Source organism: Perognathus longimembris, chromosome 13 (assembly GCF_023159225.1).
Source record: "Perognathus longimembris pacificus isolate PPM17 chromosome 13, ASM2315922v1, whole genome shotgun sequence".
Classification (NCBI taxonomy): Eukaryota; Metazoa; Chordata; class Mammalia; order Rodentia; family Heteromyidae; genus Perognathus; species Perognathus longimembris.
Genome location: NC_063173.1, coordinates 25304332 through 25376420, shown reverse-complemented (window position 1 = coordinate 25376420; position 72089 = coordinate 25304332). Strand labels below are relative to the sequence as shown.

Here is a 72089-nt window from a genome sequence, read left to right as displayed (position 1 = left end):
TTTAAGCTTATTTAAAAGGTTTGTCAAAGATAAAGATTAACACACAGAGTTAGAGCAAGCTATCTATTCTCTGCAGCAATGAAAGTATTTGAAAGAAAAATATTACTTATCAAGGTAATTGCTTGTGTACTATTGATACTGTCAAGTTCTACTGAAACTTCAAATAGCTAAATATGGCTTTTTTTTTTTTTTGCCATTTTCCCAGCAACAAACTTTTTTTTTTTTTTGGCCAGTCCTGGGATTTGAACTCAGGGCCTGAGCTCTATACCAGGCTTCAAAACGCTAAGTCTTAACTAAGCAGAATTTTATTTAAAGAGCTGTTTATAAGTCTAATAAATTGTTACTTATAACTAAGTATATAAAACTATACATGAAGTCTTTTTTTCTATGTTGCTAACTATGCTGTATCTCACTTATTAAAAAGTTTTCGTCTCCATAAGGCCTACTGAAATAAATATAAATGGGGAAGTAAGACTATATCCTCTAGAGATCTAAAAGTTAATGGCCTGTTAGTAAGAACTCACAGCTAAGGAAGGAAAGGACTTCTGGAACTCTAACCCCTCTATAGATCAGGGTTTGAGTAGCTCCTACCCCCAGAAGCAAAGTACTTTAGCCTCCATCTGACTGAACAAATTGCACATTTTACTTTCTTTCAGTTTTGAGATTGATTAATTATGATTTCCACAGTTAGTGTCCCCACTTTATTTTTCAAATCTTTACCTATGGTCCCCCTGTCATTAAGCCATATCCCTGCACTGTTCCACAGAGACTCACAAAATAGGTCCATCACCAACCTGTCATTTATACTCCTTCCAGAACAGGACAGCAACCGAGAACAAAGAGAACACAGTGTCCAGGTAGTTTCTGCCTGGGGTGTGAGCTACTCAGCAGGCTGAGAGCTGAGGCCTGAGGTTCAAAGGCAGCCAAGGGAGCAAAGTCCCTGTGTGGTTCTTGTCTCCTGTTCATCATCAAGGATGCTGGAGAGTGAGAGCTGGAGGTGCTGTACCTCCAGCCTTGAGCACAAAAGCTTCCATCCAATGCTCAGGCCCTGAATCAAAGCCTCAGGACCAGCAAAAAAGAAAAGACCTAAAGGAGCTTCTTTTCAGGTAAAAATGAAATTAATAGCACAAAGCAGATGAGTGGGTACATTTTATAGAAATAATAAAGTTTGCACTATTGACTTAAAATAACTTACCAAATTATATTTTTGGGGAAATACTTACATCTGATCTTGTACCTATAATTTGTCCTCCAAAATGGCCAGACCTAGGTAGCCACGATATGGGAAATGGAAAAAGAAAACAGAAACGTTAAGTGTCTCATAAACACATGATCAGATGGCAGTGGCAGGAACAGATCACTTTAGAATTCTCGCATAAGTATGTAACTTAGGCATTTTTTTTTCTTCAAAATTTGGCTCAAACTACCATCTGAATGAACGTAAGGCACTTGGCGTAGCAGCCTGCAATCATAGCACTGACAAGGCCGAGCATGAAGGGATATTTCATCCTAAACATCTGGGCTCGCTAGTGAGATGCTGTCTAAAGAAGCAAATTGCTACGTAAATTAATGGATGAGTGAGTGTAGAACAATGATTTATGTATTTAGATATATGCATGTGATTAAAGAAAAAACACATCTTCAGATAATATTCATAGAGTTACTTTAGTCAAGGAACTGATTATTCTATAGCAAACTGTTGTTAAGAAATTCACATACCAATCTTAATCCATATGTTAGGCTATTCTATTAGGCAAGGACACAGTAAGACGATGATAGCAAAACAAATAATTCCTATAATGAGCGGGGCTTTTCAAATAACATTTTAATTTAAAGCTTGTTTTAATTGTAGTCAACTTTATTTTTCAAGTATTGCCTCCAAAACTTTTTTAATGCACCAAGAACAGAAAACTCTGTGTGTGTGTGTGTGTGTGTGTGTGTGTGTGTGTGTGTGAACTTACTTTTCTTGCTCTGGTATGATATGGTAACACATGATAACTTTATTTCTAGAAAGTCAAATTTATTCTCTAATATCTCATTTAATACTTTTTAAAGATAGTTGAAACATTTTCAGTTTAAATACATGTATCAAATCGAATTATTAGCAAATGAACATCACTTGAAATGGGACACATTTGTTGACTTGTGCTGCTTTGTAAAACAGATTTTGTCATATTTGTATGGCACAAATATGTCAACTGTACTTCTCAATAATTCATCAAATCAAAGACAGAATGTATCCGAAGCCTGAAATCCAAAATGCAAAAGATACTGTAACTAACCTAAAGTTCTCTCAGGAAGGCGTCCACCTTCTCAAATGCAGATCTTAGTCTTGGGCTCAAAACTGCATAGTCTTCTCTTGCTGAAAAATGCGTCTGAGGTCCCAGAAAACTCTGAGAATTTCTCTCAGTAGGGTTGTTTAAGCTATTACTGGTAGTAAAAGTTTCAGACGATGATTGACACAGATGAAGTCTTAGATGAAGCTTACAATTTTCATCCTCCAGTCTCTTAATCTTTCTTTCATATCTGCAAAAGGCAAACATCCAGGGATCCATCTTTCCCTGAGTTTGACCCAAAGGACTTATGGCTTTAAGAAAAAATGTGCAAAGACTAATTTTTTAAATTAGTCTTAAGACCAAGCTTAAGTTCCCTGAAACAGTATCTTGAAATACACATTGGTTAAAGAATGCCAACTGTATAACATGTAAAATTGTAACTTTATTCTAAATAATCACACACACACACAGACACACACACACACACACACACACACACACACACACACTCATTCCTGGCAAGTTAATTCCAACACTGTAGGGAGGAGACAAGTGATTGTCAGGGATGTCTGGCTTCACAGTTGTCACTGCTGCCCTCTGGTAGGGCTCTACTTAGAGGATTCTTCATGTAAGTATTACTATCTATGTAAAATCATCTCTGTATTATCGTATGTGGTTATAGCAGACAATTTATCATGCATAAGTTCAGTGAAACAACGTATGATTCTCCTTAAGTAGATGTTTAAACTACGAATAGTAAACTTAGATTACTGGCATTCAGTAAAGCAGGTCAGAGATTATAAATATGCAACCAAGATATTTGCAAGTGCTTGTTTGCACTGTGTTTATCGTCCTTAAGATATCAAACTTTGGCTAGAGGAATACAAAGCAGCAGTTCCAATGGAGAAGATCGCAGAGCCGGTGATAAAAAGAACTAAAGTAGCCTTTTGGCAATTGGCACACAGTATGCAATTCTGTCATCAAAGACATCGCCCCCCCTTCACAGAAACAAAGCAAGGAATTCCTTTTACACTGTTGAGAATTGAAATTCCCAATCTTTCCCTGTATAACTTTGAAGGGCACTTTGTCTCCCGGCACTCTCAGTTGTGAATTCAAATATCACAGTCAGGGAAGACAGACAGACTGTGCCTTCAGCAGAAGTGCTACATCTTTGCCCTGATGGTGCAATGTCCCAAAAAACACAAGTGAGCTTGTAATTTTCTGTTGAAGGAATACTGACAAGTAATTGTATACAAACAACTGTGCTAATTAGAAAGACAATGACTTATTTGAAAACGAAGGGGGAAGGCCACTTAGAATAGGAAGACTAACAGAGCAGCAACCAATAAAGCTCCAAAGTAAACCAAGAGGAGAAGCTGTTCTATTCTAATAAGTTAGGAGAAAATTAATGTATTCATAATATTTTCCAGAGTTAGTTTGTTCAGTTAGGTTCCTCTTCCTAGTAATCTCATGAGTCTGTCATATCAAAACTATTGTAAGGGCTGACCTCAGAACCCGCGTGACCTAATATAAGTTTTACTGCTAAAATTATACCAGCTTCTAAACCCTGGGGATGACTCCATGCTAGAGGGCTGCACCCCACCCATGAGAGACTATTTTATTGTTTGACACTTGAAAATACAGCCCTTGTTCCCCTCTGTACCTAGGTAGCAACCATGGTAATGGACAGTCAAAAATGATCCTAGTCATAGACTATAGAAATAACCATACTAAAAGTAGAAATGCCATGGAAACTGTTGGGTTAGTTTACTTATGACTGAGTACTGGATTGTTTTAGCCCGCTGAAGCTTGCTTAGTGGTAATGGGAAAACATGGTGGCAATTGTTAAAATAAAGTTGGTAATGGGTCAGCCTGACTGCAAAATTCTGCTTCTGTAAGCGGCTTGCTTAACCCAACTGTGACTTGCTCTACCCCCTGCACTAACCCCCTGTATCATTGCTACGTGACCACCTGCTGTCAGTTCCTGATATGAAGGCCAGTTTCCATTATCAAAGCCAAAATAGGTTAACTGATAGGGTAGAGAGCCAATAGAAGTAGGACAAGACTAGCTTGCTAACTACCATCCAATCAAGTAACTTCCAAGTTAGAAATATCCTGCCCCTGTTGTAATCACTGTAAAAACCCTGCCTATCTGAGGGTCGGGACTCTCAATCCAGATCAGCTTGGTGACGGTTGAGAGTCCAGGCTCCATCTTGCAATAAGGACTCTTGTGTTTTGGATCGGTATGGGCTCCTTGGTGGTCCTTGGGGACCGGAAGTCTTAGGCATAACAGCTTGGAGGACTCTTCCCAGAACCCCAAGATCCCAGGACCCTTGAACCAGAGTGTGACACTTTTTTGTCTTGTCTGTTGTGGCGTCCTTAATAACCAGTAACTAATATTCTGTAAGGTTGTCATAAGACTTAAGCAGATGTGTAGGTGGGTGGTCCACCGGGGGTCTTGTTAGACGTTCCAGGCCCCCTCCTTAGTGGGGAACAAAGTCCCCTCCTCACTTAGTATAGTCAGTAGGAACGAAAAGGGGTTGCTCCTAAGGTGCAGCTGCCTAAGGCCAACAATCCCTATTCACTTCTTCCTCCTCTTGGCCGAAGGAATTTGTTCACTGAAAATCTGCTTTGTGCCTTTTGTGCGTCTCTTTGGTGTTTGCTTCTGGCTGTTTGTGTCTACTTTTCTGAAACACATAAGATGGGACAGACTCAGACGACTCCCTTTTTCTTCTGACAGACACTTTCAAGGACATGAAAAGCCAGGCACATGACTTGAGTATAGAACTAAAAAAAGGGAAACCAATCACCTTTTGTTCTACATCCTGGTCTGGCAGATTTGCTGGAAAATTCCCTTCCTAGTTAATGCCCTTTTTACCCCCTCAGAACAGTTTCCAAGAGACACATGGTCTCTGCTGGTATAGAGTTCCAAACAGCCTCCCCAGGTCCCCCCAAGTCTGGAGGACCGAGGGGAAGAGAGATCAGCTTCAAGTAGCCATTTTCTTCCAATTGAAGGTATTTAAAGGCCAATTGATCTGTACAATGCTCTAGTCAAAACTGGGCTCAGACTAGAGTCAAGTACTGGGTGGGCTAAGTCTTAGCCCAGGGAACGCCCAACCAGTTTTCCTCAGCAGAAAAGTATTTAGTGCACTAAAATGTCTTGCTAAAACTAGAAAGCCCTGGTAAAAGAGACCGCAGAATCCTAAAATCATTTGTTAAAAGTTTTGTCTTAAATCTTGGATTGTTATTGCAAGAGTAAGATTGGCATAAATACCGCTTGCCACTGGAAAAAGTATGGCCAACATTTATTTTTCTCGCTTTAAGATCTTTTGCATGTGTATGTGTGTGCATGTGTGAGTGTGAACATGTTCCAGATGAAAACTGTCAGTATAATGTAAAAATAGGTGAGTTTAAGTTCAAAGGTCATCAAGTTCGGGCCTTACAAATGTTTTAAAGGATTAGTGCATAGTTTAATACAAATAGTTAAAAGGTATCTAAGGATTCTTTAATTTGCAGTTTTAAGTCTGGTCTCTTAATGCATACGGCTATTTAACCTGTAATCAAGTTATTTTCTTTAGCAAAAGACATTGGAAATGTGAAATTTATTTTCCTCTTCTGTTAATATTCAGGGCTAAATGTCAGAAATTTGGATTTTAGTGTTTATCCCTGTTAAAAAATTGCTTGGGTTTCTCAGGTAGAGATGGAAAAAAAGGCAGAAACACTTAGGCCAGGCCTGTGAGCCTATCCTCAGGAGTGAGGGGTGATGTGGCAAAGGGGCAGCTTAGCCAGTCCATGGGGTGGGCCAGGCCCTGGGGGGAGTCCACACATGGTGGAAAAGAGTAAGCTGCCACAGAGGCAATTCTCCAAGCCCCAAGGAGTAGGATGAGAAAATGGAGGCTTTTCCTTGTCCCGTATCTTTTCCTTACAGGTGGACATAACATCCTGATGGTAAAATAGGTGCTGTGATGATGCTATTGAAGTCTAAAACTGCCCCTTGGGAGGTTTCAAACATTAAAAAAAGTTTTCAAAGGCAGTTCAAAGTTTATCTGGACAACGTAATTTGACTTCTAGGCTATGTTGCAATTTGGATGTATCTTAAAAAAGGGGACAAAGATACTAAGTCTGGATTCTTGTTTGTAATTCTGGAACATGTAATTCTTACATGAAGGGAAAACTGTCATTTGAGTTCAGAGGTGTTCTAGGCAGTAACGCAGACCGCAGGGAAACAAATGACCCCTTTAAAGCAGCCACCCTGAGGGAACGGACTGTGACCAGTGCCTCTAGATTTCAGAGTTCTTCAAATACAACTGAAAGCTAAAGTGTCAATATTAAAGCAGAGGTTACTAAAAGAGTTTAGAGATCAAAATGGATTTCTAGATATGAGATTGGAAAATAAAGTTGTCCTAAATGTTTCATTGCAATTGGACAAAAGAAATAATTTAGGCTGCCAAAATGATTGTTTAATTTGCTATTCCAATTTGCCGTGCAGGTTTTATAAGTTTCCATGTAGAACTACAGTCAAGGACAGATGATTCTTACAAGTTTATCAAATGTAACTTTGGCCCTTACTAAGTTACAGGTAAGGTGATGTTTAAAAACTGCTTTTGTGTGGACCATCCTGTTGCTTTAATTGGAGTAAAGGGGACTTTTGTGAGATTCATTGATCTGAAAACTGTGGTTCAAAGCCAGCCCAGGCAAAGAAAGGTCCCTGTGAGAGTCTTCATCTGTATTGAGCCAGCAGAGTGCTGGGAACAGAGTTGTGTGGAGCTTAAAGTGGTAGGGTGCTATCCTAGAACTGAAGAGCTGAGGGACAGCACTCAGGCCCTGAGTCCAAGTCCAGCGCCGGATCAAGAGAAATGTCAAAGGTGCATTGACCTCAGCATGGAAAAGTCACTCCTGGGACAAAAGAGATGGAGCATCCAGAGGCAGCAAGCCACTGCTTGGATGGCAGAGATGGTGTCAGATCCTAGAGTCATGTGTGCTTGGCCCTTCAAAAGTTCATCAGAGCCAGGAGGTCCTGGAGGAACTTGGGAGTCCTCTGTGATAGTGGGTAGTAAAACTAAGATTGTCTAATGAAGGCATAGCTTAAAATCCCAACCCCCTGCATCTGCTCTAAGCCCTGACCGGCAGTGACAATTCTGAGCTCGCACATCTGTTCAGGAAGGAAGCTTGTGGACCTGAGATGGTGTCCTTATCCAGACCTACGTGATGCCTACTAAGGTAATTTAGGCATTGTTAGGTTATCAGAGATCTGTTTCCCCAGCCAGTCAGGAAAATGCTATTGCAAACTAAAATGTTAAAAGGCGACACTGCTGTAGCCCCAAAAGTTTATAAAGTTGTTAGAAGTTAAAAGTTGAATGTGATTTCCAGTTTGGAAGAAAGCTCCTACAATGGACATCTAATCCTGCAGCCTGTCGGTAAAGTAGACTAAGGTTATAGGTTCCTGGCTAGGTAAGGTCAACGCCCCTCAGCCGGCCTGAAGAAGTTTCAGAAGAGGAACGGTCTTCGCCCATCAGCTCCCTTTAAAAGATGAGGCAGGATAAGGTAGGGAGCCCCCTTCCCCCCCTGCTCTACTCCCACTTCCACCCTCCCTTCTCAAAGAAGCCTCAGACACTAGATGTCCTCTTCCCCACTGAATTCCTGGCAGGGAGGGAGTGGCCAAAGGTTTATCACCAGGCTCTTCTGGGGGCTCCGGGCCACTGGAAAGCGCGCAATCAGTTTGTCTAAGGTGGGCAAGTTAGACAGGCAGTGGGTGAGTCTCCGGCAGCCTTCAAAGGCTGCTTGTGCTTACCATCCTTCCGCTTCCATAGAACTAGAGGCTGAGGAAAATTGACAAAGCAATTCATGTAGCATTTGTGGGACAGGCAGCTCCAGGCATTAGAAGGAATATTAGCAGCAGGAGCGTGCCATGCCAGACCACAAATGGGGCTGGCGGAGTAGCCGCCAAGAGAAAGACGGCAAGAGGAACGGTGCCAGGAGCCTACAGGGAGGTGATTTACTGAGATAGAAAGTACCTGCTAGCTTTTCTAGTCACTGTTTCAGGATGGATGGAAGCTTTCCTAACCAAGTGGGAAACAGCACAGAGAGTAGAGAAGAAGCTTCTAGAGGAGATAATTCCCGGGTTTGGACTCCCGGTAGCCATAGGTTCAGACAATGGCCCCTCTTTCCTCACTTAGGTAAGGCAGCTATTAGGTAAGTCATTGGGGATTATTAGGAAATTACATTGTGCCTCTCACCCCCAAAGTTCAAGTCAGGTAGAGTGCAAAGAGAGCTTAACCAAATTGGCCCTTGAGGCTGGTGAAAACTGGACGGCCCTCCTCCACTACCCTGTTCGGGCATCACACCCTATGAAGGAATGTTTCCACACCTCCTCCTTTAGGACCCAGGCTTGGTTGTGAAGCAGTAGCTAAACTGTCCAACCAGCATTTGCTGAAAGGCAACCAGGACTATATTAGGGGGTTCACTAGCCAGGCCTTATGGTAAGCTTCTTGAACCAGGCTAAGCAGAAAGTTGCAGCAGCCCAGCAGGAGGTGTGACATTCTGTGGGAGTCACTGGGAGCCACTGCTGCCTGTGGCTGCCCCACCCCCTCCCATCCCATTGGGGTTCAGATCAAGTACAGCCTGACAGCCATTGGAGCCATCCATCAACTCCTCACCGCTCAAGAGGGTTTGGACATCGGTGAATGCATGCATCCACTGAGACGCTGACCAACTCCCTGGCAGAAGTGGTCCTCCCAAACAGGACAGGTTTCTTTGGAGAGGAAGGCTGTTTTGGGGTTAACCATATGGGAATGAGCAGAGAGACACCAGGAAAGCATGGGATGGTATGAGTCTTTGTGTAACGGGTCCCTTTGGCTGACACTGTTAAAAACCTCGGTAGCAGGACCTTTGACGTTGATAATAGTCATCTTAATGGTTGGTCCTTGTATTCTTTTTTTAAATTAAATGTTATTAAGGTGTCAATAAATTAAGTTGTATTGACAAGGCCAGTGAGTCCATTTCTTGTGATATCTTACACCCTCGTTTTTCTTTCTCTTCCCTAGATCAGGTAGGCATATATACAAACCATACCCAGTGTACTAAAATCATATAAAGTAATCACATAGGGTACGGCAAAGGAAATTCACCTAAAGCTTCAAAGTAACATCAACAATAGACTTGACCTGTGTCCTTCTCTTGGGGTTGTTTTTGCTTATCCTGTTCTTATATGATGTGTACAAAGCTGTGGAGCTGTGGTGATCCTCTGATAGGTCTATTGTAGACCTTTTCATGTCTAGTAGTTGTTTGGTTTTAGATATGTAATGTAAGGTTGCTGACCCAAACGTGGAAATACCATTTGACAAGAAGTTCGTTCTTTTGCAGACCTGGTCTCTACTGGTCTTTGTACTCTTAACAGGCTCACTGCATTTGTAAGAGATCGTGTCAGCGCGGTACAGCTTAGAGTGCTGAGGTCTCAGTATCAGCCCCTGGACACGAAAGCCATAAAAATGTAGGCTAATGAGTCCATGACTGGCCCCCCCAGTAAGCAGTAGAAGAGGAGGGAATGTAAAGGCTGACCCGAGAACCCGCGTGACTAAATATAAGCTTTACTGCTAAAATTATAACAGCTTCTAAACCCTGGGGATGACTCCATGCTAGTGGGCTGCACCCCCACCCATGAGACTATTTTGTAGTTTGACATTTAAAAATATAGGGAGCCCTTGTTCCCCTCTCTACCTAGGTAACAACCATGGTAATGGACAGTCAAAAACGATCCTAGTCACAGACTATCAAAATAACCATACTAATAGTAAAAATGCCATGGAAACTGTTGGGTTGGTTTACTTATGATTGAGTACTGGATTGTTTTAGCCCGCTAAAGCTTGCTTAGTGGTAATGGGAAAACATGGTGGCAAATGTTAAAATAAAGTTGGTACTGGGCCAGCTTGACTGCAAAATTCCGCTTATGTAAACGGCTTTCTTAACCCAACTGTGACTTGCTCTAAGGCATACATTAATCCCCTGTATCAGTGCTATGTGACCACCTACTGTCAGTTCCTGATATCAAGGCCAGTTCCCATTATCAAAGCCAAAATAGGTTAACTGATAAGGTAGAGAGCCAGTAGAAATAGGACAAGACGTGCTTGCTAAATACCATCCAATCAAGTATCTGCCAAGTTGGAAATATCCTGCCCCTGTTGTAATCACAGTACAAACCCTGCCTATCTGAGGGTCGGGACTCTCAATCCAGATCCGCTGTGTTGGTGACGGTTCAGAGTCCAGGCTCCAGCTTGCAATAAAGACTCTTGTGCATTTGCATCGGTATCGGCTCCTTGGTGGTCTTTGGGGACCGGAAATCTAGGCATAACACTATGTTTTACAGTCTACTTAATAAGTTTTGTTTATTTTCTGTGACTCTAAACTTACTCCTGTAATTTATTTGATAGCTGGGAGATTTTAGATAGTTGTGCTTGCACTGTCGATTTCCAAGCAGAGTCTTGATATGCTTGAGCTCTGGTTTGCTCCTAAAGAAAATTGAAGAGTCATTGTTCAATCAATATTTCTTGAACAAGTTTCTATATTCCCTCCACATAGCTTGGACTCAGTGGTGTAGAACACTATAAAATATGGGAAAGCCGGTGCTTGAATTTATAGTACTTCTCGTCATTATCAACTGCATTTAATCTAAGTACTAAATACTTAAGTGCAGTTTTCTCTTGGGGATGACATTAAGTAAGTACTACTGCAGGTGTACAATAGTATGGATAAAACAAAATAAAATAGAATAAGACCAATCAAAATTTGAGAATGAAAACCTGACCTTAATGAAAGTCTATGAGCATGTTCCAATTTGTTTTATTTTTTATGGTTGTCCATTGTGGAGCTTGATCTCAGTGTCTGGGCATTGTCCCTGAATTTTTCTACTCAGGGTACTACTCGACCACTTTGAGCCGCAGCTTCACTTATGGTTTTCTGGAGGTTAACTGGAGAGGAGTCTCAATAGATTTTCCTGTCTGGGCTGGATTTGAACTGCAGTCCTCAGATCTCAGTCTCACGAGTAGCTACTATTAGTTACAGGCGTGAGCCACAGGTGCCTGGCTTGCATGTTATAATCTGTATGAATTATTGTTTTCTAAGAATTTAATTTTATGGCAACTAGATTTCAAACATGAAGTAATTTTTTTTGGGGGGGGCCAGTCCTGGGCGTTGAACTCAGGGCCTGAGCACTGTCCCTGGCTTCCATTTTGCTCAAGGCTAGCACTCTCCCACTAGAACCACAGCGCCACTTCTGGCCATTTTCTGTATATGTGGTGCTCGGGAATTGAACCAAGGGCTTCATGTATACCAGGGAAGCGCTCTTGCCACTAGGCCGTATCCCCAGCCCATGAAGTAATTTTTAATAAAAAGAATATTATTGAATATAAATGTACTTACAATGTGGGAATAATGTAGAATATATAGAATATGATGTAATATGTAAGATAGAAACATTATATAATTTACTTCTAATAAAGTACATGAAACAATGTATAAGTCCAAAATATACCTTCCAATAAACGTTTAAACCTATTAGAAATAAACATATTCACCTGTATAAAGTTGGACACTTTTTCTACTTGTTCACTTATTTCGCTTTCCGATTTTTGTGTGAGGAATATTCTGTACTGTTCTGTCATAGCTATGGTACACTTGCAACTCTCAGTAAGATGTTTTTGGTCTTCCTTCAACTTTGTATTCTCCTCAGCCAGTGAATCCTTTTTGCTTTGCAGGGACTGTAACTGCTCTTTGAGGAATTTATTTTCTTCCAGCTGTTGACATTTGCCAATGTGCAGATTCTCTAAGGCAGCAGAAACCTGCATGATCATCAGCACAGGTTGGTAAAGAAAGACAAGCTTACACAGATCAATCATGAGTATAGTAAGATACTTAGAATATGCTCCCCTGAATTACACAGAAAGTCAACCCATTTCAAATGACTACAAGGTTAAAGTACATTCCCTCCATCGATCAGCTTTGTCATAAAACACTTGTGCTTGGTCTTGCACTTCGGTCTCCTAGTTTTCTTGGTTTTTTCTTTATAGAATGACTCTAATGTGCAGATTCTCTAAGGCAGCAGAAACCTGCATGATCATCAGCACAGGTTGGTAAAGAAAGACAAGCTTACACAGATCAATCATGAGTATAGTAAGATACTTAGAATATGCTCCCCTGAATTACACAGAAAGTCAACCCATTTCAAATGACTACAAGGTTAAAGTACATTCCCTCCATCGATCAGCTTTGTCATAAAACACTTGTGCTTGGTCTTGCACTTCGGTCTCCTAGTTTTCTTGGTTTTTTCTTTATAGAATGACTCTAATTCCAACCTTAGAATTCCAATTCTACTTAAAGAGAGTGCAATATATGCTGTCTACAATTATAAGCCATTTTCTACTCTTCAAGTGTTTTTAATGTAAATCTGAATTTCATGCCAGAAAATGACTTTTGGTAAGTAACTATGTATGACATGTCCCAGTATAGAAGTTTAGTGATATAATCTACGCATGGTTTTGAACAAAATGGACTGGATTCAATTACACGATTTTGTAATTGTCTGATTCTTGCCACAAAGCAGGGAGAATTCTAAGCCAAACAAGTAAATAATTGTACCGTTTCAAGAGCACTAAGTTGTGAAGAAGTGATTTCCTTTGCAATAGGGTTTGATTGGTGAGATGATTCTCAAGCTTGTCTCTCTCTGTCTCTACATATATATATATATACACATATATATTTATACATATATACATATATATACATATATATTTATACATATATGTGTATATATATATATGGGGGCATTCCTCCTATAATTTTACTTTATCTGAATAGGACCTAGCCTTTCAGAATGCTCTCTAATGAACAGAATGTGATCAATTTACTGTTTTATTTCAAACATTAAATTAGAAAAAGTTTAGAAACAGCAAGAAAACTTCCTCTCATTGGGAAGTTTGCCTTCAGAATCTCACCACTACACTACACTGTGAAGAAGCACACATGTGGATTTCTTCAATGGCTGCTGTCACCCAGACATGTAGAGCAAGGCTTTTGGTGACACAGTCATCCCATACAACGCAGAGTGTAGAGAAATGGTTTGACTTCACTACTGATTCAATTCCAAATGTAAACACATTAATGTTGCCCTGAAACTCCACATTAAGAGTCTAGGTAAACAAATGGGACGGGAATGCACAATAAACATGAATAGAAACCCATAATCTGCCAGATATCTTAAAACCAGTATGTAGAGGAAAAGGAATAGATAACTAGTATAAAAATAACTATGCTAACCATTACAAGTGTAATGAATCAAAACCACAATTCACAGTCTCATTTAATGTGACTTTTCCCCTTCATTAAAAAAAAATATTCTTTATGTATTTGTACAAGGGGGCTTCAATTCAGGCTATCAATTTATAAGTACAAAAATCGTGACCAATGTCACCCCTCCTATGTACTTCATCTGTCTCAAACCTAACTATCCCTTTAGGCGAATCCTTTTCTTTTCTGAAGCTGTAGGGATCTTGTTAACTATGAGACTTTGGAGAGAAGCAACAGGATCCCAAAATGCCACATTGGAGCGATCCATTGTGCAAATGGAGCTTCCACACTTGCACCCATGTGGCTAGTCCTTTGTGGAACTCCAGGCTCTGCTGGGATATGACTTTTCTGTGGTGCTGTTTGTGTTCTTAGCCGTTCCAAACCAGGAAAACAAGGCCAACTACCTGGTGATCCTGCCACTGGTAGAATGTTAACACTGTTTAGAATTGGTTTGGACATTTCCCTTATGTTTGATTGTATGCTTCATGTGTGGTGCTCTATCTATTCTATCAAGAAAGCAAAAGCCCACTTTGGGATATATCTCAACCAAGTGGCCCATTTATAGTTAAACCTCTCAAAGAAAAAATGTAAGATTTCATCTCAAAACAACACAGCCTGTGTATATTTTAGGAAATGAGAAAAGGTAAATTTCAAATAAAACTTTAGGTTATTATGTAGTTGTTTTATTTTAAAACATTCCATCAAAAAGAAGTGAAATAAAGTGCTGTATTAATAGACTTTTGTAACATAAACAGTACATGTAAGGAGTCACAAAGGTTTTGTACTGTTCTACCTTAGAGATTTCTTTGTATTTCTTTGAAGTTTTCCCTGTATAGTTTATGAGTCAGCTTTGCAATTTCTTCTGTCTGTGACTCATATTTGCTTCTCATGAGCTGTAACTCCTCTGTGAGGACACCCATTGCCTTTGCCAGCTGTTCACGTTTGGAGGATTGGATGTGCACATTTTCATCCTGCATGATACATAAGTGTAGGTAGGTAAAGAAGGAATTCCCGTGGCAACTGTATAACACAAAACAAGTTATAAATAGTCAGATTCTTAGAATGGAGTCCCTTGAAGAACTCAGAAAAACAACCAATTTCAAAGTAATGTTGATTCACCCAATGGTTGTAGTAGAAACCTGATTTTCCCTTCAGACATGTGAAGGAATAAGCCAGTTGTCAGGGTCAAGTCACCCCAGCTGATACACAGGGTAGAGAAATGGACTAATCTCATTGTTGTTGATTAAATTTCAAATTGTGAACACTTTAATAATGTTACTGTAGAATTCCACACAGGGAGAAGTATTGTTCCATGTAAACAAGTAGTACAGAAATCCACAATAAATATGAAGTAGAAATTCTCAACCTGTCAGTTACGTTTGTGCTGGTAGGGAGCACAAAATGAATTGATAATTAAATATGCTACCGATGACATTTATCTTCTAAACTATAAGCATGTTTCCGTTACCGCAATTTTTCTTTCTCATGGTTCTGTCTTCCTTGTCTTAACGTCCTTGTCTTAACTCGGGGCCTGAGCACTGACCCTGGCTTCTTTTGGCTCAAGGCTAGTTCTCTACCACTTGAGCCACAGAGCTGCTTCTATGTTTGTGTGTATCTGTGGTGCTGAGGAATCGAACCCAGGGATTCACGTATACGAGGCAAGCACTCTACCACTAGGCATATTCTCAACCCCGTATATAGTAATTTTCTATGGTGCTGTTGGTGTGGTTCAGTGTCCAAAGCTAGGGAAACTAGGCTATTCATCCACGCCTGTTGCCCTTGGCCGTTGGAAGAAGTTTCATATTTGTTGGGATTGGTTCTGTTATGCTTAATTGGATTTTTTATGTTTGGTGCCATATATTTCCTACTGAAATTAACGCAAAACTTTGAGAAACAGTTTGACAAAACAGTCCCTCAAAGTTAAACCTTACAAAAAACAAAGATTTTTTCACAACCCAGCTTGGCTTGTATATAACAAATAGAATGACGATAGATAAATTGTAGTAAAACTTTAAATTATCTCACAATTTTTATATTTTAAATTATTCTGTAAGTGCCACAGGTTAGTATATCCACTTTCTCTATGAAATGGCAGTGTTTCTAGAAATGTAACAGCATGTTTGGTGTACCAGTGATGAAAGGCTTGCGTCTGTCTCATTCACGTGGGAAGGGGCTAAGCGTCAAAGTGACAGAGCATCTTGCGCTTACACCGAGGTGTGTTGTGATTGCAAATGAAAAATTCTGAGTACTGAGTGGTGGCAAGAATTCTAAGTGGGGTGAAAATAAAATGATTGCGGGTAGAAGTTAGCATGTCCTTGTTCTGGAGCACAGTCTATAGATTGCTTCCATGAACACATAGCGTTGAGGACAACCTGGAACACCAATATAAGGGATACATGTGGTCAAAGTGGCTCCATGTGAGTTTCAGTAGAAGAGAGAGAGAGAAAGGAAGAGAGAGACACAAAGAGAAAGGCATTCCGTAGCCGACTTCTTGCCCTTAGGAGCCACCACCCCTGTGAGGAAATGCACACACAAAGGAAGTCTACCCAGAGGCCAGCAGCACTCAGATAAACAGACATGGGGGAGGAAAACCTCCCGTGGATTCCTCCAAACAGTTCTCAAGCAGTCTCATGAGAACCACAAGGAATGGCATGAGTCCGAGTTTCCTCAGCAAGTGTCTCCCAAACCACAGACTTAGGAAGAAAGCAAGTCCCTGGAGATAGAATATTTGGGGTAAGTTTTACAAAGTTATGACAGAAAAGTGGATTCAACAGTTCAATGTATTCTCAGTTAACTCAATTGTATTTAGTAAGAACAATTTTTATACTTATTTTTTCTTTTTATCATTCAAGTGATATGCAGAGGGAGTACAGTTACATACATAAGGTAGTGAGTGCATTTCTTGCCAAAATTGTAGCCTCAACCCTCATTTTTCTCCCACCTTCCCTCCTCCACAATTCCTAGTTCACAACATACTGTCCTGTAAGGACAATTTTTGGAAACACTTTTCCCATTATGTTCTTGTTCTATAAGTGATTTGGAGATTAGAAAAACACCCATTCCTTGGAGCTGCCCTGCTCTGAGTGCAAGTGTACCTTTCCTACTACCTGTTTCACCTCCAAGCTCAACTCTTCTCTACATTATCCAAATCCTTTCCCTTTGAAGTTACATTGGCTGTATGGAATTTTCTAATTTCAGGAGTGCTCCAGGCTCTTCACTGACCACACCATCAGCACACTTAGTTCATCCTGCTATTAATAATTTAGGAATGTGACAGCATTATGGAAGATTAATTACCTCACTCAAGTTTATCTTTGAAACATTCAGTTCCATATCATGTGGCGTCATATCTGCTTCAAGTTGTGTTTTCACGTTGAGTTTGTTAGTATGCTCTTCTTCTGGAACATTTTCATGAGATGCAGTAGCTTCTTCTTTGTTGCTTTCCTCTTGTTCTAGGCATTTCCTGTCAATAAGTGTGATCATCTTAACATTTTGATAATAAAGTGAATGGTCACTTCGTGAGCTCTCTTGTCAGATATCGATGTGACATTGCATAAGATGAAACACATATGAGGTATAGAAAAATTTGGTTACATTGTGCCTATACTGCAAGGAGAATTAAGAGATCTTAGGAAGGACAATGAGACAACATAAAATGTTTATTATTGGACTGCAATACAAGCAACAGACATGAAGAATTCCACTGGGCTGCTCACATTCCATTTGATTGGGAAAGGATATTATCTCCTTTGGGCTTAAAGAACTCCTAAAGTTCTTAAGAAATTCAAGAAAGTTGTGATCTAAAAATCTAAGAGATTAATGGATGGTTTTCTGCTAACTTGGCTTTGTTCAAGCAGAAAAAGCAGGTCACTACTATCAAAGATGTGGCACTGCTTGCAACCCATGCATAGGGAGAGGTAATACATTGAGTAGACACTGCACAGATCTCTAAGATAAAGATGCTGAAGGAGCTGGAGAGACTATAAATCAGTACCAGAACACGTTCCTCATATGTGCAGAACTCTTGAGTTTGTCCCAGTACCACTAGAAAGTAAGGCCTGAGATGAAGAATCCCACACCATTGCTATGTCCTGCTGTGCTAGCCTTTTGCATGATATCTGCCAGCTGAAGTCACTAACTCGGCCATTCCAAAACTGAGCTGGAGAAGGAAACAGCAGAAGATGTAAACAGCATGGGAAAATTATGTGTTTTAACCCTCAAGGAGACCATAAGGGGTATTATTATGTGGTCTTAATTAGTGCAGCCACAGCAAAAATTGATTTGGATAGTTCAGTCCACCCAATAGTATCTCTAGCAGAGATGTCAATACCTTGCTTAGGCAGAATCCTGACAATATTTTGAGATGCACAGTTTACAGTAAGATTAAGGGCTACTAAAGTAGTAATTTCATAGTCTGGTTTCTCTTCAGATTGTATAAATCGTTTGCCTTTTACTATGATAACTATTTATCCTCACACTCAAAATTTTAAGTGAATATAATTTCTCCAATAGATAATGAGCTATACATTATCATTATAATATTTCCTATCTGTGTATATTTGAAGATTTCCACAGATTAAACAATGTAAGTATTCCAAAGCTCAGCCATTTATGTTTGTGCATTCTCACTAATGTCAAAACAGAGAAACTTTGGCCACAACAAATGATGTGGTAGTAATTCTAATGAAAACCTTTTTGAAGGTAATTTCAACACTGAGGTAATTCTTTGAGGTAGAAAACTATTTGAAATGGAAATGTTCTTCATTTCCTCGGAGTCTGATAAAATATATTGTAATACATAGTAAGCTAAAAGTAAATGAATACAATCTCTTGGCTGCTCTAATCACTATCATTAGTTTTGAAAGTAATGTAATGAGAATTAGGTTATAGTAGTTTTTGTAAGAAGGTAATCGGTGAACTACTTCTAGGATATAAAATTCATTCTACATGTGCAACTTTCCAATCACTGATAAACATATACTAAACACTTTTTGGAAATGAGGAAATATAGATAGTATTTCCAAGGTGATTGATATAGCAAGTATGAAATCTATGAACTAAAATAACTTATTTGTGTGGATATAAAGCCTGTCTTTCCTTTCTGTGTCACCCAACAATAACCTGTATTCACTGAAGGAAAACTCTCCCTTATTTCTCACTCTCATGTCTGTTAAAATAAAAACTCATTAGATCACATTAGAAATCAACAACATTAAGGAACATTAGAAATAGAAGAGAAAAACAATTGAATGGAGTACATAGAAACAGTTGCTAATCAGCTCGTGATGCTATATTATTAATATTAGTAAAGAAAGAAGTAATCTCTAAAACAAAAAATGCTTCTGGAGTTTCTGTTTATGCTTCATTTTGCATTTGTAAAGAAAACACAAGACAGTACCTATGATGAAATTTTGTGTAATTGTTAAGAATTTCATTGTGAGCCCTATAAGTAAACTACAAATATGAATTATACAAATGACTTGAGCTTCCTTTAAGAATACAAAGCATCAGTGCATACTGCGGGTATTATGAATCCTCCCAAACAGTGTAAACTCTATGCTGTAATTTACATAAATGCTTTTATTTGAAGTATTCAAACTTGATTTGGCACACTTAGTGTCTCACATCTATAATCCTAGCTACTCAGGATATGGAGATCAGGATCACGATTTGTAGCCAGCTTGGGCAGAAATGTCGGAGACTCTCCCTAACTAAGCACCAAAATCCAGAGGGGCAGTTGTGGCTCAAATGGGAGAACTCTAGCCTTGAACAAAAAACTTGTGGGCAGCTACCAAGCCTTAATAGGACACACAGACACAGACACAGACACACAGACACACACACACACACAGACACACACACACACACACACTCTCAAGAATCCTTGAACACAGGGTCTGGGTCTTGCTATAGAGCCTTCTACTGCTTGAGTCCTGACCCGAGGCCCTTTTGCTTTCTTTCCTGTTTGAATAGTGTCTCCCTCTTGCTGAAACTGCAATCCTCCTAAACCTTCCCTCTCAATTAATTAGCTAGGGTTTTAGTTTAAAGCCATTATGCCCAGCTTAAATAAAAGCTTTTAACCCGGCAGCTCACTTGGTAGGTTGTATGATTTAGTATTTTCCCTACTTAGCATTTCTGAATTGAGTGATTGTTTCCCATCTAGAATACACGCAAGGTCATGAAAAACTGATCAAATAGCCATACTTTTCCATCTCATCATCTTTGCCTTCATTTTCTTCATTCTTTAATGTTGTTTCTGTCTTCTGGTGTTCACATTCCTTTTCAGGAGTGGTAATTGCCAAGGCTTCATCCTATGAAACAATAATAAATATTTATATTTACCTTACGTTACCTTTCCTAAGAGAACAGGAAAATTCAATGCAAGATCCTGTGTGGGTAAGCACTCAATACAGAGAGGAAAGATCTAGTAACATCATCTTTGTGACTCTCTGGCCCCCTCCTCTAGGAAAGCCTCCCTAGCCACCATGGGTGAGTGTCCACATGAACCCTGGTACACTGTGAAAATTCCCTAGAAATTTACTGCCCCCTCAAACTTCAGTTGCTTCAGACAGAGCATTTGTCGTGTAGTTCCTATTAAGTTTCAGGGCTTACAGCAGAGGATCACAAGACCCCAATAGCTATACCCTTATGATCACATAAGATGATGCTAAGTGAAATGAACTCCATTTTATGGAAATGATTGTTATATCACAGTTGTAACTACTTTCATCATCCCATGTGTATCTGTAGTTTCTACTATTGATGATGTTTTTGTATCACCCTCTTGTGATTGTAGCTACACTATCTCTGTAATCTTATCTGAGTGTACTGGAAACCATGTATACTGGTACTAGAATTAGGAAATTGAAAGGGAATACCAAAATTGAGAGACTAAGTGTAAAATAAGAGAAACAACAACAAAAGCAATACTTGCAAAACTGTTTGGTGTAAGGGAACTGAACACCTCAGGGGGCAAAGGGGGTATGAGGGACAAGGTAACAAACAGTACAAGAAATGTATCCAATGCCTAACGTATGAAACTGTAACCTCTGTGTACATCAGTTTTATAATAAAAATTCGAAAAAAAAAAGGTTCAGGGCTTACAAATAGCCTGACTGCTACTGGGCATGATACTTTCATTATAAAAGAAACCTGTAAGTTCTGGCCTACATAGGAAATTTAAAATACCTCATGACCACTCTGCTTTATGGAATTTTCCTGTGCTCATTACTATATAGTCCATCTGTATTCAGTTACTCCAGTTAAGTGAAGGAATATTTTCCTAAGTCTTCTAAGAACAAACTATTGAAAGGGTTGCCTCTCTAACTGTTGGTTCCTCATGCCTCCACCCTTTTGCAGCTGTAAAGTGTGGGGCAGTTACCAAATCCTCCCTGGGAAATAGTCTGTACAGAGTTGCCAAAATGATCAGTACACTGGAGCCATTTCTCAAGTGGTGGAAATGTCAAACAATCAAACAGGACAAAGTTAGAGGAACTTGCCTCATATGCTCAGTAGCAGAAAAGTTTAAAAAAAAATTCATGTTGGATTATCCGACTCTACCTGATTTTTGGTGCTTAGCACTTCCAGGCTGATGATGTCTGATCTGTGTCAACATAACAGACACAATGGATGGGCTACCAGAGTTGAAGTCATTTAAAAATGGAATTGGCTAACATGTAACTCTGCTTCTCCCTGACTCTTGGTGGATGACCTGAGTATCCACAGGAAACTTGAAATTCTCAGAGGGTCAGCTTCTATTTAGCAAAAGACAATGCCAACATGTTTCTCAAGACTGTTTAAATGGGAGTGAAAGACTGTAGGTTGGAAGGAAAAGGGTGTCTTTCTGGAAGCCCAGAGACAAGGCCAGTAATATTTCTTTTATGTTCTAAGAGATGAAAAACCAAAGCATAGCAAAGGAAAATTAGGCTTATATGGATGGAAATAAAAGGATCAAGAGAGCAACATATGATCTGCTCTGAGAAATTCTTAAGTTTTGAGTTCCTGAGTGACATATATGGACATGTATCAATCCTGTGTCCCTTATGTCTAGGAGCAGTATCTGAGTCTTGAGAAAATCCTCAAATATCCATGCCTGGTACATCTAAAGTATTTGAAAAGTTGGGACCTTAGAGGCGATGTGGATGTGAAAATTTTTCATTTTTCTGTTAGTCACTGTGCGGAATAATTCTTTTGGAGACAACAACAGCAAACAAGAGACATTGCATTCTCATTTCTCATCTACTGAGTGAATTTCTTTCATGCCTTGGAGGGACAATCGCTTACTGACAACTCTACATTCCCTAGGGAGAGCTAGAGTAGGGACTATTGTTCAATTTACAATGCAATTCCATTCAAAATTATAAACCATCTGCCACCTCTTAGAAATCATATTTCAGTAATGAGAGCTCCACTTATCTTAAGGGGCTTTAAGTGTCAAAGAATCTATCGCAGGAATCAGTTTAGCTTTTCTCTGCTTTTGCACAAAATTCCAGTTAAGTCACATATTCTGGTAAACTAAGAATCCTCCTAAATACATTTCTTTTATTTATTTATTTTTTTTTGGCCAGTCCTGGGCCTTGGACTCAGGGCCTGAGCACTGTCCCTGGCTTCTTCCCGCTCAAGGCTAGCACTCTGCCACTTGAGCCACAGCGCTGCTTCTGGCCGTTTTCTGTATATGTGGTGCTGGGGAATCGAACCTAGGGCCTCGTGTATCCGAGGCAGGCACTCTTGCCACTAGGCTATATCCCCAGCCCTACATGGTTTTATCTCTGCAGGCCAAAAAGGAATTTGATAAAATCCTGCACCCCTCTATGCTAAAAGCCATGGAAAAACGGGGATTCCAGGGAACATTCCTGAATATAATAAAGGCAGTCTATGACAAACCAACAGCAAGTATAATTCTAAATGGTGAAAAACTAAAGCAAGACAGGGATGTCCGCTCTCTCCCCTTCTCTCCAACATAGTACTAGTATTCCTAGCCAGAGCAATTAGGCAAGAAGAAAATATAAAGGGGATCCAAATAGGAAAAGATATAGCTAATTTTCTCTCTTCGCAGATGACATGATCCTATACCTAAAGAACCACATTGACTCTATTCCGAAGCTAATAGAGCTGATCCAAACTTTGGCAAAGTAGCAGTATATAAAATAAACCCTCAAAAATCAATGGCATTTCTATAGGTTAATGACCTGAATGCCGATGCTGTAATCTGGAAAGCAACTCCTGGTAAAGTAGGCTAAGGATATAGGTTCCTGGCTAGGTAGGGTCAGTGCCTGAGTCAGCTTGAAGAAGTTACAGAAGATGGATGATCTTTGCCCATCAACTCCTTTTTAAGATCAACAGACCAAAATCATTTTTGAAAAAAAAATGAGGCAAAAATTAAGTAAAAAAAGAGGCACAAAAAAATAATAATGGCAACAAGTGTTCAAATGGGGAGCCTGCACTTTTGAGAGTTGGCTACAGGCCCAAGCATTCTATGTCTGCCTAAAGAAGCCAAGCCTTATTTTAAAAGATCTGGTTAATAAAAATTATTACCCTGGCAGAATTACCCAAGGGCCACTGCCTAAAGCTGTCTTAAAAACTAGTCGAGTACCAGCCTACACAAGCCAGTGTACTTAAAAGACAAATAGAAAATATTAGGAGAGTTTACTAAAATTGGGCCCTAGATTAATATCCTTAACCAGTTTATATAAAAGTTTAGAGGCCACTCATCAGGAGATGTGACCTATCAGAGCAGGCAGGAGACACCACTACAGTCTAGCCCAGATCCAGCCCATCTCTTCTGGAGGTAAAAGGAGAAAGTAGATGAGATACAGCCTGACTACATCACCTATGGTTGCTTCCCAGCAGAAGGCTGCATTGGATCTGCTAAAACTAAGACTTTTGTGGGACATTCATTCCGTGGTAACCTTCCTACTCTTCTGAGTTGACTGGACTCTATAAAAATATTAAATACCACTGGCCAGTCTTAGGCACTTCAAGACTCAGAAAACTGGAAAAAATACACCCCAAACAAGTAACATCCTCATGATAGTTGGCTCTGGCTTGATAATAACCTGTTTCATCCTGGGTGTGAGTTTAGAAGCAGCAGTCCACCAGACTGGCCCCTGTCTCATCTTTGCTCTTCCCAGCAGCCTGTGGTGGAATCACAGTAAATTGTTTCTATACAGTTGTGAGAAGCTTGGTTCCACAAGCCAAAGGACGGCAAACCCGAAAAAGTTTGAGTATATAACAAACTGTATGAGTATGTCTTAAGGTGGTTATAATATAAATTGGTGCATTAATGTTAAACTATTCTCTGTGTTTATCTGCATCTGAGGGGTTAAGTAACTTGTTTCATTACAACAGACTGTAAAATGACAAAAGACTTTTGTAAAGATGTGTGTCTTAACCCCTAAAAGAAAATACTTTGCAGCACCTGACACCTGGTTTACATGTACTACAGGAAAACCCACTGAATGACAACTGACAAACTTAAAAGTGTCCAGGTCCTTTGCACTTTGGTTCACATTCTTGCCCAGGTTTATATCTACAGTGAGGTAGAGGGACGAGTCCACTTTGACATAAGAGCTGGGACCCAAAGGCAAAAAAACAACAACAAAACACGAGCGGTCCCTGTGCTTATCTCCCTGGTAGTAGGTCTTGGTATAGCTGGTTCTGCTGAAGTAAATATGTCAGCCCTAGTGAAAAAGGTTTTAGACTTCAAATCCTTAAGTAAAAAAGTGGCACAGGACCTGAGTGCTTAAAAGACACCGTCTCCCACCTGGAAAATCAAAAATAGTCCTCCAAAACCACAGAGGGCTAGACCTGCTCTTTATAAACCAGGGATGGGGGTATATGGCCCTAGGGAAAAAGTGTTGTTTTTACACCAACCAGTGGGGTATCTAAAGAATAGTATAGAGAGAGCTAAACAGGGAAAAATTGGTACTCCTTGCTGTTTTCATGGTCACCAGCCTTCATTTGGCATATGGCCCTTCTCCTGCTGGCACCTAACTGTTGGGCCTTGCCTTATCAACTGCCTAGCCCTATTCGGACAAAAGTAAGTACAAGCAGTAGAGCTTATGATTCTCCATTCCTTCAGAAATAGCAAAATCCTGCCAATGATTTGGCAGACCCACCCCCCAAAAAAGAGGAGTTGAGAATGAAAGCAAAGGAAAAGTGTAGCCCCCCCAAGCTCCTAGAAGCAATGGGACTTGTAAATTTTCACTGTATTAGGATATACCCTTAGCTTCTATCACTCCATTTTGATAACTCCATATTAGAGGGTGCACCCCCACCCCTGAGACTACTTCCTTGTTGTATGACATTTAAAAATACATGTAGCCCTTGTTCCTCTCTGTATCTAGGTAGCAACCATAGTAATGGATTGTAAAAGTGATCACAGTAATAGAATATAGAAATAACCATAGTAGTAGTTACAGAATTGCCATGGTAGCTGTCAGGTTGGTCCATTTATGATTGAGTACTGGATTGTTTCAACCCACTCATGCTTGCTTAGTTGATATTAGGCAAACATGGTAACAATTGTTAGAATAAAGCTGTTACCAGGTCAGTCTGACCAAGAAATTCTGCTTCTGCAATGGCTTGCTGCTTAACCCATTTGTGACTCAGGAAATCATTAAGTCCTAAAAAGAAGCTAGCAAAAGTCAACAATAAACCTTAACCCTAGAAATCAGTTAAATAACATAAAAAAACAGAGTAATCTTTAAACTTTTAAACTGTAAAGATAAACAAATCAAATAGGGCTAGGACTGTGGCTTTGTTGTAGAGCAATGCCTATCATGCATGAAGCCCTGGGGTCAATTCCTCAGTACCACATAAACAGAAAAAGCCAGAAGTGGGGCAGTGGCTTAAGTAGTAGAGTGCTAGCCTTGAGCAAAAGAAGCCAGGGACAGTGCCCTGGCTCTAATTTCAAGCCCATGGATTGGCAAAATTAAAAAAAAACTAAGTTAAAAATGGTATGGAGCAATATGGTGTCTGGGTAAGCAAGCATCTCATGCATAGTTAATTTGAACAGTTATTCATTATTCACCAAAATATCTTCAGCATAGCTAAGAAACCATAGCACCTTACTTCAAAATAGTAAGAAAAGTGATCCATTAAACAGGCAGAAATAAAAGTGTCATTTTCCCCTTTCTAATTTGCGCAGGTACACATACTACAATATGGAATGAAATGGTTACCAATGAAGTCAAGGTTGAAACTTGATACCAAGCCTTTCAAGATACCTGGTAATAGGCAGAGCCCGATAATTCCTTCTCCCTAGTGCAGTGCCTAATACTACACCTCTGGAGCTGCGTTTGCCCAATTGAGCAAGAAACTGTCTCCATCACCTCTTCCCCCACATCAAATAGCACATTCTACTGGGATGTAGGGCAGGAAATAGAGTATAGGGCATTGCATCACAGCTTAGTGCCAGCCCAACACTGTGAGACACAGCATGAGACAGAGCCAAAATACTCCATCTCTTGGTTAGTGTTCCCTGACAGTCTTTACCCAGTCTTTACCAAACAGTGATCTGTGCCCCTAAAGGAGTCCTGTGTTTTAGGCCTGCACCAAAATCTGCTTCAGATGTGGGCATTAGTGCACCCCCAGTCTATGTAGATCCCTTCAACTATGAGACTCAGCTATGACCAAACCTCACCTCTATTCCTGAGGATGGGTGTTTTTGTTGACTGTTTTTTTTTTTACATCTTGGATTTCTTTTTTTTTTTTTGATATGTCATCTTTTTTTTATTTAGAACAAATTTGTTTCACAAAGAGGCATCCTGAATTTGTTTTTACCAGCTATATTTTATTGTTGTTGTTGCTTTATCTTTTTTGTCAAAGAGTGATACAGAGGGGTTACAGATTCATATGAAAGGCAGTAAGTATATTTCTTGTTCTACTTGTAACCTCTTCCCTTATTTCCTCCCTTCCCCTTTTTGTTGACTTTTTGAGGAGTCATGTTCTCTTCTATTCTATGGTTCTCGTGGTTCAGCAGTAGGATTTCTGCATCTGAAATAAAGTCATTTGTTTGAAATTTTAGTCTTTTAGTTGAAGTATCTTCAGTGGTGAGTGTGTAGTAGCAGGGTCCAGGTATCATCTCTCAGTCTGGACTGAGCAAGTAGCTCGACAGTCAACCTTTGCCCAGACAACCTCAGGCCTCTTGCCAGCATCTCTTAAAGGAAAACTAGATGGATTCTTTCATGGGGCCTAGTGCATGAGTTGCTACTACAATTGCAATTATAACTGGAGCTGAAGAATGTTGCCCAATTCATCTGTCTTTCTGTTTCACCATGCTTTTTATCTGTCTGCCCTTCTTTCATGTTTTCCAGTGCTCATCCTCTGTTCTGAATATTATATTTCCTTGGCTACCCTGAAACTTCTCATTCATTGAATCATTCATTGCCCAAAATCTAAAATTTTACCTAATTTTCTGATAAGTCTTCTCCTCTGAAAATATATACTCAACTGATCCTCAACCATGTTGTAAAGCTTACACGACAGGGAAAGGATAATCTGGTCAATAAAAGGGGTTGGGAAAGCTGCGCTAATTTGGTGATATCCTTCATTCCTTTTAGCCTTATCATTAGAAATTCTAAATCCCTAGATTAATAAATGTCTAGGGTGTCTTTAATGCTGACATTCAGTGTTTCTAACATGAAGAGCTGTTGTCAGAATGATTCCTCAGAAATATCAAGATGTTGATGAATTTTTACAGCAATGAGATCAGTAAAGTACTCAGAGCGAGGAAGTCAGAACTGAGCATTGCTCAACCACAGTTCATTGCCAATATCAAACTTAAGGTAAACTCTCCTCATAGGCAAAAATCTTCATTTGTCGTTTTGATAAAAATAAGTTAGATGTGGGGAAAAAAGATAAATAAAAAGTTTCACAAAGAAAACCCATAGTTAAAAGTCAAATATTGCTTGATATGGTAGCCCATGCTTGGAGACCTACCACTCAGAAAGTTTTGGCACGGAGATGGTGAGTTGAGGTCAGCCTGGGATACATAGAACGTGTTGAGGCCAGTTCAGGCTACATACTAACACCCATCTCAAGAAAATACTACTAAACTAAGTAGAAATCCTAGAGAGGACAATACAGTGAATGCAACAACAAAATACAATATAATGTATATGTAGGAGGTTTTGAGAGTTGAGTTAAATTGAAAAATCAGTGAATTTGAAGGTAGAATGTTTGCTATTGCAAAACAGAGAAGGGAATAGAGAAGTCCTGAAAAAGAACAAACAAAGCCTATAGGAATTATGTGATGCCATCAAGAGACCTAATCAATATACAGTGAATGAAATGTTTTCTAAAATAGCCAGAAAACATTTTAAAGAAAGAATAGGTGAAATTTCCCTAGTCTGAAGAAAGAAAACACCAAGATGCCAAGTTCTAACTAAATTCCACATAAAGAGGAGTTCACCAAGATATAGTGATCAAACAATCATCAAAGATGTATAAGAGAAAATGCAAAGAGCAACAAGAGAAATCAATTCATCACATACAAAGGAATTTCTAGTTTGAACTCCAATAGACTTCTCATAAGATATCTTGCAGGTCAGGAGACTGAGATGTTAAATTAAAAGTTCTGAAGTGGAAAAAGTAAAACTGCTAATCAAGAACACTGTGCTCAATAACTGATGTAGAAAACTGATGTAGAGAGAAGACAGGAAGATGGCGGAGGATCAGCAGAGCCCTAGCTGAGCTCCCTCCAACATCGCAGTTTTCCCACCCCAGAGAAACTTTTACCCCTAGATAGACAGCCCTAATAAGTTCTAACAGTACAGGGATTCTGGCCAGGAAGGGAAAATCAACTTTGCTGGTCTGAAAACACAGATTTGAGCTCCAGGCGGCATCCTGCTGCCACACCAGTGTCGCCGCCAGCACCGCTCTGCGCACCCTGAACAGCTCAATGGAGACCAGGGAGAAATTCTCCAGACGACACCGTACAGACAGACTGCAGGCTGAGCACAGATGGGCTGAAATCGCAGAGACAGCGTGAGTACTCCCACGAAATACAGTCTCACTCACGCCCACAGAGCAACTCCTTCCCCAACTGCGAGAGCAAAGCGCCTTCTTTGACACTGGCAAAGGGTCAGACCAGACTGGAGCTAAAGCCCGCCTGGGGAAAGCGCGGACATAGTGGCCATCTTTGAGAAGGGCAAGAGGGACCAATCAGTGAGATCCAGCTCCCCCCACGAGAACGCCCCCTGCCCAGGTGGGAGGCTTGTCCTGGGCCTTGGCTTGATGGAGGTGCCCGCCCTGCCCACCAGAATTCCTAAATTAAAAGCGAAAGCAGCAAGCAGCTATCGGCGGCATGGAACAGCCACATGGAGAACAAACTTCCTGAGACAGATAAAATGTCCCATTTAGAAGCCCAATTCCCAGCCCAAGGGGAGCTGAATTCCATACCCAGCTCTGCCCAGAAGGCCGCCCTGTCCAGGAGGGAGGAACCTCCCCCAAGCAAGCTACTCTCAACCCAGTAAACCAGGCCAGGGGCGCCCCGACCTGCTGAGTCCACAGCCTATTCAAAGCCAGGCATTAAAGGCAGTGGCCTTAAGCAGAGGGGAGGAGCCACGGTTCCCAAGACTGTACATGCCCCCATCTACAGTGGACGCCCAAGGCCTACCTGCAAGCTGTGTGAACCACAGAACCCCAGGATTACACTAACAGAGGTGGAGGGTCAGAGCAGATCCTCCCCCTGCAAACTAAAAGTAAGTCAAACCAGCCAAGTGGCAGAATAGACTGCAGACCATCGCAAGGAAACCAGACTGTAGAAAGCCCACCCAAACAAGGGAGACTTTTTTTTTGTTGTTTGTATGTTTCTTTTGTCTCAAAACTTTTTTTTTTCTTTTGGCCAGTCCTGGGCCTTGGACTCAGGGCCTGAGCACTGTCCCTGGCTTCTTCTTGCTCAAGGCTAGCACTCTGCCACTTGAGCCACAGCGCCACTTCTGGCCATTTTCTATATATGTGGTGCTGGGGAATCGAACCCAGGGCCTCATGTATACGAGGCAAGCACTCTTGCCACTAGGCCATATCCCCAGCCCTGTCTCAAAACTTTTTAAAGCTTTCATTTATATTTTTATTTTTTTTCTGATATTTTTCATTACCGAAACATCATTGGTTTGTCTTCAGTTTCCATTTTCAGCTTTTGGTTCTATCAAGTTGTGGGGGGGGGGGGGGGGAGTTGTTTTTTTTTTCTTTTTATTTTTTTAAAATGATTTTTCTCGGTTATATGCATCTGTCTTTCAGTATTCTTTCTTTATTTCTCTTTATGTACTCTCTTTCTTTAAAAATTACTTTCCTATGAATAACAACTCCACTCTTTACTGCTAACTCTCCATTGTCTATCATTTTAGCCTTGTTGTTTCTACTGATTCTACTCTCCTCCACATTTCCACGTCACTGAAACTAAACCAAAATCATCACCCCCCTTCATACATTTTACTCTAGTTTCTTCACTACCTCTAACTTACCCTCCTGACTTACTTATAGGTCCTCCAGATCCCATTGACTCCTGATTATTGGAGAGAGGGTATCCCTGCTTAATTTGAGCGAAACAAAGGGGTTCATAGAGAAAGCCAGTCAAAAAGGAACTTAATATAAGAACAAGAATTGCTCATAGGGTTGTAACAGTAAATAAGTAACTACTAAATACAGGGCTCAGGATTCGTTGTTATATTGAAATTGTATTCTTTAGGAACACCAAATCTAATTTTATACACAGGTATAAAAGGTATTTGTATATAATTGTGAACTTCTAAGATTTACACAACAGTGCTTGGTAAGGTCTGCTTTGGGTCTTAAACGGTGCTCACAGGTGCTTGTAGATTGGCATTCCCAATCCAAATGGGCAGAAGAAACACAAGAAAGATGGAAAACAATGGATTCTTTTCTCCCACTCAAAACAAGCAGGAAACAGAGCAGTCAATCAAAGACATAGAAGAGAACCCTCAAAATGCTCTACAAAGTCTACTCATAAACATGTTAAATGAAAAGTTTGAATCAATACAGCAATCCTTCCATGAAGTAATAGATGATTTCATGGCCTCAACAAATAGAATGATAAATGAATTTCAAGAGTCAAATGAAAAGTTAGCTAACCAGCTTAAAGATTTGAGAGACATCACTCAAAACCAAATTAATGAAGTAAAGAAGTCCATACAAGACCTAAGAGATGACATGGAAATCATCAGGAAAGACCAGTCAGAAGGAAAAGAGATTCGAAATCAAGTAGCTAGCCTACAGTCCCAACTAACTAAAGCAGAGGATCGAATCTCAGGAGCTGAAGATTCCCTAGAATCTATGGGGAATGATCAACAATCAATACAAATCCAGTCCAATTGACAAAACAGATCACTACAGGAGATTCAAGACACAATCAGGAAGCCCAATTTAAGGATAATAGGTATTGAGGAAATCTTGGAGAAAGAAGTTAATGGCATAGGCAACCTATTTTACAGAATATTCGCTGAGAACTTCCCAAATATCCAGAAGGAAAGGCCTATACAGATACAAGAAGCATTTAGCCAGCATAATCCTCATCCCAAAACCAGGCAGGGACTCATCACGGAAAGAAGACTATAGACCGATTTCCCTGATGAACATAGACGCAAAAATTCTCAAAAAAAATTCTGGCCAATTAACTTCAACAGGTCATCAAAAAAATCATACACCACAATCAAACTGGATTCACCCCTGGGATGCAAAGTTGGTTTAATATACGCAAGTCAATTAATGAAATCCACCACATCAACCGGAGCAAGGTAAAGAACCATATGGTTTTATCTCTGGATGCGGAAAAAGCATTCGATAAAATCCAGCACCCATTTATGCTAAAAGCCCTGGAAAAACTGGGATTCCAGGGAACATTCCTGAATATAATCAAGGCAGTTTATGACAAACAAACAGCAAGCATAACTCTAAATGGGGAAAAACTGAAGCCATTCCCTTTAAAATCAGGAACAAGGCAGGGATGTCCATTCTCTCCCCTGCTCTTCAACATTGTACTACAATTCCTAGCCAGAGCAACCAGGCAAGAAGAAAATATAAAGGGGATCCAAATAGGAAAAGATGAAGGTAAACTTTCTCTCTTCACAGATGACATGATCCTATAACTAAAGAACCCCATAGACTCTACCACAAGCAACTAGAGCTGATCCAAAACATTGGCAAAGAAGCAGGATATAACAAACACTCAAAAATCAACGGCCTTTCTCTATGCTAAGGACCCGAAGATCGAGGCAGAAATCAAGAAAGCAACTCCTTTTGGAATAGCCCCCCAAAACATAAAATACCTAGGAATAACCTTAACAAAAGAAGTGAAAGACCTCTTTGATGAGAACTTTAAAAGCTTGAAAAACGAAACTAAGTCAGAAGGAAATGGAAAAACCTACCATGCTCCTGGATTGGGAGGATTAATATAATCAAAATGCCAATATTGCCCAAGGCTATCTACAAATTCAATGCAATACCCATTAATATCCCAACACCATTTTTAATGAAATAGAGGAAGCAATCCAGAAATTCATATGGAACAATAAAAGACCTAGAATAGCAAAAACAATCCTAAGCAGAAAAAACAGTGCTGGAGGAATTACAATACCCAACTTCAAGTTGTATTATAAAGCTATAGTAATAAAAACAGCTTGGTATTGGCACCAGAACAGGCCTGAAGACCAATGGAACAGAATTGAAGACCCAGAAATGAACCCACAGAGCTACGCCTACTTAATCTTTGATAAAGGAGCTAAAACAACAGTTTGGAAGAATGATAGCCTCTTTACAAATGGTGCTAGCAAAACTGGTTTAACACATGCAACAAATTAAATTAGATCCTTATATATCACCCTGCACCAAAATCAATTCCACATGGACTAAAGATCTTGAAATCAAAACAGACACCCTGAAAACGCTAAAGGAAGGAGTAGGAGAAACACTTGGCCTCTTGGCCCGGGACGGAACTTCCTTAACAAAGACCCAGAAAGGCTACAAATCAAAGAAAGGTTGGACAAATGGGACTGCATCAAACTGCAAAGCTTCTGCACGGCAAATGACATAGCTCACAGATAAACAGAAAGCCCACAGACTGGGAGAAGATCTTTACCGGCCATTCAACAGACAAAGGCCTCATATCTAAAATATATGCAGAACTAAAAAAATTACCTTCTTCCAAAACAAAACCGCAAAGAAACAATAGCCCCCTCATCAAGTGGGCTAACGACTTACTAAGAGACTTCTCTGATGAGGAAATGAGAATGGCCAAGAGACATATGAAAAAGTGCTCTATATCACTGGCCATAAAAGAAATGCAAATCAAAACAAAGTTGAGATTCCATGTCACCCCAGTAAGAATGTCATATATCAAGAAAACTAACAATAACAACTGTTGGAGGGGATGTGGCCAAAAGGGAACCCTACTTCATTGTTGGTGGGAATGTAACCTGGTTCAGCCACTCTGGCAAGCAGTATGGAGATTCCTCAGAAGGCTAAATATAGAACTCCCCTATGACCCAGCAGCCCCACTTTTGGGTATCTATCCAAAAGAGCACAAACAAAATCACAGGAAAACCACCAGCACAACAATGTTCATCGCAGCACAATTTGTCATAGCTAGAATCTGGAACCAACCCAGATGCCCCTCAGTAGACGAATGGATCAGGAAAATGTGGTACATATACACAATGGAATTTTATGCCTCTATCAGAAAGAATGACATTGCCCCATTTGTAAGAAAATGGAATGTCTTGAAAAAGTTATACTAAGTGAAGTGAGCCAGACCCAAACAAACATGGACTCTATGGTCTCTCCTATTGGGAATAATTACTACAGGTTTAGGCAAGTCACAGCAGAGGATCATAAGAGCCCAATAGCTAAAGCCTTATGAACACATAAGATGATGCTAAGTGAAATGAACTCCATGTTAAGGAAACCATTGTTGTATCACAGTTGTATCTACTTTCAACATCCCATGTGTATCTGTAGGTTCTATTATTGATGATGTTCTTGTATTACCTTCCTGTGGTTGTACCTACACTATCTCTGTAATCTTATCTGAGTATATTGGAAACCGTGTATACTGGTATTAGAATTAGGAAATTGAAAGGGAATACCGAAATTGAGAGACACAGGGTAAAAAAAAGTCAAACAACTACCAAAGCAATACTTGCAAAACTGTTTGGTGTAAGTGAACTGAACAACTCATGGGGGGAAAGAGAAAGGGGGAGGAGGGAGGGGGGTATGAGGGACGGGGTAATGAACAGTACAAGAAATGTATCCAATGCCTAATGTATGAAACTGTAACCTCTCTGTACATCAATTTGATAATAAAAATTTGAAGAAAAAAAACAAAGAAAATTGATGTAGAAATAACTTTCCATACAAACAAAGCTACTTTAGTTCATAACACTTGACCTATTTTATGGAGAATCCTAAATAGAAATTCCTTAAACTAAAATATTATTACTAATAACAAACAATCACAAAGTGATAATACAGATTAACTCAGGGAAAGTCTACGAATGAATTTGATATGCTAAGTAACAGCATGCTTCCTATAAGAGTTAAAGGACAAAATTAATACTACCTATAGCTAAATTATCAAGTGGAAGAGATACAAAATAATACAATGCTTGGGAAAATTATAGAGTTAAACGTGGAAATATTATGTTGTGATCACCTGGAAATTTGACTATTACCAGCCTAAGGTATATGTACATAAGCTTCAGGGAAAGTAAAATGAACAAAACAGAAAAGTGAAAGATCAGAATCTACCACCAAAGAAAATCATCAAACCTCAAGGGAAGACAGGAAGAGATGAAGAAATATATTACCTATATTTTTTTGTCAGTCCTGGGGCTTGCACTCAGAGTCTGAGCACTGTCCTTGCTGAAGGCTAGCTGCAGCATCACTTTCAACTTTTTCTGTTTAGGGGGAATTGAACCCAGGGAATCGTGCATGCTAGGCAAGCACTGTATGCTAAGGCAGATAACCAGCCCCATATTATCTATCTTTAAAAGCAGAAAATAATCAACCAAATGACAGTAGAGCATAAAGCAATACAATAAAGCATAAAAATATTGCAGGTTTTAGTTAATCAATACTATAATAAAGCAAAACACGTAATTTATTATCCCCTTGTGCATACAACAGTTATGTTTACACAACTATAGACTACTAAGTATGATAGAATAATGTTTTTAAGTGCATACTTGAAAACACTTCATCACTAGAAAATGTACATAGTAGAGACTTTAGTGCATGATAATCTTTCTACTACTGAAGGGTCTCGCCTCCCTTGGTGATGACTGAAGGCCGATCAGCATAGTAGTTTCTGAAGGTTGTACAGAGTGTAGCAGTTTCTTAAAATGAGACAATGACTATTTCACAAAAGATTTTTCTGCTTTGTGGGGTGGCAGTAGGGTAGATCATGAGGCTTGAACTCAGGGCCTGGGTACTGTCCCTGAGCTCTTTTGCTCAAGGTAGCACTCGACCACTTGAGCCACAGTGCCTCTTCCAGTTTTTGAGTGATCAGTTGGAGATAAGAGTCTCACAGTGACCTTTCTGCCTAGGCTAGATTTGAACTGAGATCCTCAGTCTCTGCCTCCTGAGTTGCTAGGATTATAGCTGTGCACCACCTTCGCCGGAAATGTGATGCTTTGGACAGTGCTTTAGCCAGTACAACTTCTTTCTGAATTAGCATTGATCCTCTGAAACTGTGCTATGACTTCATCAGCTAAATTTAAGTAATATTCTTGCTGTAATATCAACAATATCATATCTTTACCAGGTGTCTTTTCCATGTCCAGAAAGTACTTTCTTTCCTCATTCATAAAAAAATCAATTTCTCATCCTACTGAATTTTCATCATGAGATTTCAGCAATTCACTCACCTCTACAGATTCTACCTATAATTTGTCTTGCCATTCATATCACATCTGAAGTTACTCCTCCACACCTATATTCCAAGTTACTTGGGAGACTAAGGCTAGTAGACTAAATCAGGTCAATGACAGAGAGTTTGACTATAATGCATAGAGCCTTGTGACCAACTCCAGGATTGCCTATCAGGTTACATAAAATAATATTTACCAACATTACCTTCAAGAAATAGAAACAAGAAATTTTTTCACTTGTTTCTGGTTTTTTTTTTTCCCTTTCCTTTTTTTATTTTCTTATCTGACTTTGTGAGGTAAGAGGCAGCATAGAAATAGTGGAACAAAGGGTGATACTCACTGTGATGTGCAGCTGTGATACTCACTGGGCACTGTGTTGAAAATGAATAATTCAACTTGTGGGAGAGGATGGCATGGAAACCCGGGGAAAGAGTGAGAGAAGGAGTGACATTATTCAAAAAAAGTACTCTTTTTCTGACTTACATAACTGTAACCCCTCTGTACATCACCTTTGTAATAACAATTTTTAAAAACTCATGAAGAAGGGCTGGGAATATGGTCTACTGGTAGAGTGCTGCCTTCGTATACATGAAGTTCTGGGTTGGATTTCCCCACCACATATATAGAAAAACTGGAAGTGGCTCTGTGGCTGGAGTGGTAGAGTGCTAGCCTTGAGCAAAAAGAAGCCAGAAACAGTGCTCAGGCCCTGAGTTTAAGCCCCAGGACTAGCAAGAAAAAAAAAAGTGAAGATCCCAGATTCCTAGCGCTGCCTGTCTGTCCTGTGTCTCATCTGCTACCCGTTCTGTGGCCTAAGACATGCATCATCCTTCACGTGTGTGCTGCTCTGGGTCCTAACAGTGCCATTTTCTTCTTTGCTTTCTCATTACTGCCCAAGTGTCTCTGTCGTTTATTATGGGACTCAGTGTGAGTTAAGTAGACTCTCTGCTGATGGATACTTCCTGCTTCTGTTTGTGATTGTCTCAGGGTCCAGCCTGGCAATGACTGTAAGGATGTGCTGTGGTTCTCCATGGATGTCAATGACCAGGTTGTATGTGACTGTTCTGCTCTAGGTGCTGGTCTAAACCTTCTGTGGACTGTGCTTTCCAATTTTTTCCTTACTAAAAATTGTGCCTTCTATTGATATCTACCACTTCTACTATTATCTTACAGAGCTTTTAGATTTACTAGCCTCTGTTGATAGCAGTGCCAACCCTGTGATTTACTTCTTTGTGGGCTCCTTCAGGCAGTGGCACAGGAAGAACCTTAGAAAGTTCTGCAGAGGGCTCTGCAGGCCACTATTGAAGACAATGAATGCAGAGAAAGCCTTTCTCAGGGGACCCTGAAGATGTCAGGAAACAGAGTGTAGCCATGAAAAACAACTTCTGCCCTGGTTTTTAGACGTGGCTTTGTGGGTGAGTCTGGCCATTACACAACTGACAGTTATTTGTCTTGTCTCAATCTATGTCTCTGAAATATCTCAGTAATTCCTTAGTATCTTCAAATGAATGCAGTTTTTCCAGCTTTTCTCAGAGGTAGTATTTCAGTAAAAGTAGAATATCTACATAAATATATGTGACCAAAGCTCTGTTACCTTTTCTAATATTTTCTTACTCAGCACTTTTTAGATTTAGTTACACATCAATAGAGAGAATTCTCTTATACACCACAAAACCCAGTTTATAGGGCTGAGAATACAGCTTAGTTCTACAGTGCATACCTAGCATGCACAAAGCCCTGGCTTCAACTCCTCAGCACCACATAAACAGAAAAAGCCAGAACTCACCCTGTGGCTCAGATGCTACAGTGCTAGCCTTGAACAAAAAGAAGCCAAGAATAATGTTCAGGCCCTGAGTCCAAGTCCCAGAACTGGCATCAAAAATATCAGCTTATAATTTTCTTATCCACAACAGTTTTTCAGACATTTTTCCTCCATATTCCTGTGGGAATCATAATCTGTACTCTGTTTAAAGCACTGCTGCATGTAGTGAACTTATTCCTGAGAGAATGAGTTTATACTTAATTAGAACATCAGGCTCTTTGGAATATGATATCCTTGAAGGCATACTCACACTGAAGATAAAAAGTCCTATTTATTTATATAAAGATTTCTGAAGGTATTTGTCATTGATCTGCTGAAAAGTTCACCTTTCATTCAGGTAATAAAATTTATGTGCTCTCGTTTTGTGAACTACTGTTAATTTTACTTCTTACTTGGAGGAATCTAAATTCTAGAAGCATGTAGGACAAGTCCTACTTGAACATTTGTTACAACCCCAGTATTTGATTTTAGTTAAAATGTGTTGGAAACCATTTAGGAATAGTTTGTGTAACTATTAGATTCTAGAACACAATGTCAACTTCAGGAATTTGAAACAATTTTTTGGCTTTTCCTTATGTAGTATTCTGATCACCCAAGACAACAAAGTCAACAGCTTTCAACCAATCGGATTAGGAGTCTTTATTTAGCTATTCTCAGCAACTGCTCTCCACCATCAGGATGGTTAAGAACAGCACTGAGCCTCGGTAGGGTTGGGTTTCTAAAGGAAGAAAGTATGTATTGTACAGCAGATGGTCATGTATGACATGCAGGGGTTCAACTCAGAGGAATCAAAGCAAGTCACAAATGGGTTAAGCAAGCCATTTACAAAAGCAGAAATTCACAGTCAGCCTGAACTAATACGAATTTCATTTTTAATAATTGTTACCACGTTCCCCTAATAACAACTAAGCAAGCATGAGCAGGCAAAAACAATCCAATACTCAATCCTAAGTGGAGCAACCTGACAGTTACCATGGCATTTCTATAATTACTACTATGATTATTTCGATAATTTATTACTATGATCAATTTCACAATTCATTACTATAATTGCTATGTCGAAACAAAGTGGAGCAAAGGCTACATCTATCTTTAAATATCAAACATTCAGGAACTATTCTCATGGGTATGGGTGCAGTCCTCTAACATGGAGTCACAAAAATGGAGTTACAATAACAATGACAAATGCTGGAGGGGATGTGGCCAAAAGGGAACCCTACTACATTATTGGTGAAAATGTAAACTTGTTCAGCCACTCTCGAAAGTGTTATGGAGGTTCCTCAAAGGGCTAAACATAGAGACCGCCTACAACCCAGCAGCCCCACTCTTGGGCATCTACCAAAAAGTCCACAAACAAGAACATACTAAAGCCACCAGCATAACAAAGTCCATTGCAACACAATTTGTCATTGCCAAAATATGGAATCAAACCAGATGCCCCTCAGTAGATGAATGGATCAGAAAAATGTGGTACATATACACAATGGAATTTTATGCCTTTATCAGAAAGAATGACATTGCCCCGTTTGTAAGGAAGTGGAAGGACTTGGAAAAAATTATACTAAGTGAAGTGAGACAGACCCAAAGAAACATGGCCTCTATGGTCTCCCTTATTGGGAATAATTAGTACATGTTTAGGCAAGTCATAGCAGAGCATCACAAGGGCCCAATAACGATACCCTTATGATCACATAAGATGATGCTAAGTGAAATGAACTCCATGTTATGGAAATGATTGTCAATTATGTTTATAAATATCACTATTTTCTGAGGTTCTGAAGGTTTTAATCCACAATTTTGAAAAGAACACAGGTTAGTCCATCACAACATCATTACAAAGAATGTACAGAAAAAAGCAGTGAAGAAATTTTTGGATACTTAAAATACATTATTGTTCAAATGATATTGTTTAAATGACCAACATACTAGGTATCGGTGGCTCGCTCCTGTCTTCCCAGCCACTGGAGAAGCTGAGCGCTGAAGAGTTCAGCTCCAACTCAGACCAGGCACACAAATTTAAGAAACTCTTACCTCAATTTAATTAATAAAAAAAACTGGAGGAGGAGGTGTGTGCATCAAGTGGTAGTACATAGCCTTGTGTGAAAAAGTTAAATGAGAGCTTGAGGCCCTTGGGTCAAGCCCCCCTCACTGGCACAAAAACAGGCTATTTTGTCTAAGCCATAATTTTTATTTAGAAAATGGAATCATAAGAGCTAACACTTGAAAATGTAATTTTTCATCCCAGACAAAAATAACTGAAAACTTAAGGAGAAGAATGAAGAAGGACTTGCTTTGGGAGCATAACAATGCTCCAATGAACCATTATTAATATGAATAGAATTAGATCATAACTCTAATAATGCAATAGCATAACAACTACTGCTCAAAGTTCATATACATAAATAAGAAATCAGGAAGAAGGTTTGGAGGCGCAGCTCAGATCACAGAGAGACAGCCAATTAGCAACAGCATCAGATAACAAGTTAGAGTGTTGGTCTCAGATGAAAGAAAAAGAAAACACAATAAAAAGAATTCCAAGTAGAAGCACCTTAACAGTAGGATTCAAAGAATATGTATGAAGAAATACTGTCACATTGAGAATAAGAAAGAAAAAGGGAAGCCAGGCCATTGTGAATCTTGACTAACAACATGATACTCTTTATTCTTAAATTTTAAAACCTCAAAGAAACTTTACTGCTGCCTAGGCTCACAGATGGAAACCTAAGGCTCCAGAAAAGCAATAGCTTACAGGAAGGTAGAAGACAAAAGGGAGAGGCTCAGATTGGGCTTATGTCCAGAAATACCTTAGCTTCTTTTCAGAAACCTCCATCCTGCTTTCCAGAGGAGCTGAACATGTTTACATTCCCATAGAGATTTCCTTCTTTCAGCTATATGAGCTATAAGAAGAAGCACTCATTGTTTTTCATTATAAGTCAGGTGGCAGATGAATCTCGCAAACCAAAACCACTTACAAGGAAGGGGATCAATTGAGGTGGGGATAGACACATGTTGAGAGACAGTAGGAAAATATCACTTCTGTTCAGAGTATCTCTTGAGAAACATGGCTCCCTGGATTCTGCTACTAAATTGGTCAGTTACGTCTCAGAACAAGAAATTACAAGGCAGTGCTTCATCTAGTAAGGATATCCTTAAGCATCGAGGTTCAACAGGAGTGAGACCTCTGCTGGGCAGAGTGGTGTCCTTGGGAGATTTTCAACCCAGGAAGTTCTTCACTTCAACTTCTTTTAAATCTACTTAATCAAATCAACTTTGAAAATTAACTCTAGTGTGGGCACTGGTGCCACATACCTGTAGCCATATCACATTTAAACACCAACACACACAGGAAAGGACAATTAACCACCATAAAGACTGAAAATGAAGCTCTGAAAAAAGGGGTTGAACACTACACTTGACATTAAAGCCCAAGCACACTGCTCAGGCCATAAGCTGAAGACCTTGAACCTAGAGAAAAAAAAATTCAACTCTAAAAACATACTTATATGCTTGATACTTATACTATGCATAATGCTTTTACTTCTATTGTGAATAATCTGTGGATATATAAAGGCAGTCTACTGTTATATCCCTGATCTACTTTTCAACCTTATAATGTCATGATAAATGAGTTGAATTCCTTAATAGCTTGGAGCTGGTGGGACAGAAACATATACAATGGGAGATGAAATGCAGGTCTCTGGGCAGGGGTATGTAAACAGAAGGTACTGGAAAGGAAGGAAGAAAGGAAGGAAAGAGGTTGGAAAGGAGGGAAGGAGGGAAGAAAATAAGGAGGGAAGGAGAAAGGGAAGGGAGGTACACATAAGGAAGTAAAGGAAAATAATCAAAGTTAAATGAGAATAAGTAAGAATAGGAAGTAGGAACACGTGGAGAATGGAATATTGGGAGCCTCTCAACCTATGAAAATTGCTCTTTCATTTGGAAGAAAACTATACTAATGAATGCCTGTCTACTATTATGACCACTGAAACAGAAAGTGCAGGCAGGCCAGTGTGTACTTTGGATGGCAAAGGCCCAATGACACACTTTAATATTTAGTTATAAGGACCTAAATGAAAGATAAAATGGCTTGATATTTCTGCCTATTGTTGGAGTTGGCAATTAAAGGACAGAACAGCAATCACTTAAAAGTGGATAAAATGGGAGGATGGAGGCAGGTATAGATGTCAGAATAGAGTAAATGCCAAGAATCATCTTAGTGAAGTAATGTGACTCAGATGCTGTGGTCTCTGTTTTGCTTGCAGTTCAGGTACAGAAAATCACACTGGTTGTCTGCCGTCTTCATAAACCTCACTCATCACAAGCTTCCCACCAGCACTTGTCATCTCTTCAATTCAGAACAAAGAAGTGAATTCTGTTATTGCTCAGCCTCAGATAGGCTCTACCTCTTCAATACAAGTCACATCTGCAGCTCTGAACAGGAAAATGGAAGAAAGGTAAGCACTTATTTCAGTTCCATACTTCATCCAAGATGAAGTGCTTTATTCAAAGGGCTATAGGGAACGCAAAAAACAGAATTTTCCTTCTGAGAAAGGAATGATGGTGACCTTTACTCTGGAAATGTAAAATGGTGTTAACCAGATTTCTCTGTTTGATTAATCAAAGACACATATTTGCCTTTTCATTTCACACTCAGATTTGTTACACTGAAAAAAAAATGGTGATTCTTACTGTTCATTTCAAAGGAAATATGTATGTTTATATTATTTCTCAGATCTAACATCATATAATAACACATTTTCCTTGGTTCTCAAAATATACTACATTGCATTTTTCATGGATCAAATGACAAAATAAATGATGGTTCAATTAGTAATGGTCGAGTAGGCCTTCAGAAGGAGGGTAGGATTAAGGGCAAAGGCATGGGAAATCCACTAAGAGAAGAAAAGGGTGATGCAGCATTGCTGCAGTAGGTCTTGGGTGTGAGAGAAGGACGTGTTGCCAGAGAGATAGTGCAGGACCATTACGTAAGAACATTAATAACAATTTTGTAAGGTACGTCTGGATGCTCTGTGGCATATTAAACAAGGACTTTGTTGTTCCCATTCCCCAATCACAAAAAATGCCATTAAAATCACATGGTGGATATGACTTATGACATCTCAACACAGCCTAGGGAAGAGAAAGATTGGAATAAACCGCATATTCCTTCCATTTATTGCATTACCTCAAAGTGGTTGTGTCACTCTATATCAAAATTGAGAGACAAAGGATAAAAAGACACCAACTCCAAAAGCAATACTTACAAAAGCATTTGGTGTAAACCAACTGAACAAGTCATGGGGGAGAGAAGGAAAGAGGGATGGAGGAGGAGGGAAATGAGGGAGGAGATAACAAATTGTATAAGAAATGTACGCACTGCCTTACATATGAAACTGTAACCCCTCTGTACATCAGTTTGACAATAAATAATTATCCAGAAAAAAAATCACAAAATCACAATAAATAAATAAATAAAATGAAGATACAATGGAAAAATGAGATCAATTCTTTAATCTAAATAACAAAAAAATGTCGACATGGGCTGGGGATATGGCCTAGTGCCAAGAGTGCTTGCCTCTAATAGAGGGAGCCTTAGGTTCGAATCCCCAGTCCCACATATATAGAAAATGGCCAGAAATGGTGCTGTGGCTCAACTGGCAGAGTGCTAGCCTTGAGCAAAAAGAAACCAGGGACAATGCTCAGGGCCTGAGTCTGGGACCCAGGACTGGAAAAAAATAAATAAATAGTATGTCAACATGCAGAAGAAAGGAATGGTTACTCAGGGACTCCAGAAGATTTGAGATTCCCTGAGATACTCTCAGGTCCTATGTTCCTTAGAAAACCTTTTGGGAACTCCTGAACAATGAGAAACAGGGCAGACAAGAGGCACATGAAGAAGTGCTCGTCATCAGTGGCCATAAAAGATATGCAAATCAAAGCAACATTGTTCTATGGAAAAGATTTTCAATGTGGAACAGTAGCAGTTAATGGGATATACATAATTTCTTCCTTATAGAACTTCATGTTTGATGAGGAAAATATATAAACTTAATATTAGAGATTCCAATGGTGATTTGCCTTGGGTAGGATCAGTAAAACTTCTCATTTTCCAGTTCAATTTATTAAAAACCATAAAAGCTCATCTATCTACCAGAGAAGCAGGACTCATTACTAATACTCATTCTATTCCAGTTCTATCTATGGTAAAGTGAAGAAACCCATTTTTTATTTATTTTTATTTTTTAATATATTTTTATTGTCAAAGTACAGAGAGAAGTACAGAGAGCTTACAGAGAGGTTACAGTTCCATATTTAAGGGAGTGAGTACATTTCTTTTCCAACTTGTTACCTCTCCCCTCAGTTTTCCTCACTTGCCTCCACCCCATTTTCCTGCCCTCCACCCCCGTGAGAAGTACATTTGGTTTACACCATACAGTTTGTAAGTATTGCAGTTGCATTGGTTTGTCCTTTTATCCTTTGTCTCTCCATTTTGGTAAAGGAAACAAATTTTAACCCTTAGACTCTTGAATAGAATGAAAGAGTCAATGCCTGCTGAGATACAATGCCTTTCAAACTACTGGAATTTTCCACCCCAGTTTCAACTGATCCTTTTCCTTCACTTGAATTCTGAATAAGCATATCTCTTGACATTTGACAACCTGCAGGTTTCCTACATGTCTTCACTGATTCCTCTCTCCTCAGAAAACACTTGACTTATTACTCAGTCTCTGAGAAACTCTATTGTCTTCCACTTTACAATGAAAATCACTCTACAGGGTAAAGCTGAGTAACCGAGGTTACGTAAGAGTTTCTGAAGCTTCATTTTTGCTTTCAGGGACTCCAGTGGGGAAGGTCTGAGTATGGAGCCAACCACACCAACCTTGATTCCAGAAATTACAGAAACATCTAATGATAACCACAAAGGAACTTGTAGCATGGAAATGACAATGCTCCGATGCTTGGAAGTCATCATTGATATGGTTCGACTAGCAGGGAATGCAACTGTGATCTGGCTCCTTGGCTTCCAGGTTCGAAGAAATGCCATCTCAGTTTACATTCTAAACCTGGCTGTGGCTGACTTCCTCTACCTCTGCTTTCAATTTATATATACTCTGGATGAATATATCAGTTATTTCCCTGATAGCATGGAAGTCTCTCTCCACTTTGTTATTCAATTTGGGTTTTTCTATTCTTACACAGCAGACCTGAGCTTCCTCAGTGTGATTAGCCTGGAGTGCTGCCTGTCTGTCCTGTGTCCCCTATGGTACCGGTGCCACCTCCCAAGACATGCATCATCCTTCCTCTGTGTGCTCGTTTGGGCACTATCAGTGCCATTTCCTTGTTTGCTAACTCATTACTGTCAAGATTACTATGGAGATTCTTATTGTCCATTAAGTAGACTTTTTACTGCTGGATACTTGCTGTTTTTATCTGTGGTTCTCTCAGGATCCAGCCTGGCTCTGGCTGCAAGGATGTTCTGTGGTTCTGGACGGATGTCACTGACCAGGTTGTATGTAACCATCCTGCTCACAGTGCTGGTCTTTATCTTCTGTGGCCTGCCCTATGGCATCAACTACTTCCTGATATATGAGATTTCTATTGATGTTAACGATTTCATTTGTTACCTTGTTAGGCTTTTTATTTTACTAACCTCTATTAACAGTTGTGCCCACCCCATCATTTACTTCTTTGTTGGCTCCTTCCAGCAGAGGCACAGGCAAACACTTAAGCCAGTTCTACAGAGGGCTCTGCAGGACACTCCCGAAGACAAGAATATACAGGGAGCCTTTCTCAGGGGACCCTGGAGATGTCAGCAAGCAGTGTGGAGCATTGAAAAACAACTTATTCCCTGGTCATTCGATGTGGCTTTGTGAGTGAATCTGGCCATAAGCCAATTGAAAATTGTCTCTCCTTGTCTCAGTCCATGTCTGTGAAAAATCTCAGTAATTCCTTAGTTTATGCTAATAAATGCAGTTAGGTCAGTTTTCCAGCTTTTCTCACAGAGAGCATTAGTATGAAAGTAGAATATCTCTATCACTCTATGTGAACAAAGTTCTGTTACCTTTACTAATATTTTCTTTTTTTAATAGCCAAAAGACATATTTTATTGATCCCTTTAGCCTTAGTTTTCTTTCTCTTGCACAGTATCAGTTCCACGGAGTTGCCCATTCCAACAGGCTGCAATGAGACCCACTTTGTGTCCAGCAGGGGCATCTCTACAGATGGTGGAGGGTTTGCCAATGAGCTGGTGGTTATCACCTCCAAATGGATACTCCACAAGATTCATGGCCCCACCCCCTACACATGGCGAGCAGTTCCTCTTAGCCTTATACCTGTGCTAGGCATGGCCTGCCTTCAAAATAAGATTGTCAATTCGGGCACCTCCAGCCACCACACCACCACCAACTATGTTGGCCAAAGAGATGACATTCTTGGAGCCCAATGGCAGCTTCACACGGGTCTTCTTGGTCTCAGGATTGTGGGAGATGACTGTTGCATAATTCACAGAGGCCCGAGCCAGCTTGCCCTAGTCCCCAGGCTTCTCCTCCAGACAGCACACAATAATACCTCAGCCATGGTGCCCACGGGAAGAACATTGCCAATGTTGAGCTGAGCTTTCTTGCCACAGTACATGGACTGGCCCGTGTGGATGCCATCGGCGGCAATGAACAACTCTGTCCATTTCTTGAACCGGTAGGAATCACAGAAGACCACCTTGGAGATGGACACTCTGTGGCCAGGGTCGTGGAGAATGTACTTCACGATGCCTTTGATGAAGCCGTACCGCCCACGCATCACAAGGCGCATAGCTGCTACAGAGCATGGCCCAAACAGCTTTCCTGATATTTTCTTGTCATTTTACTTTCACATCAATAGGAAGAATTACCCTACAAACCACAAGACCCTGTTTATAATTGTCTTATCCACAGTATTTTTCAGATTTTTTTTTCAAATTTGTATTATCAAACTGATGTACAGAGAGGTTACAGTTTCATACGTTAGGCATTGGATACATTTCTTGTAATATTTGTTACCTTGTCCCTCATACCCCCCTCCCCCCACCTTTCCCTTTCCCCCCCCCCCTGAGGTGTTCAGTTCACTTTCACCAAACAGTTTTGCAAGTATTGCTTTTGTAGTTGTTTGCCTTTTCCTCTCTGTTTTCCTATGGATATCATAATCTGTAACTGTGTTTAAAGCATTGCTGCGAGTAGTTAAGTTTTTGGGGAGAGAATGAGTCCACATTTCAATAAATCTATAGGCCTTTTAGAATATGATGGCTTTGAAGGCATATTCTCTATGGAAATGAAAACTCCTACTTGTTTATATAAAGATTGTGACAGATATTTCTCATTGACATGTAGACAAGCTGATCTTTAATTCAGGTAATAAAGTGTATGGCATTTAGTTTTGTAGACTACCCTTAAATTTAGTTCTTACAACAATCTAAAGTCTAGAAACATATGTGACCAGTCCCAGTTGGACATTCATGGCAACCCCAGTATTGATTTCAAAGTAAAAGGATGTAGGAAACCATCTATGAAACATGCATGGAACTATTGGATTTTAGAAGACACTGTAAACTTCATGATTTTCTACACACTTTTGGCTATATCTTTATTTTTATTTCATTGTCAACATCTTTGGGAACAGAATTAAAGCAATGACAGATTTGGACCATTGATAGTAGCACCTATCATATATAAGAGTATAAGTCAAATACATAACACTGCTACAATAAACCAACTAAAGAATTCATAAATAAATCATAAAAAAGCAAGTGAATCTTCTCTACCCATGTCAACACTGTTAAATTTGTTTTTCCTTGTCAGTGTAGAATTCACTACTTCTTTAAATCCTCCCATTTTCTAACATATTTAGGGACACAATAGGTACTCCACGCCTCTAGAAGCTCAAATTGCAGGGGGGGAGATGCCTGTAGAGAAAGGAATGAATGGACTTTAATGAAAATAAAAATCTAGAAAAAATCAAATTGAAATTCTGCCAATGCAAAGTTCAATAACACAGGGGCTGGGAATATGGCCTAGTGGCAAGAGTGCTTGCCTCCTATACATGAGGCCCTGGGTTCGATACCTCAGCACCACATATACAGAAAATGGCCAGAAGTGGCACTGTGGCTCAAGTGGCAGAGTGCTAGCCTTGAGCAAAAAAGAAGCCAGGGACAGTGCTCAGGCCCTGAGTTCACGGCCTAGGACTGGCCAAAAAAAAAAAAAAAAAAAAAAAGTTCAATAACACAAAGTATCCCCCACATGAAGGCTTGGATAACAGACTGGACAAAGTTCAAAATAGAGAAACTTGACATGAAAACAAGGTATACAGCTTTGAACATTCAGCTATACAGAAACAAAAAAAAAGCAAACACAAAAGAAATATGCTAGGTCTCTGGCATACCATTATAAAGGTAACCCTGTGAACCTTGGATCCAGGTGAAAGAGAAAGGCTGGAAGCAAAAGATATAAAGAACACATTTAATAAAGTCATTACAGACTATTCTACAAATCTTCACAAAATGATCATGCAGCTATCTCCTGAGAGTAGGAAACCAGGAAGACAAGAGCAGTAAAGAAGCTCTCTATAGCACATCATAGTGAAAACACTAAGATGCATCCACTTTTTAAGAGTAAGATACAAGCAACAGGCTGGGGATATGGCCTAGTGGCAAGAGTGCCTGCCTCGGATACACGAGGCCCTAGGTTTGATTCCCCAGCACCACATATACAGAAAACGGCCAGAAGCGGTGCTGTGGCTCAAGCAGCAGAGTGCTAGCCTTGAGCGGGAAGAAGCCAGGGACAGTGCTCAGGCCCTGAGTCCAAGGCCCAGGACTGGCAAAAAAAAAAAAAAAAAAAAAAGATACAAGCAACAAGTCCCATATAAGAAGGCCATAGAGGGGATGGGGATATGGCCTACAGGCAAGAGTGCTTGCCTCGTATACATGAGGCCCTGGGTTCGATTCCCCAGCACCACATATACAGAAAATGGCCAGAAGTGGTGCTGTGGCTCAAGCGGCAGAGTGCTAGCCTTGAGTAAAAAGAAGCCAGGGACTGTGCTCAAGCCCTGAGTCCAAGCCCCAGGACTGGCTACACACACAAAAAAAGAAGCCAGTAGAATAATTTCATATTTTGACATGAACACTAAAACTGAAAAAGACATGGGATAATAAATTGAAACATAGGAAAGAAAGGAAGTGTTGGATAAATGAGAGAGTAAGACTATTATAAGCAAATACCATATTTCTGTGTTCTTGGGACACAAGATTAACAGTCAAAAAAGTGGCTTGAAAGAAATGTGGGTAAATTTGTAAAAGAAAAAAATGTACCAATAAAATGTAGGATAGTTACCAGAGAATATAAAAAAAATATTGAATTAGATTTCTACAGGAAATAAGAAATAAAAAAAGCTGCACTATAACTGTGCCAGGTGTGGAAAAGGGAGAAATATCTGCCTTTCCCTGTGTCTGCTACATAACAAAGAACACCAAACACCCAAGTGGATACAAGTCAACACCATAGCTCCCCAAGAGGGACTCCTGGAAAAGCAAGCTGACTAAAGGCCAGAAAAACATACCTGGAACTGGCCCACACTGGTGAAACAAGCTCTATGCTCTTACTCTGGTGAAGTGTGGGATAAAGGAAGCTGAGCACACATTCCTCTGAATGCACAACACAATGACCACCACCCGTCCCAGTTGGAAACCAACATCAATGTCCAGGTGGGATTCTAGCTGAGGAAGATGACCAAAATACTACATGTTGACACTGTTCTGGCCTTGAAAAAAATTCGGTACTAGCTGTGGTCCTGGAACCTCACAGAAGAGTGAGCTTGATACATTTCCTTGAGCCCAATATACTTGTAAGACCACTTAAAAGCTCTGTGGCATAAACAAACACAGGTCTACATGAGGGACACTGGTAAGGTGAGCTCAATAAAGCTCTGAACATCTCTGACCTTTCCAGGACTAGGAAAAACCTTTTCTTGATCTGTCACAGGTGTGGTGCAGTGAGTGAGGAGTGTGGTGCACTTCCTGTGAGGGGTGTGTGTCACTGTGAGGCAAGACTCCAAGGACACAATGAAACCCAGCAAGCACAAAGTAACACAGTTGTTCATGAGGGCCTCTTGGCTAAGCACAATGACTAATGGGCTACATCCCAGAAATAGGTCCCCAAACACTCTGAGACTCAAAGCAAAAACAACAACAAAACAAAAAAAACCCACCAAATATTCTCTGTCTTTGTCTCTGGCAAGAGATACAGCTGGAATCATGTCCATGTGACTGGCATATACCCCTTTCACTGGCAGACCCCAAAATCTTTGGGTGCTATTTTTGGACTATTTCCCTGTCTAATTGATAGGTGCCTACTCCGTCTTATCCTGGTCCAGAGCATTAACACACCACTTATGTATCAATGGAACATAACCTTGTTTCCTCACCTTAGTACTATGAATCGTGATACCATTAGCATAGACAGATAAGTACATTAAGAACTTAGATTAAAATCTTTTAACGTGGGGCGCCTTGGCCGCTGTGAGTGAGTGGCTGGCAGCCTGTCAATCCCTCAGCCCAGCGGCCTTCCAGCCCGGTCCGCGGCAGCTGCTGGCTGGGTGCTTGGCTCTGGCGGTGGTAGCTGCGACTTCGCCTGCCCCATCAATCTGCTGTCTGCCCGGCGCGGGCCCGCCTGGGTCCTCCACCGAGCTCAGCGCCTTCGCCTGCCAGCTCCCAAACTTTCCTCCTCTGCCCCCCTTCGATCCCCGCGGACCGCCCAGCCTTTGCCGCTGCCGCCGACGCCGCCGCTCCCTCCCCTGGGCCGCCGGGGCTTGGATCCCTCCCGGCGGGGGCGGCAGAGGAGGAGGCGGCTGCGGGCGGGGAGAGCGAAGGTTGGCTCGGGGGGCGGCGGCGTCCCGGCAACTCGGCGGACGCTGAGGGGCAAGTTGAGCTGGGCCGCCAGGCGGGGCGCGCGGCGGGCGCGTGAGGGCAGCGGGCGCCGCTGCCTCCGCCTCCGCCACCGCCGCGGAGCCCGGCGCTTCCGCTTGCCGCTTCTCCTCAGCCTCGGCGGCGGCAGAAACCAAAGCCGGGCGCCCGTCCTTCCGAACCGCCTCAGCCACGGGCCCCGCAGGCCAGGCCGCCCCCTCCCCGCGCGGGCAGGGAGAGCAGGGACCCTCCCTTTCCCCTTCCCCTCCCCCTCTTTCTTCGCCGCCTCCGCCTGCTCCCGCCCCCGCGCCGCGGGATGGACGATCAATCCAGGATGCTGCAGACTCTGGCTGGGTGACCCTGGCCGGCCACTCGGTGCAGGGGGGCATGGCCTTGCCGCCTCCCCCGCACGGCCACGAAGGGGCAGACGGCAGGAAGCAGGACATCGGCGACATCCTCCACCAGATCATGACCATCACCTACTAGAGTTTGGAGGAGGCACAAGCAAAGAAACATGCCCTGAACTGTCACAGAATGAAACCCGTGCTCTTCAGCGTCTTATGTGAGATCAAAGAGAAAACAGATTAAAACACACAAACAGCAAAGCAGGAGAATACTATGATGTTGTCTTGAAAGAAGAGAAACAACATAATTGTTTTAAGAAGATTTTAATTGAAGTTAAAGTGCCATGGTGTTTTGAAGACTGGTTTGGTCCTGGTGCTGTTCTGTGGCAGTGGAGCCCCAGATGCCTGGCCAAGCATCCCTTACCGACATCTGGAACCAGTTGCAATACATCACTGTCAAAACTGCTTTCTATACATATCTGCATTTACACATTAGTTACTCACGCAGCACTCATCAAAAAAGCTGAACAATCTTGACATGGTGTCCCTTGTGGAACTGCAAAGGTGAACCGAAGTTGGGAGGCAGTGTCTCCAGTCACTGTCTGCTGAGCTCTTAGAACAGGAAGCCTGATTAAAAGTGAAGGGAAGAATTTATCAGTTGTGCGGGCTCTGTAGACTTTAGTACATTTTTTATTTATTTACAGAAGGGAGATTTTGTGTTAAGTAAAACATGTAATGTGAACAGTCACCTATTTTCTTACAAACTTGAAAAGCATTACTTTTAGTTTGAAAAAAGATTACACTGCATGTTGTTTTTCTATTAGCTACATAATGTCATATATATATATATATATTTGTGGGGGAGGGGGGAAGGGGATGAGGTACTAAAGATGGAGTCCAGATTCTTATGCATGCTAGGCAAGTACTGCCCTGCTGACTGACATTTCTAACCCCTTGTGTATCATTTTCAAGAAAATTTAAATTTAAAGCCCAACTATGAAGAATTATAGATAAGATATTCGCTATCATTTATGTCTGTAAAGTTTTATTGAAGATAGCATAAAAATTTAAACATGTGACATTTGTAATGTTTGTGCTTAATAATTTTCAAAGTGCTGATAGTAAAGGTAACTTACCAGGTGTTTTGTATTTGTAAATTTATGGAGCCTCTGAAAATGAAAGTTTTGTGAAAAATACTTTTTTTTACTTACACAGAAGCCTTTGCTATAACCTCTTTGAAAACAACAACAGTAACAACAATGTTGATAATACATTTATTGTGCTCTTTATGTTCTAAAAAAAATCTCTTAATGTGTAGTTTAAAGTTAGATTACTGAATCATAGGGAAGTGGCATTTTACATTTTGTGAGTATCATTACACCATTGATCATTATCATTACACAGCATAAAACTCCCATCAACAGTGTACAAGTGTTCCAATTTCTCTACTTCCTTTCCAATACTTTTGTGTTTGGATGGCAACCATCCCAATAGCAATGAGGCCTCACATGTTCTTTTCAGGTGCATTCCACCATTTTAATTGAATATTTTGATTTATAACATAGACTTGGTTTTACATTATAAGAGTTTCTTTAGTATATTCTGGATATAAAATCTTACTTAATACACGATTTGCAACGTATTTTTCAATTTCCCAGACTGACTTCTTTATTTTGTTTTTATTGTCAAACTGAGGTAGGTAGAGGTTACACTTTCATACCTTAGGCATTGGATACATTTCTTATACTGTTTGTTACCTCCTCCCTCATTGCCCCCTCCCCCCTCCCCATTCCCTTTCCCTGCCATGAGTTGTTCAGTTAATTTATACCAAACAGTTTAGCAAGTATTGCTTTTGTGGTTGTTTGTCTTTTAACCATGTGTCTCTCAATTGTGGTATTCCCGCCTGATGCACAAATCAGTGTTTTCAGGCCAGCAAAGTAAATTTTTTCTTCCTGGCCAGAATCCCTGTAAATTTACCCTGTACTGTTATAACTTACTTGGGCTGTCTTTCTGGGAGTAAAATTTTCTCTGGAGTGGGAAAACTGCAATGTCCAAGGGAGCTTAGCTAGGGCTCTGCTGCTCCTCTGCCATCTTCCCAGAAGTCCCCCCAGACTGACTTCTTTTATTGCCTAGGTTCTTTCATACATAACAAAAGCTATACTTTCTTATACTCTCCAGTTCTTAATAACTCATTGTGTTTCCTGTAGTTTTGGTACAGAAATTTTGGCCAAGTCTAATATCGTAAAAAGTTTCCTTTGTTTCTGTTTTTCTTCATGCTGTTGTTATTTTCTTCTCTTTTAGTCTAGATTCAAGTCTCAGACTCAAACTTGGTATCTGCAGCCTCTTTTGTTCATTGGTTAGCCTTCTTCCAGCTAAGCCATGAATCCAACCAGTTTTGTTTTCTTAGAGGTTCAACATTAGGTCTTAACATTATTTAAGCTAACATTATTTAAGCTAAGGTAAATTTTTACCTGATGTGAAGGTTAAATCATCTTGCTTAGAATTATTTTGTGCTATTATCCTTTGCTCATATCATTCGTTGGCAAGGCTATCCAACAGACTCTGAAGGAACTCTGCCCAAGATGAGGGAACTTGATTGATGCTTATTTAAATATATATTTCATGGCGTATACTGTATGATTATTTGAGTATATATATGGCTTTGGAAAAAATTGTTCAGAGTATCCAGCTCTAGGATCTTGTAAGACTCCTGAAATCATTTGTTTCAGGCCTGCCAAGACACCCACAGGCAGGACTCAAAATTTAATAAATCTAAGAGTGTTTTTGATTTCTGGTTTTTTTGTTTGTGTTTTGCAGGTCCTGGGTCTTGGACTAAGGGCCTGAGCACTGTCCCTGGCTTCTTTTTGCTCAAGGCTAGCACTCTGCCACTTGAGCCACAGCGCCACTTCTGGCCATTTTCAATATATGTGGAGCTGGGGACTCAAACCCAGGGTTTCACGTATATGAGTCAAGCACTCTTGCCATTAGGGCATAATCCCAGCCCGTAGAAGAGTTTTCATAGTGACAAAAATCTCTGTTTCCAGAATCATCATTCATAACAAGCAAAGAACATTCATATCATGACAGCTAATCACACACAAATAATTGACAAGACAGACAAGGATGCATCTCCTTCAGTGCCTATGGCTCATCTGCCAGTCATATCACTTCACAACAAAATACACGCCGTGCATCTTTGAGGTCATAAAACTGTGTCCATAAAGAAGTCTTCTGGATGTTTCATTAATTTTAATATTCGTTTTAGCTAAATCATAAAATTAGACATACTTTTAAAGTACTATGTGATGTTTGAATACAACAATACATTGTGCAATGTTTAAATTATGATAAAGTTATCATGCTCAGGGTTACTTCCATGGAATGTAAAGATTTAAAATACTTTAACTTTTTTAATTGTAAAGTGAATTATTATTATCTCATGGCAAACTAATAGGAAATCATGCACTAGTACTTCTCACACCTACCTAGTGATAACGAAGTATGGTTTGACTGACCTGCTGTGATTCCTCCCTCTTTATACTTTCCCCACACTCTGATAATCAGTTTTTCTCTTTTCAACTTTGATGAGACCATTTGATATTTCATATGTGAAGGAGACCATCCATTGTTATTTCTCTGTGCCAGGCAAATTGCATTTCACTTAATAATCCCAAGTTATGCCATAATTCCATTGATGACAAGATTTCATTCATTTTATGACAAGTTTAAAAGTACATATACACACGTGTATATGTATATAGGAATACATACAAACAATATGCATATATACTCATATTCTTTTTATTATATGTTATGATCTTTAAGTATTCAACAAATTTATGAAAATAAATCATCTTGATAAGTTTCATCCCTTTCAACGTACTCCCACCTTCCTCCCAACCCCCACCCTCACTTTTCTTTAATTTGTACGCTATACATTGAATTGTATGACTACATTCTCTCCTACTTCCTCTCCTCATTTCTCTACCCCCCTCCCCTTGATACCAGTCCTCCCCTTTATTCATTTACCAACTGGTGAACACTTCGGTTCTTTCTATTACCTAGAGTTTGTACATACCAGCAATATGCATGTGGATGCAGACGTTGGTTCAATTTTTGACTTTCATTTCCTTTGATACATACCATTAGTGAGATTTGCAGATCATAGGTTAGTTTTGTTTTTACTTGCCTGTCCATATTGTTTTCCAGAATGGACTAATTTGTATTTCCATCATCAGGATTAGGAAAACTACTTACATGATCAGATAAAATGCGATTTACTGAAATGACCTCCAAAAAGTGGAAAAAGAGGAATAGACATCACATTTTAAAGAGATAAACTGGGAGCTAAACAGTGGATAATATATAGAGATTCAATATTAGATAAAGGAAAGGGGAAAGAAAGGAAGTCTGATTAATAATGTGTATCTGCCTGGATATTATCGCTACTTCTGAGCATCCTAGAAGGTAGCTATTATGGCTTACTTGTTAGAGTCTGTGATAATTACTAATCAGTGACTTTCATTACTGATATATGGTAATTTTATTTGTGGTTTTCTCTGGAGTTGAGCCGAACTCTGCTGATCAGAATCTTCTGCAGTTACCAGTAGATTCCACTGGCCAAATGATATAACCATAAGTGCTGTCGTCTTCCCCTTTGGTCTACAATGAGGCAGCCTAGTGTTTCTGTAGGCTTGACTTGAGGTTAATTTTATTACCATAAATAACCATCTTTGTATACATTTCGCCTGGTAACTTAGCAAGTAATTTAATCGGTTTCATCATACCATTTTCATACATGCCTACAAAATATTTAAATTATATTTACGCACACTATTTTTCCCTCTCTTTTTCCTTTTTCAAACACTCCCCATTTCATATTCATGTCACCTATTCTGGAAAGTGGGGGTCTATATTCCTCATAAGAGACAGAACATGTGATATTTGTTTATTTTTTCAGGATGTTATATTTCACTTCATATGAGCAGCCCCAGTTCTTTCCACTTTCCTGTAGTCATTTTTTTATGTCTGCACAATTGAATGTATCACAATTTATTTGTCTATTTTAGGCTGATGAATACATGGCCTGATTTCATCGTGTTGCAATCATCAATATAGTTACTATGAACATGGATTTATAGATATATTTATTGTATATTGACATGTTCCTTCAGATAAATGCCTAGGAATATCTGAGATAGATAGATAGATTTCAGTATTATATGGTGTTATATTATTGGGGTTGTTTAGTAGCACACATACTGGTTTTCACAGTGGCTATATAATGTACACTCATACCAACAGTGTGTAGGAGCTCCTCTTTCCCCACTTCCTTCCCAGAATTGCACGTCAGTTGAGATGGAATCTCAACTCCATTTTGATCTTCATTTTCCAATTCTTAGCCAGCTCAGTAAGACAAAGTATCTGGGAGAAACATGACTCACTGGCTTCTGCTACCTCATTTGTCAGTGGAGACTCAGAAAAAGAAATCACAAGGCTAGAAAGAGATACTTAAGCATCGAGGTTTAATAGGAGTGAGACCTCTACATGGCAGAGTAGTATCCTGGGGAGATGATCAATCTGGAAAGTTCTTCACTTCAACCTCTTTAAATCCACTTAATAATAACAATTAAAAAATTAACTCTAGTGTGGACACAGGTGCCACACCCTTTTACTGCAGTCTATTCAGGAGGCTAAGATCTAGGATCACACTTCAACGCCAACCCCAGCAGGAAAATCCATAGCACTCTTATCTCCCAACTAACCATGAGAAAATCTGGAAGTGCTCCTCGAGATAAATGGTAAAACATTAGCCTTGAGATCAAAGCCCAGAGACAGTACTCAGGCCATGAGTTCAAGGCCCAGAACCCACACAAAAGCAATTTTCATCTCTTAAAACATAAGTATGGACTTGATATTTGTTCTAGGCATAAAGCTTTCACTTCTGTTGTGCATAATCCATGCATATACAGCAGCCAGTCTAGTGCAATATCCCTGATCCGCATTGCAACCCTTAAAGTCGTGATATACAGGTTGAATTCCTTAATAGCTTTGTGTTCTGACATGTAGTGTAGAAGATAAAATGCAGATTTCTAGGCATTTGTATGTACACGGAAGCTAGTGAAAAGCAAAGAGGAATGAAAAGGAAGGAAGGAAGGAAGGAAGGAAGGAAGGAAGGAAGGAAGGAAGGAAGGAAGGCAAAGAATAAAGGAAGGGGGTGAGGAAGCGAGGGAGGGAGGGACTGGAGGGACATGGAGAGGGAGCCATGAAGGGAAAAAAGGAAGGGAGGAAAAGAACAAAGAAGGAAGGAAAGGAAAATCAAAGCTAAGGGAGAATAAGTAAAAACAGGAAATAGTAAGTCATGGAGAATGGAGTTATGGGAGCCTATCAACTTGTAAACATTTTCCTGTCATTTGGAATAAAGCTAGAGTAATGAATGCCTTTCTGTATGATGAATACTGAAACATTAAGTGCATCAGGACAGGGTGCACTTTGAAGGGCAAAGGCCCAATGGTGCACTTAAATACTGAATTATAAGGACCCAAATGCAAGCTAATATCACTTGATATTTCTACCTGAGAGTACTGCAGTTACTCGAAGGCAGGTGGACTGAGTGAGATGGGATGACGGGGGCAGATATGGGTGTGAGTATAGGGTAGATGCCAAAAATCATCTCAGTGAAGGATTATGACTCAGTTAGCTCTGGTCTCTGATTTGTTTCCAGCACAGATAAAGAAAATATGGGTTGTGTGCAGTCTTCATAAGCCTCACTTGATCCCAAGCTTTCCATAAGATCTTGTCATCTCTTCAATTTCCAAAAAGACTGCACTCAGGGCTGGGGATATAGCCTAGTGGCAAGAGTGCCTGCCTCGGATACACGAGGCCCTAGGTTCGATTCCCCAGCACCACATATGCAGAAAACGGCCAGAAGCGGCGCTGTGGTTCAGGTGGCAGAGTGCTAGCCTTGAGCGGGAAGAAGCCAGGGACAGTGCTCAGGCCCTGAGTCCAAGGCCCAGGACTGGCAAAAAAAAAAAAAGAAAAAAAAGACTGCACTCAGCCTGAGAAAGGTTCTTCCTCTCCACAAGAGGTTACATCGTCAACACTGAACAGGAAAATGTAAGAACAGTAAGGACTTATTTCAGTTACATAAAGATATCCAGTTATGATATTTGGTCTCAGTTGACATCTCTGTTTTCAAGATGAGGTGCTGTATTCAGTTTTTATGAGAAAAGTGAGAAATAGAAGGTTCCTTCTGAAAACTGAGTAACTGTCCCTCCTTCCCTGGATATTCAAAGTGATGTCAACCACATTTTCCTTGTATCTAACTCATATGCCCTGATTTGCCCTTTCATTTCCATTCGCATCTGTTTTGTTGAAGATAGTGCTAATTCCTAATGATCATCTAAAAGGAAATATGTTTGAATATCTTGTTTCCCAGATCTGATACCATATAAGACATGTTTAGTCGGTTCTCTAAATATACTTCATTGCACTTCTCATATATCATGGATAAAAGAAATTGACAGCTCAAATTGTAATGACTGAGGAGGCCTTCAGTATTATCTCTCATGTAGGATAGGACTCAGGGGAAAGTGACAACCCCATGGTGAAGCCATTGGGAGCAGAGAAATGTGAAGCAGAATTTCTGCAGTAGAGGGTAGGCCACGTTGCCAGAGAGAGTGCAGCCATAGCTCTATCTGGCATAGGAGAAGTTGACCAAGCAGCTTTAGCAATGCATCACCACCAAATCCCAGGTTAGTAAAAGTGAAATTGATGGGGAAAAAAAAGTCCCCACCCTCTGTCCTTCAGTATGCTAATGGTGCTGTCCAATGCTCCACTAAAACCCATACAGAAGGGAAAGTGTTCTATAAAAACCACACTCTTGGGTAGCCAAAGATAACAGGGAGGTTGGAAACAATTTTTTCATGGAACATGAGAATAGCCTTTACATCTTCTCTGATTTCCTACTACATGAGTTCTAACTATAATTGAAATGTTTCTCATCCCATTTCCACTACAGCTATTATTTCTGGCTCACAGTTGATTTCTCTTTGGTCACTTAATAGAGTTTTCACCATCTTTACAAAAAGGACTTCAAAACTGGAATACATCTGACAAATGCAAACTGTACTTTTTACTTATTAGAAAGCAAGGATGACTACTTCCATTCTGGACCATTACATAAGGTCCTTGACAAAAGGTTTGTAAGGTGTAGTCTGGATGCTCTGCTGAATCTTACATGGGGGCTTTGTTGTTCCCATTCCCCAATCACAAAGGATGTTCATCAACATCATAGGGTAAACAGTATTTCAAGCAAGTCAACACCCAGGCTAGGGAAGAAAAAAATGTGAATAAAGGGCATACAACTTCTGTTTATCAATGACCTTGAAGTGGCTGTATGTCTCTTCCTTCTGTCATTACAATGAAGATGCAATGGAAAAGCAGATCAATTACTCCATTAACATATCAAAACAGAACTCCCAACATGCAGAAAAAGTGACTGGCTACTGGGGGACTTCAGTTGACTGAAGAGCCCCTGTTATTCTCTCAAGTACTGTGGTCACATAAAAATATTTTGGGAATTCCTGAGAAACAATGAACTGGACAGAAAACAGAAAGAACACTGCACAACACACCAGTGGACCAGGACATGCTGTGAAGGGTGTTCTTCTTGATGAGATCCCACAAAAATCGTCTTATGTGTTTTACATGGAGTTTCTCCCAACATGGGTTGAAATAGCAAAATGCATGGTCTATGGAACAAATGCTCAGTGTAAAGGAGTGGCAGTTAATGGGATATACATGATTTTCTTCCTTATAGAACTTCATATTAGCAAATGGGAATGTGGCTTAGCCATAGAGTGCTTGCAGCATGCATGAAGTCCTGGGTTCGATTCCTCAGCACAGCATAAACAGAAAAAGGCAGAAGTGACACTGTGGCTCAAGTGGTAGAGTGCTAGCCTTGAGCAAAAAGAAGACAGGGACAGTGCTCAGGCCCTGAGTATAAGCCCCAGGACTTGCAAGAGAAAAAAAAAATGAAGATCCCAGATTCATAACTCTGCCTGTCTGTCCTGTATCCCATCTGCAACCGGTGCTGCCGCCCAAGACATGCATCATCCTTGATGTGTGTGCTGCTCTGGGTCCTACCAGTGCCATTTTCTTCTTTGCATTCTCATTACTGCCCAAGTGTTTCTGTCTTTTATTATGGGAATCAGTGTGAGTTAAGTAGACTCTCTGCTGATGGATACTTGCTGCTTCTGTTTGTGATTGTCTCAGGGTCCAGCCTGGCAATGACTGTAAGGATGTGCTGTGGTTCTCCATGGATGTCAATGACCAGGTTGTATGTGAGTGTCCTGCTCTTGCTGCTGGTCTAAACCTTCTGTGAACTGTACGTTCCAATTTTTTCCTTACTAAAACTTGTGCCTTCTATTGATATCCACCACTTCTACTATTATCTTACAGAGCTTTTAGATTAACTAGCCTCTGTTAATAGCAGTGCCAACCCTGAGATTTACTTCTTTGTGGGCTCCTTCAGGCAGTGGCACAGGAAGAACCTTTAGCAAGTTCTGCAGAGGGCTCTGCAGGCCACTCCTGAAGACAATGAATGCAGAGAAAGCCTTTCTCAGGGGACCCTGAAGATGTCAGCACAGAGTGCAGCCATGAAAAACAACTTCTGCCCTGGTTTTTAGATGTGGCTTTGTGGGTTAGTCTGGCCATAACACAACTGACAGTTATTTCTCCTGTCTCAGACTATTTCTCTGAAATATCTCAGTAATTCCTTAGTATCATCAAATGAATGCAGTTTTCCCAGCTTTTCTCAGAGATGTTATTTTGATGAAAGTAGATATCTACATAAATATATATGAACAAAGCTCTGTTACATTTTCTAATATTTTCTTACTCAGCACTTTTTAGATTTAGTTACAAATCAATAGGGAGAATTCTCCTATACACCACAAAACCCAGTTCATAGGGCTGAGATTACGGAGTGCTTGCCTAGCATGCACAAAGCCCTGGCTTAAACTCCTCAGCACCACATAAACAGAAAAAGCCAGAATTAACCCTGTGGCTCAGGAGCTACAGTGCTATCCTTGATCAAATAGAAGCCAAGGATAATGCTCAGGAGCTGAGTCCAAGTCCCAGGACTGGCATCAAAAATATCTGCGTATAATTTTCTTATCCACAGCAGTTGTTCAGACATTTTCCCTCCATATTCCTATGGGAATATGTACTGTGTTTAAAGCACTGAGCCTCGGAAAGGTTGGGTTTCTAAAGGAAGAAAGTATGTATTCTACAGCAGATGGTCATGTATGACATGCAGGGGTTCAACTCAGAGGAATCAAAGCAAGTCACAAATGGGTGAAGCAAGCCATTTACAAAAACAGAAATTCACAGTCAGCCTGACCTAATACAAATTTCATTTTTAATAATTGTTGCCATGTATCCCTAATAACAACTAAGCAAGCATGAGCAGGCAAAAACAATCCAATACTCAATCCTAAGTGGAGCAACCTGACAGTTACCATGGTATTTCTATATTTACTACTATGATATTTCGATAATTTATTACTATGATCAATTTCACAATTCATTACTATGATTGCTACGTCGAAACAAAGAGGAGCAAAGGCTACATCTATCTTTAAATATCAAACTTTCAGGAACTATTCTCATGGATGTGGGTGCAGTCCTCTAACATGGAGTCACAAAAATGGAGTTACAATAACAATAACAAATGCTGGAGGGGATGTGGCCAAAAGGGAAACCTACTACATTATTGGTGGGAATATAAACTTGTTCAGCCACTATTGAAAGTGGTATTGAGGTTCCTCAAAAGGCTAAACATAGGGACCAACTACGACCCAGCAACCCCACTCTTGGGCAACTACCAAAAAGTCCACAAACAAGAACACACTAAAGCCATCAGCACAACAAAGTCCATTGCAACAGAATTTGTCTTTGCCAAAGTATGGAATCAAACCAAATGCCCCTCAGTAGATGAATGGATCAGAAAAATGTGGTATATATACACAATGGATTTTATTCCTCTATCAGAAAGAATGACATTGCCCCATTTGTAAGGAAATGGAAAGGCTTGGAAAAAATTACACAAAGTGAAGTGAGCCAGACCCAAAAAATATGGACTCTATAGTTTCCCTCATCGGGAACAATTAGTACAGGTTTAGGCTATTCACAGAAGAGGATAACAAGAGCCCAATAGCTATGCCCTATGAACACTTAAGATGATGCTGAGTGAAATGAACACCATGTTATGGAAACAAGTTTTATAACACTGTTGAAATTATTTTAAACATGCCAGGTGAAAACATAGCTTTTCTTTGGTTTCTCTTGTATTACCTTCTTATGGTTGTACTCCAACTATCACTGTATCTCATCTGAGTACCCTGAATATTGTATATTCATGTATTAGAACTAAGGAATGAAAATGGAATATCAAAATCGAGAGACAAAGGATAAAAACTCAAACGATTCTAAAAGGAATACTTTTAAAACCATTTGGTGTAAACCAACTGTACAGCACATGGGGGGAGAAAGAAAGGGGGAGTGGGGAGACAGGGGGAAAATTGAGGGAGGAGGTAACAAGTTGAACTCACTGTTATTGCCTTACATGTGAAACTGTAACCCCTCTGTGCTTCACTTTGACAATGAAGAGGAAAAAATGGAGTTATAGAAGCTAAGAGTAAACTCTAAGACAGTGAAATGTTCCAAGCCCTTTTGGGCTTGAGCCTGGGGAACTACACTTTTCCTTCTCACACTTGATATCAAATTAATTGTCAGCATCGTTGCGAGCAAAATTAAAGCACTTAATTGGATGGTTTAGCATGCCTATCCAAGAGTATAAGTCAAATCCATAACTCTGCTACAATAAACCCACCAACCGACAAACAAATAAACAAATAAATAAATAATGCAACTGAACCTTTTCTACCCACAGTCAAAAAAATCTGGCACATAGACACAATGCAATTCTAAGCCTCTATCAGAAAGAAAGACACTGCCCCTTTCATAAGGAAATGGAAGAACTTGAGAAAAAATTAAACTGTGAAGTGAGGCAGACCCAAAGAAATATAGATTCTACCGTTTTCCTCATTGGTAATAATTAGTAGATGTCTAGGATAGTCAGCAGACGATCAAAATAGCTCAACACATAAGATGATGCTAAATGAAATGAACTCCAGGTTATGGAAATAAGTGGCTTATGATTTTTGTTGCTGTTGGAAAAGTAACATTTGAAATTATGCCACTTTCTTTTGTATTTTTTTTCACAGGATTTTACCCTTGATATCACTGTTAATGATTTCATTATCCTGGGTAATATATATATATATATATACACATATACATACATGTATATATATAACATACATTATGTACAGGAATACATTGGAATATATATATATATATATATATATATATATATATGAACTAGGGAAGGAGAATATCAAAAATGAGAGACAGAGGCTGCGAATATGGCCTAGTGGCAAGAGTGCTTGCTTCCTACACCTAAAGCTCTTGGTTCGATTCCCCAGCAGCACATATATGGAAAACGGCAAGAAGGGGAGCTGTGGCTCAGGTGGCAGAGTGCTAGCCTTGAGCTGGAAGAAGCCAGGGATGGTGCTCAGGCCCTGAGTCCAAGGCCCAGGACTGGCCAAAAAAAAAAAAAAAAAAAAAAAAAGGAGAGACAGACTACCATAGCTTGTTACTTGAAGACTCTGACCCCAAGTTTGCTCAATTCATCACCACCTTAGTTCATTTACAGGAAACACATTTGCATGTGCAGAAATATATTCACTGACATTCTCAGCCTAGCCAAATCACACTCTCACTCTGCTACCATGCGACAGGTTTGCTGCTAGAACACCTCATTCTCCGTCTATCCCCATCTCTGTCCCCAGCTCCTTGACTTCTGTCCATCTTAGTAGAACTGTAGGCTGAACACACTCAATGCTATAAACAACCACCATGCCTGGCCACCCTGTGGCCCCACTGGAACCACTGCTAACACTGAAGACACATACTATCTGCCATGCAAATGTGTTATTTATGCCCTTTCCTTGCTGAACACCTTAGAAATGGGCTGTGATGGTGTTTGGTTTGGTTTGGTTTTTGCCAGTCGTGGGGCTTGAACTCAGGGCCTCAGCACTGTCCTTGGCTTCTTTTAGTTCAAGGCTAGCACTCTACCACTTGAGCCACAGTGCCACCTCTGGCCTTTTCTGTATATATGGTGCTGTGGAGTCCAACACAGGGCTTCATGTATAGGAGGCCAAAACTTTACCACTAGGCCATATTCCCAGCCCTGTGATGGGGTTTGGTATAATCTGTTTGTCTTGTTGGTTGGAGTTAACAGGTGTATTTCTCAGTGAAGCATGTCTGATTTCTTTTTGCTGCTGTTTCTTTTTTTTTTCTTCTTTATTGTCAAAGTGATGTACAGAGGGGTTATACTTTCTTTTGTATGACAGTGAGTACATTACTTATCCAACTTCTTATCTCCTTCCTGTTTTTTCCCCACATTGGCCCTCCCCATTTTCCTCTCCACACAATGAGTTGTACAGTTGGTTTACACCATATGGTTTTGTAAGTATGGCTTTTGCATTGGTTTGTATTTTTATCCTTTGTCTCTCAATTTTGGTATTCCCTTTCCATTCCCTAGTTCTAATAAATATATATACAATACCCAGGGTATTAAAAATCAGTTACCCGTGATAGGAATGTGAGGGGGAAAAAGGTATGGTTTCATATGATGTATTGCTCCTCCATGACTCGTCCCTCAGCAGCAGTTGATGCCTCAGTTTGGACTCACAAGGATTCTGATGTACTCCTTCACCATTGTTGGTCTGTTAATAGCTGTGCCGTTCTCATCACTTCTTCCCTTATTGGCTCCTTTAGGAAGCAGCTGCGGCAGACATTCATGCTACTTCTTTTTCAGAGGACTCTGCAAGACACTGGAATGTGTGGGTGACAGTGGAGGCAGCCTTGCTCAGGAAGCACTGGCACTGTGGGGAAGCAGAATGGAACAGTGATGAAGGTCACCCTTCCTGGCAAGAAACAGATCTTTAGAGCCAATGCTGCCTTTTCTACTTGACATCCATCTGTTCTTCTCTCAACCTTATATCTCTGAAATATGTCAGGGGCACTCATATTGCCTTCCAATCCATTTTTGGAACTTTATTCTCAGTGCTCGGAATCAAACCTACGGCTTCACATATAAGAAGCCAGTTCGCAACCACTGAACTATTATCACCAGCCAATCTTACTAACTTTTTGGTTTATTTCAAGTTAATGCCCAGTATCAACCCTAGGGCTTTTTAAATTTCAATTGCATTTTTAGGCTGCTTTTCAAGACATTTTAAGGATTCATGTAGTTTGAAAGAGTGCCTCTATGCTTCTTGACATTGACAACAAATTGCTCAGATTTATCTTCCTCTGAATAGCTCTTCATGAATTATTTTTCTTTGAAATTCTCTTCAGAAAATTTCAGACACAGAAAAGAATCTGTGTCCAGCAAAACTGATGTTGCAACAGGAAGTTCTGTCATGACTATACTTCCTGGAGGAGATGCTTGGATTTCTTCAATTTTATGTGCACTCAATTTTATGAAGTGTAATTTTGTTTATAACCTCTGACATATTAGTTCATGCATCGATTCATATAACCACTATCGGATTCAAATATGGAACTTTGCCTTCATTCAAGAAATGCTTTGAGGCTATTTGTTTGTCATTACGCATACCATCTTAATGCCCACATCCATGTTGCCACCGACCTACTCATCTCCATTATTTTTCACAAGACAAATGCCATTTTAAAAGAATCATATAGTACCTAATCTTTTGAGTTCAAAATCCATCCAATTTCTTACAAGTTATCAATGGTTTTCTATTTCTTTGTTTCTCAAGTACTGATTATTATTCTATTTGTCAACAAAATGTTTTCATTTAATATTCAGAAGTAGAAGACATTTGTTTGTATTCCATTTTTCCTATACAAAGAAAGCAACTATACACATTTATATATGAGTTTTAAATTGATTATTATTGAAAGGCATGATCATTAAAGACAATTTTCTCTTCATTGTCATGTTTTGACACATGTTTTCAACATACTATTATTAAATCAAGCTGTTATCATATGTTTTACCTCCTTTATGAATTATATGTCTGGTGAGACATGTGAGATTTACCATTACTTGGTGTGAGATATATTATTGTTGATTGCACTAACACCATTGTCTGACATTCTGGAACACCATACCATCCTGCCTTTCCTGCTCCCTTAACCGCTGCTCATTTTCAAGGTTTTTGTAGTATACTAACCCGTAGCTAGAGTTTATTATATACTAAATTCTCTTGTGCATGTCTGTACAGTCAATGTATCTGTTTATGCCTTCACATTGTCTTTCTATATCTATTTACTTTTGTGGGAATTTTAGCCTGTCCTTTGAGAATTAGCTCAAAGGAGCCATTGTCTTCTTCTTCACATTGAAACTTCAATACCTGTTATACAGTAGGTAAATGCTAGGTTAACAGGAATACAAAACTGAAATGCCAAGGACTGGATAGTTTAAACACAGAAGGTGATTGCTCACTTCTCAGAAGCTATCAATCTGAGATGAGGATCTTGGCAGTCATCCTTCTTTTGATGTCTGTCTTCCTAGATTTTTTGATGGCATCTCTCCCTGTTTCTAACCCTTATATTTTCCCCCTAAACTGTGCTTTTTATACAAATACAAGACATACTACACTCGGGACTATGTTAATAATCTCCAATTAAGATAATCACCTCTTGCTCAGTTATGTTTCAAAATATCACTATTTTCTGAGGTTCTGAAGGTTTTAATCCATAATTTTGAAGAGAACACAGGTTAGACCATCACAACGTCATTACAGAAAAAAGCATTGAAGACATTTTCTGGATATTTAAAATACATTATCATTCAAATGATATTTTTTTAATGACCAACATACTAGGTGCTGGTGGCTCACTCCTGTCTTCCTAGCCACTTGAGGAGTTGAGCACTGAAGATCTCAGCTCCAAGTTCAGAACAGGCAGACCAATGTAAGAAACTCTTACCTCAAATTAATCAATAAAAAACTGGAGGAGGAGGTGTGTGGCTCAAGTGGTAGTTCATGAGCCTTGTGTGAAAAGTTAAATGAGAGCCTGAGGCCCTGGGCTCAAGCCCCCCTAACTGGCACACAAACAGGCTATATTGTCTGTGCCATAATGTTTTTTAGAAAATAGAATCATAAAAGCTAACACTTGAAAATGTAATATTTATACTAGACAAAAATTGGTCTGGGAATATGGCCTAGTGGCAAGAGTGCTGGCCTTGTATACATGAAGCCCTGGGTTCAATTCCCTAGCACCACATAAAAAGGAAACGGCCAGAAGTGGTGCTGTGGCTCAAATGGCAGAGTGCTAGCCTTGAGCAAAAAGAAGCCAGGGACCATGCTCAGGCCCTAAGTCCAAGCAAAGAACTGGCAAAAAAAAAAAAACCTGAAAGCTTAAGTAGAAGAATAAGTAAGTAATTGCTTTGGGAGCATAACAATGCTCCTATGAAACACTGTTAATATGAATAAAATAAGAGCAGAACTATAATAATGTAATAGCATAACAGCTACTGCTCAAAGCTAATATACATAAATAAGAAATAGGAAAGAAGGTTTGGGGGTGCAGCTCAGATCACAGAGAGACAGCTAATGAGTAACAGCATCAGATAACAAGTTTGAGTGTTGTCTCAGATGAAAGAAAAAAAAAAACCATAAAAGGAATTGCAATGGGGAGGGGGGGAATGAGGGACAAGGCAACAAACAGTACAAGAAATGTATCCAAGGCCCAACGTATGATACTGTAACCTCTCTGTACATAAGTTTGATAATAAAAATTAGAGAAAAAAAAAAGAAATGTATCCAACGCCTAATGTAAAAAACTGTAACCTCTCTGTAATTCCGTTTGATAATAAAATATATATTAAAAAATAAATAAATAAGGGCTGGGGATATAGCCTAGTGGCAAGAGTGCCTGCCTCGGATACACGAGGCCCTAGGTTCGATTCCCCAGCACCACATATACAGAAAATGGCCAGAAGCGGCGCTGTGGCTCAAGTGGCAGAGTGCTAGCCTTGAGCGGGAAGAAGCCAGGGACAGTGCTCAGGCCCTGAGTCCAAGGCCCAGGACTGGCCAAATAAATAAATAAATAAATAAATAAATAAATAAATAAAATCACAAAAAAAGAAAAAAAGAATTGAAAGTAGAAGCATCTTAACAATAGGATTCAAAGAATATGTATGAAGAAATAGTGTTACATTGAGAATAGGAAAGAAAAAAGGAAGCCAGGCTATTGTGAATCTTGAGTAACAACATGATACTCTTTATTCTTCAATTTTAAAGCCTCAAAGCAAACCTGACTGCTGCCTATGCTCACAGATGGAAACCTAAGGCTCCAGAAAAGCAATAGCTTACAGAAAGGTAGAAGATAAAGGGAGAGGCTCAGATTGGGCTTATGTCCAGAAATACCTTAGCTTCTTTTCCGAAACCTCCATCCTGCTTTCCAGAGGAGCTGAACATGTTTACATTCCTATACAGGGTTCCTTCTTTGAACTTACATGAGCTATAAGAAGAAGCACTCATTTTTTTTGCATTGTAGGTCAGGTGGCAGATGAAACTCACAAACCAAAAACACTTACAAGGAAGGGGATCAATTGAGGTGGGGATAGACACATGTTGAGAAACAGTAGGAAAATATCACTTCTGTTCAGAGTATCTCTTGAAAAACGTGGCTCACTGGATTCTGCTACCAGATTGGTCAGTTATGTCTCAGAACAAGAAATTACAAGGCTGTGCTTCATCTAGAAAGGAGATCCTTAAGCATCAAGGTTCAACAGGAGTGAGACCTCTGCTGGGCAGAGTGGTGTCCTTGGGAGATTTTCAACCCAGGAAGTTCTTCAATTCAACTTCTTTTAAATCTACTTAAATCAATTTTTAAAATTAACTCTAGTGTGGGCACTGTTGCCACATACCTGTAGCCATATCACACTTGAACACCAACGCACACAGGAAAGGCCAATCAAGCACCATAAAGACTGGAAATGAAACTCTGAAAAAAGGGGCTGAACACGACTCTTGAGATTAAAGCCCAAGGACACTGCTCAGGCCATGAGCCTGAAACTAGACAAAACCTAGACCAAAAAAATTTTTCAACTCTAAAAACATACTTATATGCTTGATACTTATACTAGGCATAATGCTTTTACTTCTTTTTTTGGGGGGGTACGGGAGGTCTGCATCTCGAGATTGAGACTCAAGACTGCAGCAACAGTTTATTCTCAACTCCCAGCTTATATGCAGTTTTGGAACCAGGGAATAGCATAGGGTTGTTAAAATTCCAGAACACAAAGAGGCTTTGAAGTTTACAACATTTGATTACAGTAGACACAAGGTAACAAAGCAATTCCGGACAGTGGCTGTGGACTTTGCCTTTAGCATATATCCTGGCAGTAACAGCACAGCCAGAGGCGATAATGAACCTAGCTGCAGGTTTGGCTCCCAACATTGGCACAGCCAGAGGTCAAGATGAGCTTAGCTGCTAGCTCAGCTCCTGACACTCTGCTCCCGACAGTACATAATGTCATGTGTGTTTCGGATCTGGTGTGTGTGGGGTGACCTGTAGGGTCCTCCCTCGTTGCTGCATCGGGCCAGGCCTGCTGATGCCACATGGTACCACTGCCTTTCCTTGTGGATTCCTGGGTTAGCACAAGAGTCCTTTGATCTGTCTTCCAATAGCGGAAGACCACAGACTGAGGAATCATCACAAGGAAGCCTCAGTGACTTATAAAATGCACTAACGCTTTGTGTGTTCACTGCACTTGGACAAACTCACAGAGGCGTAGAACTCAATCAGGATGCAGCTGTGGGAAGACATTTTTACTCAACGTCATAATGAGGAACTAAGCTGAATGCAATATTTCCTGAGAAATTCTAATACTGGTAATATCTTCCTTTTTTTTCAACTAGTAATATGAGGGGAATAGATTTCTGTTGCCAAGAAAACACTTAACTAGATATGCTGACCTTTCTGGATCTCATAACCTCCCACAAGTATTCAAATACTTTTCTGATTTCACACTTTAATATCAATCTTCTTCCCCACTCTGGGTGTTTAGTGCCAAATTTGCAAAGGCAATTGGCTGCAATGATTCCGCTTATGGAGCTTAAGTGAATCATGTTAGCATCTATGTGCAGATTCGCAGTCAGTTCCAGAAGGCTCCTTCTGAGCTGGAGAGTGAATGCATTCTATAGGTTAATATGCATAAAAGGAATCAAGGGATCCATTAGCACAAGTAGAAATGGAGGGACAAGGACACAGGTGGACACACGGGCACGCAGGCCACGTGGGTCAGAGTCCATGTATACACATATGCACACGGAGATGCATTTACAATTGCGTGTGTTCTGTACACACACGTGGCCTTGCAAGAGCATGCTGGCCTGCTGCATGGCTGGCTACCTCCCACTGTCGCCTGCTGCCCAGGCTGGCTTGGAACCACAATTCTCAGACCTCAGCCCACTGAGTAGCTAGGATTACAGGGGTGAACCACAAGTGCCTGGCAAAAAATGTTTGTTTGTTTTTTTAAGCATACAGAAAATTGGAGTTTATGGAAGAAATATTTTATTTATATTGCCTTCATAGTTGGGATTCTGGTGAACTGTGACTGAGATTGAGTTCAAATTATGGCTCTGTACTTGACTAATTTATGGAATCTATGAATTAAATAAAGGACACAAAAAGGCAGAAAGGCAATTTCTGCTTTCAGTAATTTTAACATATAATAAGAAATATGTGGGCTGGGGCTATAGCCTAGTGGCAAGAGTGCCTGCCTCGGATACACGAGGCCCTAGGTTCGGTTCCCCAGCACCACATATACAGAAAACGGCCAGAAGTGGCGCTGTGGCTCAAGTGGCAGAGTGCTAGCCTTGAGCGGGAAGAAGCCAGGGACAGTGCTCAGGCCCTGAGCCCAAGGCCCAGGACTGACCAAAAAAAAAAAAAAGAAAAAGAAATATGTGACGTACAAAATATTTATAAATAAAATTGTGCCCAAAGGAAATGCTAACTTAAGTTTAATTTCGTAGGAAAATTATGTGAAATTGGAAGTCACTAGGAAATGGTTATTATGAAGAAAGTGATTCTTGGATAGGAATATTTAGAGAGCAAAGGAGAGAGAGACTATGCAAGAACGAGGGTGTGAGGCATGGAGAGAAAGTGAGAGGGAGATTCAGGGGCAGAGACAAGATGAAAGAAAATGTTTTCCAGGGAATAATCTAGCATTACAATGAAATGAAAACCTTCATTTGCTTCCTCCATCCGCGGAGCCCGGCGCCGGCTTGCGCGGCGGATCGAGCCGCGTTCACGGGACGCGGAGCCGGCGGACGGTGGGGTCTCCGCGGGGCGCCCGGCCCGCGCGCGGAAGGGGCTCCGGGGCCGACGCGAGGGCTGCTCCCACCCCGGCGCCCGGGCTAGCTCCGTCCGGGGCCCGCGACGCTCCTTCCCGCAATGGCGCCTGGGTTCTCCGGGAGAGGAAAATCGACCCCCACCTCCCCACCCGAGCAATCCCCGGCCTCGAACCCAGGGCGGCCGGGCCGGCTCGGAGCGCCCCCCGGCGCCCCGGGCTCCCCCGCCGGGCGGCCGACCCCGTCCAGGGAGCGCGCGCCAGGGTTGCGACCCTCCGTCTCGGCGGCCCGGGGTCCCCGCGGGCGGCGGACACAGCCGCGCCCCCGCCACGGCCCCCGCGGGCCCCACGCGGAGCCCACGCCGCCCTCCAGCCCGCGGCCCCGAGACGCCGGCCCTGACGAGCCCCCGCCGCCGCCCGAGGCCGCACTTTCCAACTCTGCCGGCGCGGCGAGCAGGGTTCACGCGGGGCCCGGCCCGGCCTCCCCACCCCGCGGGCGGCCCCCCGGCTCACCTCGCACTCCGAAAGCTCCGGGCTCCGCTCTAAGACGCCGGCGCCTCGCCGCCTGGGACCCGGGCGCCCCGGCCCATCTTCCCTGCCGGCTCCGAAAGCGGAGTGCGCGCGCCCGGTGTGGGGGCGGGGAGCGGCGAGACGAACGCAAGGCCCCGGTGGCGATGGGGGCGGGGCGGCAGCTCCGCGGGCGCAGGACGCCGGGGGCCGCCCGGAAAGCGCCGGCAGCCGGCCCAAGGGGCGGGCGGAGCGGGAACGGCGTGCGTGCGTGCATGCGTGCGGGCAGGTGCGAGGACCGCTTGGGCCTGGCCTCCTCCCCCCGCCCGCTTCCTCCGCCTCCGCTTCTGCCTCCTCCCCCACCCCCGCCTCCTCCTCCCCGCCCGCAGGTGGGGGGCGGGGGGGGGCGGGGGGGCGGGGGGGGGGGGGCTCCTGCGACTGAGGAAAAGGAGAAAAGGATGCGGGCTGCGAGTGCCCAGAGCGGCTCGCTGCTGGCCAGGCTGCAGCACTGCGGAGCGCGCGCCTGCAAGCAT

At 40.7% G+C, this 72089-nt stretch overlaps 1 protein-coding gene, 1 long non-coding RNA gene and 1 pseudogene across 3 annotated transcripts; 1 reads left to right on the top strand and 2 right to left on the bottom strand.

Annotated features, from left to right (window-relative positions):
- Nucleotides 1–44162: 44162 nt before the first annotated feature.
- On the top strand, nt 44163–45227 carry LOC125362450 (mas-related G-protein coupled receptor member A6-like). Its single transcript, XM_048361295.1, has one exon. It carries the CDS (start codon nt 44177–44179, stop codon nt 45188–45190), a length of 1014 nt encoding a protein of 337 aa, XP_048217252.1. The 5' UTR covers nt 44163–44176; the 3' UTR covers nt 45191–45227.
- Nucleotides 45228–45438: 211 nt separating this feature from the next.
- Nucleotides 45439–46155, bottom strand: LOC125361672 (annotated as a pseudogene).
- Nucleotides 46156–50848: 4693 nt separating this feature from the next.
- LOC125361819 lies at nt 50849–71711 on the bottom strand. Of its 2 annotated transcripts, none has more exons than XR_007212994.1 (3): nt 71563–71711; nt 64305–64600; nt 50849–51212 (listed from the first exon to the last, which is right to left on the bottom strand). It is a non-coding gene; the product is annotated as an uncharacterized LOC125361819 (long non-coding RNA). The 2 variants fall into 2 exon arrangements; XR_007212995.1 differs by having other exon boundaries at nt 64408–64600.
- Between the last annotated feature and the right edge of the window lie 378 nt (nt 71712–72089).

Excerpts from the sequence above, each read along its gene's own strand:
- LOC125362450 (XM_048361295.1), top strand. The coding sequence starts at position 44,177 with ATGGAGCCAACCACACCAACCTTGATTCCAGAAATTACAGAAACATCT.